Source organism: Brassica napus, chromosome C3 (assembly GCF_020379485.1).
Source record: "Brassica napus cultivar Da-Ae chromosome C3, Da-Ae, whole genome shotgun sequence".
NCBI classification, from domain to species: domain Eukaryota; kingdom Viridiplantae; phylum Streptophyta; class Magnoliopsida; order Brassicales; family Brassicaceae; genus Brassica; species Brassica napus.
In genome coordinates, this window is record NC_063446.1 from 64,839,316 (window position 1) to 64,890,493 (window position 51,178).

The 51,178-nt window shown below is 36.6% G+C and overlaps 1 protein-coding gene, 1 long non-coding RNA gene and 1 pseudogene across 4 annotated transcripts; all 3 read right to left on the reverse strand.

Moving 5' to 3' along the window:
- Positions 1-1,640: 1,640 nt before the first annotated feature.
- LOC111203956 lies at positions 1,641-3,508 on the reverse strand. Its single transcript, XM_022698126.2, has one exon. It carries the CDS (start codon positions 3,034-3,036, stop codon positions 1,870-1,872), a length of 1,167 nt encoding a protein of 388 aa, XP_022553847.1. The 5' UTR covers positions 3,037-3,508; the 3' UTR covers positions 1,641-1,869.
- An 11,872-nt stretch (positions 3,509-15,380) lies between these two features.
- Positions 15,381-30,037, reverse strand: LOC106384699 (annotated as a pseudogene).
- On the reverse strand, positions 17,847-20,729 carry LOC106386140. Of its 3 annotated transcripts, XR_001277408.3 has the most exons (4): positions 19,153-19,617; positions 19,043-19,076; positions 18,792-18,874; positions 17,847-18,668 (listed from the first exon to the last, which is right to left on the reverse strand). It is a non-coding gene; the product is annotated as an uncharacterized LOC106386140 (long non-coding RNA). The 3 variants fall into 3 exon arrangements; XR_007320906.1 differs by having other exon boundaries at positions 17,847-18,874; XR_007320905.1 differs by having other exon boundaries at positions 17,847-19,076; positions 19,153-20,729.
- Positions 30,038-51,178: the final 21,141 nt, after the last annotated feature.

The window sequence follows — 51,178 nt, forward strand, 5'->3', positions numbered from 1 at the left end:
AGACGACTTCCAGACGACTAACAGGTAAGTCGTCCAAGAAGTCTTCCAGATCTGAAAAACCTGCATATCAAATCCAGATCTGAAAAACCTGCATATCCAAAAACGTTCAAATGACTTAAAAATAGAGAAAATGAGTGGAAGATTAGATAAATCTACATTTATAGAACACACAAATATACATATCTAAAATTAATAGATTTACCTTTAAATTAATGGAAGATGAGTACCATTTGATTAAAAACCTGTAAAAGAGATAGATTAGTAAGAAATACATGAGACAAAACTGAAAAATTCATATAAAGTTTGGTGTTTTCAAGTCAAAGAGATTAGAGAGAGGTTGGAGAGTTTTAGAATGATGAACATTACATTTTTGTTGCAGCCATTTGAGAGGAGGAGAGAAAATGTGTAAATTTTTCTTTATATAGGGAGACAAAAAATCCAATTAGATTAAATATTTTTTACTCAGACGACTTCCTGGACGACTTACATTTCAGTCGTCTGGTGAAGAAATTAAAACAGACGACTTACATGTAAGTCGTCCAGAAGAGTTTAATATTTTTAGCGGAAAATTAAATATTTTTAGCGGGAAACTAAAATAGAAGACTTTCCAGACGACTTACAAGTAAGTCGTCTGGTTTAAATTATTTAAGCGGGAAAATAATTTTTTTAAAAAATTTTAGGCGGGAATATTTGGACGACTTACATGTAAGTCATTTGTTTTAATTTCTTCACCAGTCGACTGAAATGTAAGTCGTCAGAGTAAATTATTCAACAGACGACTGAAATATAAGTCGTCCACACCCTAAACAAAACCCCTAAACTTAATTATCTAATTAAAGACTTCATAAAATCAAATCAAACTTGAAAAGTGTTTACTATACACATAAATAAACACATATAGGTGAAAACTAATTTTTGAAAAAAACATTTTAGTTTTTTAAAATCTAACCCTAACAATACATACAATACTACAACATATGTTTGCCAAACTCCTAAACCAAAGTATTTCATGATTCACTACTTCCACTCATCTATCTTCAAAACAAATCAATTTTATCATATCTTAATTTATATCACTTAAAACTGTTTATAATTACTTGATTTTTATTTTTCACGCATCAAAATATTTTTTTACAAGATTTGTAAGTTATTTTTAAAATAAACCGGTACCAGACGACTTACACTTCAGTCGTCCAGACGACTTCCAACATCTCAGACGACTCAGACGATTTACTAGGGCTATATTCGTAAAAATGGCTTCTGTTTTTTTGTTTGGTCACAAGGGGATGAGCTGTAATTTCACTAGGCTTTTATGTTAGTTTTGCATTTGATTCAAGTTTGGGTATAAGTTTGGGGTTAAAATCAAGTTGTGGGTTAGTTTTGGCAAAAGCCCCTTTTTTATAATTGACGTTTAAGAAGAAAATTTTTGTTCTAAACTAGATGACTTTAAATTTTTTATGTAAAATTGATTAACAAACTAATATTATATGAGCAATAATACTATAGATTTTATTTTATTATTTGTTGAATTGTGGTTAGGTAAATAATTAACGATAATTTTGTTTAGAAAATATAAAAACAAAAAAAAAATCCAGCAGAATGCCACCATTAACCACTTTGTTCATACTTCATAGCTCAAAGAATCACAAAATTATATGAAAATCTGAGTAAATAATACTGGGAATCACCCAATATATTATTGCATGTGTCAAATTATCAAATACTAACAAATCTTTTCACTTTTCCGGGTTTATTCGTTTCTTTACAATACAAAACGTATAAAATTAACTTGAAATGTTAATAATTTGATTAACTTCAGTGGTTTATTAACATAAATAAATAAATTGTTAAAAATCCTCCATTTATTATTCATACGGTTTGAGCTTCCATGAAACCACTAAAACCCACGGTGGCTTGTAGCAACCGTGGCGTGATTGCATGTGTCGGAGACGTCGGATAAGAAACCGGTGACGAAGTCGAGAACCGAACGTGAAGTGGCGGCGACTCCATAGACCTTCTTGATTTCGAGCCAGAAGTCTTCAAAACACCTTTGATCTCTTTCTCTAAGTTAGGTTCCTTGTCGAACACGAAAGCGGCAGAAACAGGATCATCTTGATCATTACCACCCGGACCACCTTTGATCAGTTCAGAAGGCAAGTCGAAAAAATGTCCACCGAGATCAGCACTGTCCTCGTAAATCATAGCTGAAGACGTCCATGAACCGCACTCGAACCGCTCTAAAGAGGCTCGAGCGGACAGCACCGTAGTGTCTCTAATGGAAACGGTTCTTGCCATGGATTGATTAGAAGTCATCGTGGTGATTCTAGTGTACGAGGAGTCACCTTTACGAGATGATCTTATGGGTTTTCCTTTGCTAAAACCTGGTAGGTAGAGACACAAAGCGCTGCATTTGAACCTGTCTTCGAACGTGTTGATGCTTTTCGGATTTGCGGTATTGATATTGCTTTTGTTAGAGTCTGTTTTTGAGAAGAAAGAGTTGTTTCCGCTACTCTTCTGAGAGAGAGTCTTGGCGTTGGATGAAGAGAAGTCATGGTGATGATGATGTCCATTTCTTGATTTGTGCACCATCATGTCGACATCGAGCGGTGGCTGGCAAGCACATCCTTCACCGCAAGATTTGCTTCTTCGAAACGCAGCGGCTGCATCTTGGACGAGCATTAGGTCAAGAACTTGTTCCGTGGTCCTGTCCTTCCAGTTATGACTCGTGCTATGTCTAGGTGACATGGCTACTGAGTTTGGGAGGCTGCAACTCATGAACTTAGTCTTATCTTGATGATCCAACGGCTGAGACAATGCCAGGTCGTCGATGTCTTTAGGCCTTGAGGATATCATGTCCAAGCTCCCGTTCCTTGACAATAGAGATTTAGGATCAACAGAGATTCGTCTCTCGGAGTCGGAGTGCATACTTGTCTTCTTGATCAGAATCTTGGGCTCGTCCCCACGGCCTAGAACCTCAAAGTCATGCCAATCCTCCTGACTACTATCGTCCCTGAAGCTGAGAACATCTATCGCCATTTTTTAATTTTTCTTAAGTTGGTCTGAAAATAAATGAGAACTGATTTGAAATAGACAACCAAAACAGATTGATTGATACTTATATGCGGAGAAGAATGGGTTGCACGTCTGGTGACTACTTTAGTTTGTAGTCATGACTCGCACGTATAATAATGTAATGTAACCTAAAGTGTTGTTGACTTCATTTTCTAAAAATATGAAAATGTCCAAATACAGTTGACGTGGGGTGGGGACATATCCAAGATCAAGAAGATAGATCTGCCTGCACGAGCTACATAATTATAATATAATCAAAGTGTTTGGAGGTGCATCATCAGTAAAGACCTTAGACCATGATTAACCCGGAGTTATTAGAGTGTAGTTCTTAACGGAAGTTAAGAAACTGTTTATTAACTTTTGACTAAAAAAGCTAAGAACCGGTTCTTAAAGTCCTTATTTAAGAACCGGTTCTTAAAGTCCTTATTTAAGAACCGGTTCTTAAATAAGAGTTTTAAGAGCCGGTTCTTAACTTTTTTAGTTAAAAGTTAAGAGACGGGTTCTTATATTCCGCTAAGAACTTCATTCTAAGAACCTCCAATAATCATGCTCTTAAGTCATTAATTAAGACAAGGAACAAAGACACTGATTATGAAGAAAATCGTCTTCAGCTTCTATGAAAATTGTGATTATGCATACGCATCCTTATGGGCATTCGAGGGACACAAGACAAAAATATTGTTGGAACTATTTTTTTATAAGCCTAATGGGCTGAGTAAAAAATTAAATAAATGTAAATAGAATTTTTATAAGCTTAATGGGCTGTGTAAGAATCTGTTTATTATGAAGTAATATGGATATTTGAATTATGGAAAAATGATAAATTACTCTCAAATAATTATGGAAGGTTTCCTATAATGTGTTTGGATAAATGTAAAGTTGCGTCCAAATAATAATGGAATATTTTGTTATACGAATAGAACCAGTGAGACGAAAACCCTAATTGGGAATGGTCATCCATTTGGATTGTCTTCATGTGAAGATTTTTTCTATGCCTAGCAAAACTATTATATAAGTCCTATATAAGTTTATAGTGAGTTGAATATTTTCATGGAACTTTGAGTTTCCTTATGGACAAAACAAAGCTTAGAACACGCTGAAAGAATTTTGCAATGACAAAATTTCTTTTGATGGACTGCATGTTTATCATATTATAGTCAAAAAGCTGTGATTCTTCATGCATGAGATAACGACTGCATATACGTCAATTAACTTGATATACTAGATCTATAGGTAAATTGAATTTTTTGGTGAAACCTATCTCTCACAAGCAAAGGCTACGAGCCATATAATTTGACTTTCAATTAAGTCAAATATGCAAATCACAAAGCATACGATATTCACAGTTGTGAACATAATGCAAAAATGATTGAGCAAAAGAACTAGGAAAGCCTAATGTTCATATAAAATTACACATTAGCTTCAGACACTACAAGAAAACATAATCTTAACGAGGGCGGTTTTCCTCGCTAATTCGTCGTAAGAGAGGCTTTAAGACGAATTAGCGAGGAAACGCGTTTGCTCGTTACACGTCTATCGTAACACATATTTCCTCGCTAATTCGTCGTAACTTAGCGAGGAATATATTTCGTCGTAAAGACGAAGTAGGACGATTCGTCGTAAAGACCACGTCAATATTCCACGTAAGGACGTCGCTATAATACCTCGTAAATACCTCGAAAATAGTTCCTCGTAACCTACACGCAAATACCTTGAAAGAGTTTCCTCGCAAAATACACGTAACAACCACGAAATGATTTCCTCGTAAAATGGTCGTAAACTTTTCCTCGTTATTTCCTCGTAAATGATTCCTCGTAAAATACTCGTTAAATGTTTCTCGTCATTTCCTCGTAAGGTTTCCACGTAAAGAGGTCGTACATTGGCTACGAATTTACTTCGTTTTTATTATTTTACAGAATTTAAAAATATAATTAAAAAATAATTAAAATTATTTAATTTAATAATAAATTAAAATTCAAAATAAAAATAAATCAATATGAAAATATTTTATATATAAATAAGTTTTGAATTTATATAATACAACAACCAAAAAAAAAAACTAAGGGTCGTTCATCGCCCGGTAGAATTCATCACTCCTCCTCGTAACATCCGCCTCGTTATGTACGTCGGATGACTCGCCTTGAATGGGATGTTGTTGTCGCATGTTCCTCAACATGGACTCCCATTCCGGATTTGTGGCCGCAATAACGTCCAAGAAGCCCTCGACTCCACCCATACGAGATTTTGTCGCGGTCAACTCGTTACGCAGCTGAGCGGACTCTCTACGCAGCTCAGTGACTTCATCATCCCGTCGCTGACCATAAGACGATGTCGCTCTCGGAACATCGTTGACGGAACCAATACCCAACGTCCGTCCCTTTTTTTAGGGACAACCTTAAAAACAAAAAATAAATATTGTAAGTAAAAATTTAAAGTTAAATTAAATGAATAATAAAAAATTAATTTTTTTGAAAATTTACCTCCTCGTAAATCTTATCCACTTCAAGTGTGGATAAGGTGACGGGTAATCCGTCGGTAGACTGCTGGGTCAGCTGAGTCTGGCGGTCTTCAACCCGAGCAACTACGTCGTTGTAGATTTGCTCGGACTTGCCATCTACAAATACGCCCGCCTTGTTCTTGTGGGTCCTCTCGTAAAGTTCCATAAGAGACGGGAGATGTCCCGTCTCTTTGGCCTAAAAAACATTTAAGAAAGTTAGAATAAATTAATATATATATTAAAAAAATTATTTAATAAAATATTTAATTACCATTTCCAAACGGACACCGGCGTGGGGTTTTTGGCCCGTAGTGTGAAGCATCGGCCCGTTCCCGTGCTCATCGACCGTGTTACGGGAGTTAGAGCAAGCCTGGGCGATTCTAATGGAATCAGGAAGGCGCCAATAACGGATGAGGCCATCCCACACATCCGTGGTGAGCTCAGCGGGTTTGCCACGCTCATACCCCTTCACGATCCAGTCACCCTTCCAGTTGGAGACCGTGTCCAACAAGCGAACTTTCGCTTTCGCGTTAAACTTCTTCCTCACCCTCTCAGTGATCCCAAGGCCCAATTATATTTTTGCTGTTGGAAAAAATAAATTAACAATTAGTTTTTTAGAAAGTATATATATAAATCATGAAAAAATTAAAATATATATAATTAATTAATAGAAACTTACAGCGTAAATTTTGAACCACGTCTTTCTGACGTAGTGAGGCGTCTTACTCCAGTTTGGATGTGCCATGGAGAAGTAACCCTTGATCGTGTCGGTTACGTCCGATGCAAGACATCCGTCAACCCCCCACCTGGAAAATACAAATTTAAAATATAAATTATTTTTAATGTTATAAAAGAAATTTAAACGAATTAAAAAAAAATTAATGCAACATACCACAACGTTCCGTCCGGTCGGTCTGGGTCGATGACTGGTAAACCTTCTCTGCCTGGCAGACTGAGAATGTCCTCTACAGTGTACTGCGAGTAAGGAGCACTCGGAGGCACCATCAGATCAGGATGAATATCGGCGACCATCGGAGGTGCCATCGGAGGAGGCACAGGAGGAGGCATCGGAGGAGGCACATGAGGAGCCGATGGTGCACTAGAAGAAGTAGACCCAGAGACTCTCTGAGTGTACTGAGTCTCGGGGACAGTCTCCTGGCCCGAAGAACTGGGAGCGGAAGAAGAGGCCGGGTCTAAACGACTACCCGGCTCACCGAAGATCTCTCTGTAATGGGCAGTAAGTCTTCCTTTTCGAACCTGGGAAAAAAATGAAATTTTTAAAATTAACATCAACAATATATTTTCCAACATTATCCACCTAATCAACACTAAATAACATAAAATCCGCAAACCTATCTAAATTCCCTATACTAACCACCTAATCTATCCTAAACTAACCAAATTAGAGAGGAATCAGAGAGGCTTACCATTGCTACGAAATGGAGAGGAAGTAGAGAGGAAAGAAAGAGTGAGCGCTCGGGTGTATATATAAGATTACATATCGTCGCAAATTCCTCGTAAGTTTACGACGAAATAGCGAGCAGTTACAAAGGCCCGTCTTTTTTTTTACGAGGAAATTGCGAGGAATCACAAAGGCCCGTGTTTTTTTATACGAGGTATTAACGACGATTTACTTACGAGGAATTAACGAGGCTTGCTTTCCTATAAATATACCCACAACTCTCACTCTCAAACCACACACAAACTCCCAAATCACACCTTATCTCAAATCACAATCCTCAAAAAAATCCTATTCAAATTATAAATATTTGAAAAAAATAGGAAAAGGAGAAGATATTAGAATTCATGTGGGCGAGACTTACGTATTATAATTGCTGGAAGTCTTGCCACATGTTAATCTGGTATTTTTCTCCTTTTCCTTTTTTTTTCAAGTTTGTACACTACGAGATATTTACGACGATTTGTACTTACGTGGAATTAACGGGTTTATGTATAAATCCGTTTACGTGGTCTTTACGACGATTTGTGCTTACGTGGAATTAACGAGTGTTTTGTTTAAATCATTTTACGTGGTAGTTACGACGATTTCATCCTACGAGGACTTTACGACGATTTGTGCTTACGTGGAATTAACGAGTGTTTTGTTTAAATCATTTTACGTGGTAGTTACGACGAAATCCCGAATTACGACGAACTTACGTGGAATTAACGAGTGTTATGTTTAAATCCCTAGAACCCGAAACCCGAAACCCAAACCCGAAACCCCAAACCCCAACCCCCAAACCCGAAACCCGAAACCCAAACCCCCATCTTTAATTTTCTACTTCATATATTCCAAACCCCATATTTAATTTTAAGTTTCGTCGTTATTTTTAACGAGTGTTATGGTTAAATCCCTAGAACCCCAAACCCAAAACCCGAAACCCGAAACCCGAAACCCGAAACCCGAAATCCAAAACCCGAAACCCGAAACCCCGAAACCCCAAACCCGAAACCAAAAACCCGAAACCCGAAACCCGAAATCCAAAACCCGAAACCCCAAAACCCGAAACCCCAAACCCCAAACCCGAAACCCGAAACCTGAAACCCCAAACCCCAAATCCCATATTCCATATTTATTTTTAGGTTTCGTCGTTATTTCCTCGTTATGTTACGTTATATTTACGACGATTTCATCCTACGTGGTTTTTACGACGAATTCATCCTACGTGGTATTTACGACGATTTAGTCCTACGTGGAATTAACGAGTCCTTCGTCGTTATTTACTCGTTGGAATACGAGGACTTTACGACGATTTAAGCTTACGTGGAATTAACGACTGTTATGTTTAAATCCCTAGAATCCAAAACCCGAAACCCGAAACCCCAAACCCCATATTCCTTATTTTCTACTTCATATATTCCAAACCCCATCTTTATTTCCATTCCAAACCACAATTCCCACATTTGCTTATTCATAAAACAAACTCCCACATTACCTTATTCATAAAACAAACCCCACATTATCTTATTCATAAAACAAACTCCCTCATCTTATTCATAAAACAAATACATCAATCGGATACATCGACATTCTCGTCATCACTAGAAACATCATCATTTTCATTAAACTCGTCTTCAACAGCTTCGTCTGTGGCATCATCGGTAAGATCTTCGTACTCGTGATTATGCGGATCAATGAGAAGGATGTCATCAATTTCTTGTTCAGGTTCCTCAACTTCATTTATCTGTTCTTCTTGCAATGGTGGTTCTTCTCCACTGATGATTCGTCCTCGAGGTGTAACTTTGATTACTGCTAACCAATTTATACCTGAATCTCTCATCCGAGGGTATGGAAGGAAGCTAACTTGGTCTGCTTGTGAAGCTAAGATGAAAGGCTCGAATTTGTTGTACCTTCGTCCACCGTTGACATCAACTACACCGAATTTGTTAGACCGAACACCTCTGTTGACGACGGGGTCGAACCATTCACATTTGAAGAGGACGCATTTCAGCTTCAGTATCCCTGGAAATTCGACTTCAATAATCTCCGTCAAGATCCCGTAGAAATCTGTTTCCCCTTTCACACATATTCCATAGTTACTGGTCGCCCGCTGTCTACCATAGTCATATGTATGAAAAGTATAGCCTCGTGTGAAATACATCTGTGATGTGGTGACCTTTACAAGTGGAGATTGAATTACTTCGTGTAACCACTTAGGATAATCTGCATCGTCGTCGTCATAATCAACCTGCAAAAATAAAGAGAATGTTAATGAAATACAGATAATGTATGAAAAAAAAGTTTTAGTTAATACCTGATTCCGCAACCACTTAATGAAGTGTTGATCTTTCCTTTTGTCTACGTCACTTGTGGATATACCAGGAAATGTTTCTTCGACTTGAGAAACAAATAGGCTGTAAAATCACATTTTATAGGAATGAATCTCTCGCAATTATACAATTAATTATACTTATATGTGTTTCGAAGTGTCAATATATGTTACCTTTCAAAATAACGCATCAATGGATCTTCGCAATTGAGTAGAATATAGGTGTGTGCACTATGAGCGTCTTGTTCACTCGACCACCAAACCTCTTTAGACTTCCCACCGAGTCGCCCAATCTGGCTAAAGATGTCTGGAACACCAGCAACTGCATATGTTGGCGCAACACCACCATCATCATATCTTCTTGGAGCTCTTCTCCGTGTACGTACTTTTGACGCAAAGTAGTACGATGTGAAGTGAGAAACTTCTTCCGTCAAACTTCCAGCAATTATAGAACCTTCAACTTTGGCGAGGTTCTTTGCTTTTCCCTTCAAATATTTCATGGCTCGCTCATACTGATACATCCATCCGTAATGTACAGGTCCACGAAGCAATGCCTCATATGGGAGGTGGACAGCTAGATGCTCCATGACGTCAAAAAATCCGGGAGGAAATATCTTCTCCAAGTTGCACAATAAGATGGGAATGTTCTCCTGAAGCTGTTCCACAACTTCTTCTTTAAGAGTGCGTGTGCTCAGATCCCTGAAAAATGATCCAATACCTTTTATATTCAAAAAAAAATTAAACACATTGTTAGTCATATATTATTTTGTAAATTATTGTGATATAATACACTACGTACCTGTACGTTTGTTGGAAGTAGCTCCGCAAATACAAAGGGCAGTAGTCGTTGCATAAATACATGACAATCATGACTCTTCATCCCGGAGAACTTTTGACCCTTTTCAACACATCTAGAGAGATTCGAAACATACCCATCGGGGAACTTCACTTCTGATGCCACCCAGTTGAACAACACCGACTTTTTTTCTGAAGATAATCTGAATATCGGAACGGGAACTTGTCCATTGCTTTTAATATGTAACTCGCTTCTTGAGCAAATATCCGGCAAGTCCAACCTCGATTTTATGTTGTCTTTTGTCTTCCCTGGGACATTCAATATTGTATTCATGATGTTCTCAAAGAAATTCTTCTCTATATGCATCACATCGAGGTTGTGGCGCAGAAGAAGATCCTTCCAATATGGCAACTCCCAAAATATACTCTTCTTGTGCCAGTTGTGATGAACACCGTAAGAATCTGGCATATTACGAGGGACATGCCAATTACCACCCCAACGAACTGTTTCGTTAGCTCCGTAGTAGTCGATTTGCGCTTCAATTTGTTCTCCAGTTAGATATGGAGGAGGAGTGTCTCTCACAACCCTTTTGTGCCTAAACAAATTCTTGTTTCTTCGGTAAGGATGGCCAATGGGAAGAAATCGACGGTGACAATCAAACCAACTTGTCTTCCTACCATTCTTCAGTTGAAACGCATCTGTCGTTCCATTACAATATGGACAAGCTAATCTCCCATGTGTAGTCCATCCAGACAACATCCCATAGGCAGGAAAATCACTTATGGTCCACAAAAGCATCGCTCGCATCGTAAAATTCGTCTTCGTTGAACAGTCATACGTCCTCACCCCTGTTGACCACAAATCCTTCAACTCTTTTATCAGTGGTTGTAGGAAAACATCCAGGGACCTTTTTGGATGGTTCGGACCAGGTATTAATATGGTCAAGAATAGTAACTCCCGTTGCATGCACATCTCCGGTGGCAGGTTGTATGGAGTAAGAAAGACTGGCCACAATGAATATTGTCTCCCTGACATTCCGAACGGACTAAATCCATCTGTGCATAATCCGAGATACACATTCCGGATATTGCTAGCGAAATCTGGATGTACTTTGTTGAAATGTTTCCAGGCTCTTGCATCTGATGGATGAGTCATCTCACCATCCGTCTGAGTATGCTCGGCATGCCATCTCATCTTTCCAGCAGTCTGCTCTGATTGATACAATCTTTTCAATCTGTCTGTAATTGGTAGGTACCACATCCTTTGGTACGGTACCCTATTACGTCCCCGTCCTTGCGGCTTGAATCGTGGCTTCTTGCAGAATCGACATTCTTCTAGCTTCTCATCATCTCCCCAATAGATCATGCAGTTGTCGATGCAAACATCTATCATCTCCGAAGGCAACCCAAGACTATAAACCAGTTTCTGAATCTCATAATAAGAATCAGCAGACACATTGTCTTCCGGCAAATACTCTTTAAACAAGTCCGCCCATTCGTTCATGCAACTTTCAGGTAGATTGTGATCAGTTTTAATATTCATCATTCTAGCAGCTAACGACAATTTAGAGAGACCTTCTCTACAACCACTGTAAAGTGGTTGATTCGCCGCGTTTAACATTTCGTAAAACTTTTTTGCATCTATATTAGGTTCTTCATCTTCATCATGAGCTACGAATGCATCAGCTACCATATCATGAACCCTATCATAATCTACCATCTCCTCCTGATGGTAACTATGTTCATTATGCAAATGATGATCAACCGGTTCTTTTTCCTGAAAATTGCTATTACTACTACTAGCTTCATTCTGATCATAATTAAAACCTTCTCCATGTTGAAACCAGATATAGTAATTTGCCGTGAAACCTCTATTTATTAAATGCTTCCAAACATTTTCACGGTTTGCCAGTTTCGAATTGTTGCATTTCCGACAAGGACAGAACATCTTACCACTTTCTTGGGCGAGCGGTGTTGAATCTGCTTGATGCATAAATGTCTCCAGACCCGCAAGGTATTCTTTCGTCACTCTCCCGTTAGCATCTCTATGCATATACATCCACTTCCGCAACTCGTAAATAGTCCCGGAGCCAGCCATTTTTTTTCTTTCACGTTTTTTGTTGTTGGTGTGTTTAAAATGATGTTCAAACATCCATATTTATAGGAAAATTCGAATCTGGTAGTTGTAATTTTGCTATGAATTTACGACGAAAATTAATTAGGTGGGCAAAAAAAACGTGTAACACCTATAAAGTTGGTGGATTCAAAAATTTCCTCGCTAAATACACGTAAACTATTCCCTCGTAAATACCACGCAAAATTTACGTCGTATTTACGAGGAAATAGTTTTTCCTCGTAAAATACTCGTAAAATTACATCCACTTTACGACGAAACAGTTTTGTCGTTACGTTACGAGGAAATAACGATGACTTTAGTTTTTCACGTAAATTCGTCGTAAATTCGACGCAAATTTACGAGGATTGTTTTTCCTCGTTAATTTTCGTCGTTAAGCATGTGTTTTCTTGTAGTGAGAAAGCAATATGCTTAAAAGAAGTTCAATGAATAATTTCAAAAAGCTGGCACACATCGCAACAAAAGGCTGGCGAATGTTGTAACAATATTGGTTTACATAGAGACAATATGAAATCTCAAACCAATTTGATAAAAACTCACACATGAAGTGTAGTTTTGGGACAAAGTTCCATAACATAATGAAATATATATGGGGCAACTTAAATGAGAATAAATGTGTTCTTAAGAGAATTAAAATGATTCCTCGTAAGAATTGCTCCTTATTCATTAGAATCCAATAAAGTGGCGGAACAAAAGTTCTAAACTCTTAACAGATGAATGCAAGCATGCATGATCCTGATTTGTCTCAGGAAATGTGGGGGAGCGTTGATTACCACATTCAAACATTGGCAAAAGGCTATATACTTTTAAAAGTTAATGTGCATTCACAAAAATACCTCAAAGTGTGGGGGTTCTTAGCAAAAGTTGGAAAACTAGCTCCCAAAAAATGTCAAAATTAGACCTAAAAACTGTGATCTCAAAATTTCAGCTGACGACCTTATGGATATGTACCAAAGGTTCAAATATGAGATTAAGTTTTAAAATCATCGAAGGGAATGGGTTTATTGCCTATTACTAAGAAGATGTTTGATGGAAACCCTGCCAATGCGATTGGAGATCCCAAGAGGTCGGTTCAAATGGACAACTAAGTCAAGCAGAATCTGACTAAAGCACTGAGAATTACTCAGATCCCAAAATGAAAAACAGTGCTTCCTGTAAATATTTAAGGTAAAACAATGGCTTTTTAATGTGATAAGACCATAAATCTTCATATACATGTATATAAAGCATAAACATGATACTTTCTGTGTATACGACATGTATTAATGACAATCACCTAGTGAGTGTGAAATGGAGCCGTTTCTAGGAGGATGAAGTTCATGCTATACTCTCCAAATTCACTAATGACTACCAGACAAGTTCATGGCCTAAAATGGCCAAAACGAACACAATAGAGAACTTAACTCTACGAGAAGACGAAGCTGTGTTATATCTGTTGTCTTGGTTTACACAAAACTTTGGGTGGTTCAAGACATCAAGTTCACTTCCTGAAATGTAGATCTGGCAGGTATTAACAATGAGTGGTTCAAGGCTAAAATATGCTACTATGTCAGATGCAGTCAGTTTTTCGCTTATACTCTCGCAAAGTTCGTCTGTCTAGTCTATTGTTAAGTCTAGTCAGTAGAGTCTGCATAGTCTAATCGAGTCTGCATTGTTTAGAGTAATTTCTATTCATGTGGGAGTAAAAAACTAATTAAATGTGAATAGAATTTTTATAAGCTTAATGGACTGTGTAAAAATCTGATTATTATGAAGTAATATTAGGGCTGTTCAATATGGCAAAACCGAACCGTACCGAACCGAACCAAACCAAAATAGATAATATGGTTTGGATTTGGTATATACCATACAAACCGAATGGATATGATTTTTAAAAAACCGTAGGATTTGGATATGGTTCGGTATATAACCGATAAAACCGAATAAACCGAATAAAACCGATCAAAAAATAGAAACATGTAAATATGTATATATTTTATAACAACATATGAAAATTATAAGTTACTTTTTTTGCTAATAACTATTACCATATTTTTTACAGTAATAAAATAGTCCTGATTTGTAAAACACTTGAACTATAATTAAATAACAATTCATCGCAAACATGCTTCTTATTTTCTTAATCTTCTTTTGATCTTTTTGCTTTAATTTAGCATTGACTAAATTGAAATAAATATTATAAATTTGATGATAACAATTAGTGGAAATTCTTCACAATTTTTTTTTTATCTATAAACGAATAGAGTTTCGTGTTTAATAGAAGAAACATGACTTTGATAAATATGAAAGAATATAATAACTTATTTTTTGTGCTTCGTGCTTCTGTTTTATTTTTTGTTTTTTTTTTTTTATTATCAAAATTTTGAGCTTTGATTTTAATTATAGATTTGATTATTTCATTAGATGATAGAAACATTTTTTATTTTTGTTCTTTTATTTAAACTTATAATATTTTTTAATAAATGAATGTGTTGACAACAAGACTCTAAAATTCATATAATATGATCCCAAAATAAAGAATTATGTGTTTTTGGTATAAAACCGAATAAACCGAAAACCGATGGTATATAAACCGAACCGAACCGAAGTAAATATGAATTTAGAATGGTAGTCATATTTTACTAACCGAAAAACCGAAAAACCGAAAAACCCAAACCGAAACCGAACCGATATCCGGATTGAACACCCTAAGTAATATGGATATTTGAATTACGGAAAAAAAATAAATCTTACAAAATTATCTCAAATAATTATGGAAGGTTTCCAATATTATTTAAGAGAAATGTAAAGATTGCGTTCAAATAGTTGTAGAATATTTTCTATAATGTGTTTGGATCAATGCAAAGTTGCGTCCAAATAATAATGAAACATTTCTCAATTAATTATATTATGTTTCTATAATAATTATGGAATACTTATATTCAAGAGTATTCTTTTACTTTTTTTGCAAGATTATTTCTTGGTGATCAAGTAACTCATACCCATATAAATAGACATCTAGTCTCTTCATTCTGCATAGACAGAAAAAGCAAACACTACAGCTTCCAGCAAATAATCTCTCTTAGTTTTCTAGTTTTTTTAAAGTAAGTGTCTCGAGAGTATTCGTAGTAGTTACAGTTCGTTAGATTCTGTTTCGGGTGTTGCGAAACAGTCTCGTCACGGTTGTATCCTGGGATTCATAGATCGCATTCAAACCGTCACACAATACGGGTGATTTACTGAGTTAAGGAAAAAGATCAAATCTTGACTCCGTGAATTCGTCTATTTCCTTAACGATTTCTTAAACGTTTTCTATCTTCATCTTATCGTTTATATCGATTTTTGTTTCGTGATTTTCAATCAGGATTTTCGCGTTCTTACAAATATACACCATATATTTATACTGATAAATCTTATTGAACAAACTTTATTGAATTGTGTTGTTTCTGAAGTGGTATGTAGCTCATGTAGACTGATCGCTAAATAAAAACGACCGCAGTTCAAAGTTTTCTAAATATTATAGATTATATATGTACATAATCTATCGCTAAATTATCCCTAAATTTGCAATATTTTCTGATTACCATTAATGTGCAATACAGGTTGATCAAATCGTATCATTAACCAGTTGGCTAGGTATTTGTCTTTTTACCCCCAAAAAAACACTGGACTATTTTTATTGTTTTAGGGTTTATAAAGTCTTACATGTAGAATTAAGGAAGAGATGGAATGCAAATAGAGGGAACTTGCGACAAACATCAATACTAGATGCTTCATCTAGATAATGCTTATCATCTCCAAGTGGTCCTACCTCGATTCTCCAGTCGAACCGGTTCACAAGGTTGGCCAATGTGACCTCGGCCAAGGCTATTGCAAGCCCTATTCCAGGACATTTCCTTCTCCCTGATCCAAAAGGAATGTACTTTTGATCATTTCCATGAAAATCCAATAGTGAGTCTAAATGTCTCTCTGGCCTAAATTCATCTGCGTCTGGGCCCCAAGTTGCAATCTCTCGTTGGATCGCCCATACATTTATTTGCACCTGTTTTATATATACAAATTTCATTTTGAAAAAAGATCTTTTAATTTGTAATTTAGAATCTTAGATTTCATCTTTACATGTAAGATGAAATGACTTGCATGTGATCCTGCAGGTATGTCATATTCGTTTAGTTTGACATCCTCGCTTAATTGTCGGGGAATTAATGTACCGGGGGATGTAACCGAAGCGCCTCTTTGATCATAACATTTAAATAATTCATCTTTTCAGCTTCTTTCTCCGATACATATGAATAATGAGGTTGAACAGAACGGATCTCATCTTGGAGTTTCTTCATACACTTTGGATGTCTCATAAGCTCTGTCATTGTCCATTCTAGTAGTGTGAAAGTTGACGCTGATCCTCCGAACAACATATCCTTGATAAACCAGGAAGCAAGAACATCTTAGTTACACCGCATCTAGTGATCATGAGTTGATGACTTATAACTAATTCATATACCGTTTTGTAAAATATGACATTTTAGAAGATTTTTTGTTTAAAATTAGAAGATGTTATAAATGTAAACTTTATTAACAAACTATTTATACTAGGGGCATAGCCCTCCGCGGGGTCATGGACGTTGTTGTTACTCTATCTAAATGTGTAGGTGATGTAGTGCTCGTGAAGTTGGTGTTTTGGTTTGTCATGATTCTCCAAGATTTCTATTGTAATAGGATCGAGATGGGTGATGAATTTGGCTACTTTTTGTGGTTGGTGTTGTGTAGTTATTGTGTATGCACAATAGTTTACATGGTTGGGTTTATTTGATGTTGAATTTATATTTAATTAATGTTCATACTCTCAAATTTGGTAGATATTCATGTTTTCTTTCTAATATGTAATTGGTTGTAACTTTTGTGAAAATTGCATACAATAAGTTTAAGTGGTTATTAGGCCTTAATTGGCCAAAAATGTAGCGAAGTTTTTTTCAGAAATATATGTACGGATCGGATCGATGTTGGACCCGAGCCTTTATAGCTCGGAAGCGGTTTCTGAATTTTCCGGATGTTCCTGTGTTTGATTGTGTTATTTTGTTTGAGTAATACATATACTAAGTTCGGATTTGAATGAATTTGTTTTTATAATCAATTGTAAATTTATAATGTTTATTGATACTTAATTTTGTATTGATAAAAACCGGTTTCTTTTCTCGCAAACCTAAATTTAAGCATATATTTTTTGTTTAGATTGGAAACATGTTTGATAAAAAAAAATGGAATCTGTAAACTTTTATGCAACATTTGATAGGTACAATTATAAAAATAGACGCATGGCTCGAGCATGATTCACCATTTTCTCATATTGTGATGTTGTCTTCGTCTCATTGTTTTTCTTAACTGACATAAAGCTATCAAATAAAAAATCAATACATTCCATAGCTGCTATGCTCTTTCTTTCTTATATCTATTCTGTTTTTTTACGTGTCATTTGATGAGGGATAATTTGAAATGATGGTCAGTCCCAATTCCTATATATAGTGACTAAACCAACATAGTATAATTCAAATGTATATTGCCCACTAAAAATGATTTCCAGGAATCTCTCTTGATCATAAACTCATAACTCTTGCATTTTTCTAAATGCAAAGAAATTTGACAAAATATAGAAAATATTATCCAAATGACAACAAACATGAAGCATTGGAAAAAAAATATCAATGAGGGCCGAGCTTAAGATCTTATTAAGCTTGTAAGCAACAGAGGTTGCTCTGAGACTAGATACTGCGAGGTCCTAATATGTACAGGACATGATCATGATCTAATTGATTTTTTTTATAGCACCATGTACCATACCCGGCTTTATTGACTATTGTACCTACTATGTGTAAACCTTCTCGTTGTCATATGTGTACGAAGTTGCCAATGTCACCAGCGACTGTGCATTCTTGTATCAGACATGAGCTTCTTATGAAACAGCTAGAAGACAAAAAAAACACATTTTCGAATATCGTAAATGGATGAGAAGGAAAATCCTTGGTGAAAGGAAAAATGATAAGAAGAGATTGACATTGCATCCTAGATAGATGTCTCTTCACTTTGCCTCTACAGTGACAGTGAAGAGATACTCTAAGAACAACCACCTGCTTTTCCAAAATAAACACACAACAAAATCAACCCTCAAAACTCTGTTTGTTATACATTCAAGCTCTATTTTACTTTACTTTACTTTACTTTACTTGCCAGATGGTCTGAACAGAACAAATCTTATTTTTCTTCCACGTCAGCGTTAGAGCCTCTTCTTGCTCCAGAAAATTTGCTTTCCTTCGCTACAACCGTATCCTTACCCGAAGACTCGGATAGAGAAACCGAGTTGCTTCCAATTTCTTGTGTAGGAGTCCGCAAGGCCTCAAAAACACTTAGACACACAATCGTGTCCCTGAGTAGTTGTAAAGTGGTTAGTTTGGAAATTGGTAGTAGTTGTGTTAAAGACTAAAGAGGTAGCAAGCTGAAAAACTCAGTTGGGATAGGGACAACAAATACAGCAAAATCAAATTCTCACCTCTCTGTTGGCATCTGATAAATTTGGGTTTTGAAGCAGATGATTACTCAAAACATTTATATTGCTACATCTTCCCTAAATATCTACAAAGATATGGATGATCAAGCGATGTATTACGATATTGAAACACATAAAAAAAGATACATAAATATACAAAAATCTTATCTAAAGTTTCATTATCTAAACCAAAGCCAAATATTTTTAATCTTTCAATCGTGTTCCAGTAAAATTAAAATACATAAAAATCAAACCTGGCTGAAATCGAACAGGGTTGCTGCTGCCACTCTAAAAAACAGTAGCACGTATGTGTTAGTTTATATCAGCAAGTGAAAAAAAACTATGAATACATAGATTATCCCACCTCTGCCTGAGTGCCAAATTACATGTCATCACTGATTGTTGAGAAGGTGAACCTAGGATGATTTGGAGTGAATTTTTTTGTTTTCTCTGTTTTTCTTGATTCTCCGTTCTTCTCTTTGATTGGGCAACATGAAATCATTTTCCTAGGAAGATTGTAGGGTTTGGAGAGAAAACAAACTGAGAGATCGTGTTGGTGCTGCTTGATTCCACTCTCAACGCTCTCCTATTTATAGGGTTTGAGGTGCATCCGGTTTAGATACGCATGAAGCTTTGAATGTAAAAGGAGGGAGACATAGAGTTTGGTGGAGTTAATGTAAACAGAAGATTCATTGTATAGGTTGCAGAAACGTTGAATAAGGTAAGGAAGAGACGGACATGAAGATATAGGGGAGGTGGAAAGTTTAGAGGAAGAGAGATATGTTGAATCGTCGAATATGGTGGAGACGACTCCAAACCTAATCGACTCGAACCTGAAACGCAGAGTTTTGATTTGTTTGGGCTACAATGGGCTGGCAGATAAATTGGATTTCTTTATTGGACTTGTAGCATTACCTAACCAAAATACCAAACTAAATTAAAAACACGTTAACAATTAAAGGAAATTAACATAATGAAAATGTATCTTAGCTAAACCCAACTCGGAAATAAATGTGGGACCCATACACTTTATGATTTGCATACGTGGTGCTCTATATGGAGAGAAAACTGTCCCATTATATATACTAGAGTTTTTCCCGGGCTACGCCCGGATTTATTTCCATAAATTTTAATTTATTTTAAAATATTATGTTATTATATTTAAATATATAGTATTGGAAACTATGGGAAATGTAAATTATAAAGTTTAATTATTAGAATGTAAAACGTAAATAATGATAGAATAAATTATTTAAAATATTATCACTGCAAAAAAAAGGTTAAAATTTAAATCATTTAAAATTTTGATTTCCTTTAATTCTTATGTTCATTCTATCTTTCTGATTCATATTGTATAATTAGTGGCTAAGAGTTTAAGTTCTTACCAAGAAAACTAATCTTTCTAGAAGTATACATGAAAACTAAAATGGGTTGCTGAAATTTTTCTTCCAATTTCAAAAATGTTGGATACAATAAATCGTTTTTTTTTGTAAATATCTTGATAAAAGGTAAACAGTTAATTGCTTATTGAATATTTTTTTCTGAAATTTCACCAATGTTGAGAAAAATACAATAGTTTTCGAAGGTGATTGGTAAGTACTCTAAATGCTTTCCACACTTTTTTCCACAACTACTTTAGTTTACCAGTCATGCTTTAAGAAAACAATTTAAAGGTACAATTAAATTGAAAAATAGATTGGCTATGAAAATAAAATTTTCTAAAATTTTATATTTAGTACTTTGAAAGTTATTGATACAAAATTGCATCAATAGATTCTATAGCTACAACAGAGAAACTTGCAACTTATATTCTAAAGCAAAATAATTAAATTTTACAGCTTCTACCAATCAAAGACTTCATGAGGTTCTCATGTTACTAAGACTAAATATCTCTACTAAATATTGTTCTCTGCTAAATATTATTTTTTAAATATTATTAGTTTTCATGAGGTTCTTGTTTTTCGTCATCGATTTTCCAGGAATGAAGATAGAAGACATTATAGATATTAGATACTAAGCGTTGGTTGTATATTTATGTATGCTGATACGTGAATTCTCCAATTGCCCCCCCCCCCCCAATTAACGGAAAAGTACATGTTAATCAACATCTTGTATGGTACAATCGAAATAAACTATTATAGGTAAATCAAATAATATTTTGTTAAAAATTTAGATTTGGGTTGTGATTTTGCATCAAGTTAGTTATTTATGAATTTTTTGTACTAAAATAATACAAAACAAATACGCATATTACATATATGTTATTAAATTAAAGGAATTCTAATTTAATCATAAATTTTCTAAATTTACTTTTAAAAATAAAAAATTCATAAATACTTTAAAGTTGCGATGAAAATAAGACTAAACTAATTTTCTTACATCATTTATAAAAGTTGAAGAATAATTTATAGAAATTTATAAACTCAACCTCATCATACAAATACTAAAAATAATAATTACTAAACTGAAACTCAAATTCTATAATATTTTTGCTTGAAAGTAATATTAAAACGGTATCTAAATTATGGTATTTTAAGCAATTGCTCATTATATTTGGATATTCTTAATGTGTTTTTCAAATTTTTATTAAATTCTTAAAATATTCTGTATATATATTGTCTACAAATTTTGTCAGAATATTTACAAAAACTTCCCTGTTTTGTTTGCTCTAACTTTTTTTATATTACAATTTTCGTTCTAATGTTTGTTTGCTTAGATGTAAATCTATAAAATAATTCATAATCAAATACTGTGTGAATAGATTGGATATAATTTCAGTTTGTTCGTATCCAATTTATTTTTCTGTATTAACTTAGTTTAAGCTTCGCTTTAAGTGTAATTATCTCTTCTTTTTTTAACTATTTACGTAAACATTGCATTATGACTTACTTTTAATGGTAACAGATTTGATCCAATTTATTTATTTCAACACAAATTGACATGCAGTCAACATTTCGTGTACACACCGATATAAGCAAACATTTTTTTTAAACATAGTTACACTATCACGAATTCTTGCTTTCGTGTTAACCGCAAAGACGACCTTTTGATACACTTGCATATTTTACATTCCCTCCTACTTAACTACTATATATACTTTCAAGTTATCTATTCTCTTCTACTCAATTACTATGCAAGTTGACAAAACAAAAAACATTAATGTGCATCAACATATTAAAACGTCAGAGTATTTTCTTTCTTCTATATTCACCAGAACTTGGATCACCTCTGTTTCTTAGATTATACGGATAACGCAAATGACGGGCAAGAATTGTCTTCTTTCTTTATCCTTGTCACTCTTGTTCTTCCATCTGGTGTTAACTCTCCTTTTATGACCTCCAAGCTTCCCATTTGTCGCAGAAGAACAGCATGTATTCATTAAATTTTATTTTCTAACCATGCCCTTGTCTCAGTATATAAATTTTTATGACAAACATATCACTGTATAAACAGTTACTAGAAGAGAGAGATTTGAGGAATAAACATAGTATACCTCTAGAATATCCAGAACCAAAGTTTATGTTTATGTTTTCTCCGGTTTTCTCTACCAACCCATTTTCTTAATGTTCTGTTTCTTGTCACCTCAGCAGGAATATATATTTTCATCGACCTTTAGCAAGTGAAAAGATTGGCAATAGATAGTGAGAATACATAACATATTTACCTTAGCGACATTACTTGCTCCGCTAACAACAAGATATAGACCATCAGGTTTCTTTAAAACGACAAACTTGATTGAGGCAAACCTGTGACAGTTTTATTATGCGCTTCTTTGAATCTCCAAAGTATGCAGATAAACCTGCAAACGTAATTTAGAGTTATAAATCTCACAAATATAAATATACCGATTTATAAATCTCACAAATCTAAATATTTGTTTCCACCAAAATGGTAAGAAACCACCTCCATTAGAAGAATAAATTATAAGATCTCTTGTGGTTCCATCTTCCATAATGACATGAGCAACAAAAGCTCCCAATCCAAGAGTAACCGCACCGTCTCTATGTCTCCCTTCAGAGCTGCCACATGAAGAGGTGTTATTCCTCTATCTGATGCTCTGTTTATCACTTCTTGAAGAACACTGCACACATTTGAAAGACATTTTCAGGTAATCATGTCAACTGAAGCCATAAGCTTTAACTCTTTCAAAACACTATTAACCCTTTGATCAAATCCAGGATTTGTTACTCTTCAACAGGCTCCAGCAATTGGAGACACTTGGTATCTACTCCGAAAGCAATATCCTGCTAAACCGAGGATGACCATTCTGAGCCGCAAAATACAAAGAGGATTATTGTTAGCTAATATGATATGTGATTCTATCAACCCGATTAGTCAAACACAATCACTATGTCAATCTGTGAGAATAAAGTTTATCAAATGCTTACGTTAGCACCAAAACGAATGAGAATCAAACGACCTCCCAATGACCATGTTGGCAAGCCTGCATCAAAGTGGACTGTAGAAAAAAACAAACCTCACATTAGGATCATCTTAATCAATTCATCATTACGATCATCTTACGTTAGGATCATCTTAATCAATTCATCATTATAAACTATATGTGGATAAAACAACAAAACCCATATTAGGATCATCTTAATCAATTCATCATTACCACAAAGGTCAAAACTTGTTAGAATCTCTGAGATCTTACAAACTGGGTTACATCGTGGTGGCCTTGGGCGGCGGCATAATGGAGAGGAGAGTTACGGACAGAAGGTGGAGTAGCGAGCAGCTTTCTATAATTAAAAACAAAAAACTTTTGCTATTCTCGTGCTTTGAGAGGAAAAAACAACATTTTCACACTATGTTAATTACAATTGCAGCACTGTGATATAAAAAATTAGGAAACACTGAATAAGATGGAGACAGATTCCAATCAAATGGAGGCTTCCAAAACTAAAATCTACCTAGTGTTCCTCTGTCTGATGAAAAAGGCCAACAAAGTCAGAACTGACATGGAAACCTAACTTTCAAGGCGGAGCAGTAGATTCTGTAGCTCTCTTTCCTTCCTCCTCCTCGGCCCATGATCTGAGCAAATAACATAAGAGGATTCAGACACTCGGAATCGGTTATGGACAGATTGAAACTCAATGGTTAGAGATCCGAATGCAAATAGTTTCTTTGACATAAACATAATATAGTTGGGACTGCATAAGTAGTACCTAGCCATGGACAGATTTACGCTCCCCTCCAGTTCATACTGCAACTACGAAATGTTTAGCAGTATAAGGGAATTGTATGGCGACATTGGCATATATATATATGGTTGAGAGGGGTAGTCGAATAGTAATTCGTGGAGTTGTTGTCTTTGATTTGATGAATGCAAAACATATGTATTAAGTGGGAGAAGGAGAAGTTGAATGGCGATTTACAACTGAAAGGGAAGCTGAAAGGCGATGAAGTTGAAGGAGGAAACGGAAAAGGTCAAAAGTTAAAAACCTTACTGAGACAAAAAACTAAAGAAAAAAGGATGTTTTAGGAGATGAGACAGCTGGCTACTTTCTATTGGTTTGAATTTTTAATCATACGTGGACATGTTGAGAGTTGAGTATTAAGCCCTTTTAATATTGTAAGATGATTATGCAATTTATTTTTTTTATTGGTTGAATTATGGTAAGATAATTAATGAAGTAATTTTGTTTAGAAAAACAAAACTAAATCATTTATACCGATTAGTCGAGTGGTTTGACTAAGAGTTTATTAATGCTTCTACACCAGGAGGTCTGGGGTTCAAACCCCAGAAAACGCAAATTATGCAGATCATAAAGAAAAAGGGTTACAAGAGGTCTTCAGCAAATTATGCAGATCATGGAGAAAAAAAGTTACAAGAGGTCTTCAGCATAGAGCAAGGACGTATCATCGAACATGGGTCTCATAGGGCGGCTCGGAGCGATGCAATCAGACGTGCATTCTCATATGATGGTAGAATTGTCGGCTGTAGAATCGTATATGTAATATTTCTCATCGTTGTAATAGCATAATTAATCAGATGTTAAAAAAAAACTAAATCATTTAAAACAAAAATGTAAAAGAAGGAGAATGACTTTGTTTTACCAAGAGAAGGGTTTTCAAACTGGTTTTGTCAAAGCTCGAATGGTGTCGTCTTATCCCTTTGAGTTGATAACAATGTATCAACAAAATTTAACTGGTCTTCATTTGCATCTACATGCTCTTGCACCACTTTTTCCAGAAAGCTATCAATCTCGTTCTTAAGTTTGTCAACTTTTCTATCAAAACCTCGTACCTTCACTACAAGAAAACAGCAAAGATACTGAGGGAAAAAATCGTCGGAATTTCGTCGGAATAACGTTATTACGACGACATACCGACGAAACAAGTCCTCGGAAATAATTCCTCGGAATTTCTTCTTTCCTCGGAAATCCCTCGGAATTTTCAGAAGGAATTCCGAGGAAACAAATTTCCGAGGAAATTCCGAGGATCACTAGTTTGTCAGAAATGTCCTCGGAATATACCGAGGGAGAACTTCGTCAGTATACTTCCTCGGAAATTCATCGATCGATGCGTTTTTGGACATTTATCCATCGATCGATCTTAATATACCGAGGGAAATCTTCCTCGGAATATTTCGAGGAACATGTCCCTCAGTATATTCCGAGGAACGTGTCCCTCGGTATATTCCGAGGAACAGGTCCCTCGGTATATTCCGAGGAGAGGTGTCCCTCGGTATATTCCGAACGTTTTTTATAAACAGATCGATCGATGAATTTATGTCCAAAAACGCATCGATCGATCGAGTAAAAAATATAATAAATTTCCTCGGAATGTAAAAAATATTAATTATTTTTTAAAAATAAAATTTTTGAAATTTAAATTCGAAAATATAAAATTAAAATTAAAATTGAAATCATATTAATTAATATTCAAAGTTTCACAAATAAAAATAAAACATTCCGAGTTTTTGGAAAAAAAAAAAACTACGAGTCTGGCACGTCCGGGAACACCTCGTTCGGGTACATCCTCTGCATCATCTCCATCATTTGCTGGTTCAGCCTCCTCTGTGCCTCATAGCCCGCCTGTTGAGCCGCCATCTGGGTCTCCAACAAAGATATGCGATCATCCTTGTCCTTCAACTGAGCCGTAAGTACTTCTGGATCAACAAAGGGTGGTGGTGCAGAAGAAGGAGGAACCGACCGGGTGCGACGACCCAAACCGACCAAACGTCCCTTCTTCTTTGGAACCGACTGAATAGAAAATAGCCAAATTTGCAAATTTAAACCAAGAAATAAATGAATTGAACTTTTAAAAAAAAGAACTTACGGATTCAACGATTTTGTTGATTCGAAACCAGGACAAGTTGGTCGAAGCCGTCGAAGCGTCATCCTCGGTTTGAAGCTGAGACACTTCGTCTACCACCTGAGTTTGGACCAGGTCGACCACGTCCCTCACAAGACCGTCATCAATCTGGCCGGTCTTCTTGTTGGTATACGCCCTCCTCATTAGGGCGAGATCATCAACCGGCCCGCCATCATTTTCTTCCGCCTTGAAAAAAAACATAAATTAAAGAAACATTAGAAATTAGAAGAAATGCACAATAAATTAAAATTCTGAAACTCAAATAATTGAAGAAAAAGCGGTTGAACTTTCCATGCGATCTCCCAGAGTGGCAATAGATTGAGCACCCAAGTTATGCTTGTAGATGCCCTTCCCTTTACGGTCGCTCCTGCGGTTGATGGAGTTGGTGGAAGAAGTTTCTTTCGTCTCTTCCTTATCCCAATGCGCACACAACTCCTTCCAGACCGTGTCGTTCATCGACTTTGGGACCTTTTAATAAAAAAAAAGAAAAAATAGTTTAATAATTCAAAAATAGTTTAATAAATTAAAAAATTGTTTAATAAATTAAATCGAACCTTATTGATTTCCCACTTCTTCTTCCACTCGTGGATCTGCTTCCCATAGTTGTCCATAACTTTATGGACGAAGTGGTGATAGATAAAAGGCGTCTCATCGGAATTCCAGTTGAACTCTTGCTGAAAAAAAACACAATTAGTAGAAAATTTATATTAAAGATTAAAAATATAAGTAAAAAATTAGAATACTTACCGCAAACTGACGAAACCACTGATGCTACTTGTCGGTAGGGAAGTCAGTGAAAGTCGGATGTCCCTTGTCGAGGGCCGAGTACATCATACGGTTGATCCATGCGCTGATCCCGTTCCCGGATCGGTTGAACCTAATAAAAAGAACAAACCCTTAATAATGAATCAAATTTTAATGAAAAAAATATGTTTAATTACCATGTTTGACCACGTCCATGTGGATACGGAGTGAGATAGGAAAGATGGTCACGACCAGGCTGTCGAACCAACTCCGCAACACTCATCACGCCCGGAGGACCCGGAGGAGCAGGAACGGGTGCAGCAGCGGGAGCGAGAGGAGCAGGAGCGGGTGCAGCAGAGGGAGATGTATGGTTGGAGCTGTGGGGCGAAGGGGAATCCTGAAAATGGCTGGAATCCCGAGACTGGCTCCCCGTACCACCACGACCACGACGCTGTCGAGGCCGGGTCTGATCATCATGAGACCTGTAAATTAAGAAAATGTATTTAATAAATACAGAAATATATAAATTAATTTTTTTTAAACAAAAAATAGTTTTAATAAATAAAAAATAGTTTAATAATTACAAAAAAAATAGTTTTAATAATATATATATATTAAAAATATTTTAAATCCCAAATAATAGTTTTTAATCACAAAAAAGTTTTATAGATAATAAAAATGTTTTGTAAAATCCAAAAAATCGAATTTATATACAAAAAAGATTTTGTAAAATCCAAAAAATCGAATTTATATAGAAAAATCGTTTTGTAAAATACAAAAATCGATTACAAAACTCGATTTTATATACAAAAATCGATTTTATAAATACAAAAAAAATAAAAAAAATTATAAAAAAATTCTAAATCAATTCAACAAAACAAATTATTCAACCAAATCACAATTCTAAACCTATTATACAACCAAATCACAATCCTAACCAATCACCCTAACAAAAATCTATCAAAACTACACAAAAACCTAACAAATAGAGCCAAAGAGAGTGGGATAGGGTCCTTACATGATTTGTGTAAGAGAAGGGGGAGATCGCCGGAGATATCGTCGGATTTCAGGGGGAAATCACCGGAGAGAAGAGAGGAGTCGCGCAGAGGAAGAACAAGAAATGGGGAAGAAGAAGGGGCTCGTGATTATAAAACCTAGGGTCCGACGGACATTATCCGTCGGAATTCCGTCGGAATTCTAATTTCAATTTTCGCGAAATATTTGCCCGGTAAAATGAAAATATTCCGTGGAAATTCCGACGGATAGTAAAACATCCGTCGGAATTTCCTCGGAACATTCCGAGGAAATACCGAGGAAATACCGAGGAACTAGTGTTTGGGGTTTCAAAACATCAATTTTTTTTGCCGTATTACATTTCTTATACAATTGTAATGCATACCCTTGAGGATTCTTTGTATAGATGAGCATAAACCATGAAATAACAACTTTCAAAACTAATTGAAAGTATTCCCTTTACCGTTCATTAAAAGGTATAAGTGTTTCTCTTATGTTGTGGGATTTCGTTCATACAATCGAAAAAGTGTTAATTATACGGTAAGGAACAAATTTTTGACATCATAATGAACGTAAGACACTTAATAAGGGTTATATAGGTGTTATTCAAACCGCAAAACGTTGTTTTCGGTTTAAAAACCCTATTTCCTCGGAATTTCCTCGGATTATTCCGAGGGAATTCCGAGGAAAAACTTCTTTCTTCCTCGGAATTTCCTCGGACTATTCCGAGGAAATTCCGAGGAACTAGTGTTTGGGGTTTCAATACGTCAATTTTTTTTTAATAAACGGATCGATCGATGTATATATATACAAAAACGCATCGATCGGGATGGTCCTTACGTCTACGTATTCCAGGACCGAGCGAAGAAAACACTCTACTGCCACCTGCCTCAGATCGGCCTGACTGCTCTACTTTCAGAGGCTGCAGTTGAGTTCCTACCCCCTGCTACCGCACTAGTAGACAAGCCATCCTACTTCACGCCAAAATATCAGACCAAAGGCAAGGCCGTGGTTGATGAAGAAGGAGAAGATGAGGCTGCACAAGCCATTCCAGATGATTCACAACCCCATCAGCTACTCCCATCAGACTCCAGCCAGTACAAGCTGCAAGAGCTTCCACCGAACGCCACTTCGCGCCATCAACAACATTGGAGAGATCAGAGCATAAAGACAAACAACGACATGCTACACAAGATCTGGGCTGCCATTTCACGTATCAGACCGTGTCGTTGCCAAAAGGATGATGTAGTTCATCGGGACAACTCTCCATCCAGCTCTGGTTCGGGTTCGAGTGGTACACACAGGGTAAGAAAGAGGTCCAAGAGGTCCGACGGATTGATATTTCCTCGGAATTCCGTCGGTATATTCCGAGGAAATTCCGAGGAAACCCAATTTTGTGTTTCCTCGGAATTTCCTCGGAAATTCCTCGGTATATTCCGAGGATTTCATTTTCCGTCGGAATGTCCGTCAGAATACCGCTGTTTTCTTGTAGTGCTTAGTTACCCATGCCAAGCTAGGAATGTATTCGCCGATAGGGAAAGCACCCAAGATCTCCGTCTATCTTCTCACTAGGTTATTGGAATAATCTTCATGTTCGTCGCTGCTATATTTCTTTCCCAATACAATTCGAGCTATCACATCATATGTAAGAGTCATTAGGAGTTTGCTTAGATTTACCCGTGAAGAGGATGAACTCGCTTTCTCAAGCTTATCCATCATCACATTGATCTCCTCTTTTCTTATATTCTCAAAGGACCGAAACGTTTTGCTGCTAAGGAGACTCTGGACGCAGATACTCTGCGTGCATCCCAAAACATTTGAAGATAAATGGTCTACGTGAACAGATCTACTCAGTATGATTTCAAGTCAGAAGTCCATTAGTCCACATGTATATTAGCATAAATAAGGTGAAATAAATATAATTAACAAAAGTACAAGATTAGTCCGAGATTAACGAGGAAAAAAATATTATCTCAAATAGGACATAAGAGCATGATTATCGATAAAAAAAGTTTTTGGGGTTCTTAAAACTTTTTTTTGTTTTTTGTTTTTTGTTTTCTGATTATTTAAAAAAAAAATTTAAAAATGGACCAATCGTGGGCCGCCACGTGTCTGTGACGCCTGCAAACAGCACAACAAACCCCTGTGAAACGTTTCTTATTTGGCGACATTGAAGCACGTATTTTGCTAAAAGATGGTGGAGCCCATGCGTGAGAACCCTCCTCCCACCACCGATAATCATGCTCTTAAAAACACATTGAAAATGACTAATGAATGCGACAAAAGGGTACCTAAACCAGGTCCAGTCCTTGGTACGTTCCACAAGTGTACTTGCACTCGTTCCAAGAAAATTTGCAAGTTTTTGGTTATATTTTAGGAATTTGTTCCAAAACTTTAGGGTTCTTTTTTTGTGCAAAATTCTTCATTGTTCTATAAAACTTAAATGATTGGCTGACAAAAAAAAACTAAAATGATTGCACAAGAACCACAAAGTAATTAACTAGTCACTACAAGAAAACAGCGGTATTCTGACAGACATTCCGACGGAAAATGAAATTCTCGGAATATCCCGAGGAATTTTCAAGGAAACACAAAATTTGGTTTCCTCGGAATTTCCTCGGAATAAACCGACGGAACTCCGAGGAAATATTAATCCGTCGGAATATTCTTATGGAATACCGAGGAAAAATGTATTCTTCGGAAAAAACCGAGGAATTCCGAGGATATATTATAGCCGTTAGAGAGCCGTTGGGGGATTTTAAAAATTCCAAGAAAATTCCGACGAACTAACCGTTACCGTCGGAATTCCGTCGGAATTTCCTCTGTCTGTCGGCAGGACTTCAACTATAAATACAAGCACCCCTCTTCCTCTTCATTCACTCCATATCTTCATTCTCCCTCTTACTCACTTTACACACGAATTTGATTCATTAAATACATGTCTTCTTCAAATTATTCTCGTTCTTGGATCGATCGACCTCATTTGGATCCGAACACGAGATTGCTTACGGAAGAATACCAACGAGGTATAACCGAATTCATGGGGTTAGTACACCGACAACCGGAAGCAAAAACAGGTATGTTAAGATGTCTTTGCTCTAATTGTAAAAATAGAAAAGTTATTAAAGAGTGGGATGTTTGGACTCATCTATATTTGAGTGGGTTTACACGAAGTTACAAAATTTGGTATCATCATGGGGAAACTGATTATGAACATGGTAGTACTAGCGAACCTCAGCTAGCGGTTAGATTAGAAGAACCAATTAGAACAGATGTAGATTATGGTGTAGGTACCGAGGAGATGGTAAATGATCATTTTAGAGGGGAAGATCTACCCAATGCACAAGCTAGGAGATTTTATGATATGTTGGATGCTGGAAAGCAACCATTGTACGAAGGTTGCAGAGATGGTCATTCAGCTTTATCATCTGCTACAAGATTGATGGGCATTAAAACAGATTATAATTTGGCTGAAGACTGTGTGGATGCGATTGCTGATTTTGTAAAAAGTATTCTACCCGAGGATAATGTAGCTCCTGGTTCATACTACGAGGTTCAGAAACTCGTAGCTGGTCTTGGTTTATCGTATCAGGTAATAGATGTATGCAGCGACAACTGCATGATTTATTGGAGGGCGGATGAACAGCGGGTTACATGCAAATTTTGTGGAAAGCCTCGTTATAAAGATACGAGTGGAAGAGTTCCAGTGCCATATAAAAGGATGTGGTATTTGCCTTTGACGGAAAGGTTGCAGAGGTTGTATCTGTCTGAACGCACAGCGCAACCAATGAGATGGCATGCGGAGCACTCAACAGATGGTGAGATCAGACATCCTTCAGATGCAAAAGCGTGGAAGCATTTCCAATCAAAGTATCCCGAGTTTGCGTATGAGAGAAGAAATGTCTACCTTGGATTATGTACTGATGGTTTCAGCCCGTTTGGCAAGAGTGGAAGACAGTATTCTCTATGGCCAGTCATTCTTACACCATACAACCTACCCCCAAACTTGTGCTTGCGACGAGAGTTTTTGTTTTTCTCGATTCTCGTTCCCGGACTAGAGCATCCTAAGAGATCACTTGATGTGTTTCTTCAGCCACTAATATATGAGTTGCAACAACTATGGGCTCAAGGTGCTGAAACATACGATATTTCGTGTAAAGAAAACTTTCAAATGCGGGCAGTACTAATGTGGACAATAAGTGATTTTCCAGCATATGGTATGTTATCTGGATGGACAACGCATGGAAGGCTATCATGTCCATATTGTCAAGATAACACTGATGCTTTCCAACTAAAACACGGAAGGAAAACGTGTTGGTTTGACTGTCACAGGAGATTCCTACCACCTGAACATCCATATCGTAGGAGTAGGAATTTGTTTACGAAGAACAAGAGGGTGTTTGACAGTCCACCTCCAGAAATTTGTGGGAAAGATTTGAAGACACAACTAAGAGATTTTGGTGTAGAAAGGACGCCAGACGTCGGTGGACATGAGCGTTTTCCGGTAGATGCTGTTGGAGACCTACATAACTGGCACAAAAAAAGTATTTTCTGGGATCTGCCATACTGGGAGGATCATCTGCTAAGGCATAATTTAGATGTCATGCATATTGAGAAGAAATTTTTTGACAATCTCATGAACACGATCCTTAATGTTCAAGGTAAAACAAAGGATAATTTGAAGTCAAGACTGGATTTAGTCGATATATGTGCTCGTTCAGAACTTCATGTTGATGAGAATGGTAGGGCTCCTTTTCCCATATACCGACTTGATGCAGAGGGAAAAGATGCGTTCTTTGATTGGATTTCAAACGATGTGGAATTTCCAGACGGTTACGCATCTAATTTGCGTAACTGTATCGACAAAAATGAAGGAAAGTTTACTGGCTTGAAAAGCCACGATTTCCATGTAATGATGCAGCGCCTCCTTCCGTTTGCCTTCAAGGAACTATTACCACGAAATGTTCATGAAGCAATTGCAGGGATAAGTGGTTTCTTCCGCGATTTATGTACGAGATCAGTGACTCTTGAAGGTATTGAAAATTTGAAGACTAACATAGCCGTGATTCAGTGCAACCTTGAGAAGATATTTCCTCCCTCATTTTTTGATGTTATGGAGCATCTTGTTATTCACCTGGCAAGAGAATTGGAACTTGGTGGTCCTGTGCAGTATAGATGGATGTATCTGTATGAGCGGTATATGTTCCATTTGAAGAAGATGGTGAAAAATTTAAGTAGGGTGGAAGGTTCTATAGTCGCACAGATGATCAATGAAGAAACTTCAAACTTTGCCGAGTACTACTTTCCAGCAAAAGTTCAGACCAAAAATAGAAGACCTGCTCGGCATGATGATAGAGGCGAACGGGCAACATATCATGTTACGGTTCCAGACATTTTCACAGACGTTGGACGACTTAGCAGAAAACCAAAGGACCGTCGACTTACTGAGCAGGAGCGCAGTAATTTGCAAACATATTTGCTCACCAACTGTGAAGATGTTTTTCAATATGAGAGGTAAATAAATAAGCTTACAAAATTTTATTTTAACAAGTTGAAATTTAAATCTTAATTAATTACATTATTGTCATCATATGTACAGGATTTTCATGGCAGAAAAGAGGTTCGAATATAGATACGCCACAGAGGACGAACTAGAAGAAATGAAGCAGAGAGAATTTTCTGGATGGATGTTTACTTATGTGAGTTTTTTAAACAAATTAAAATATCAATTATCACATATTTATACTAATTCACATTTATTGATATATAGGTGTCTGCTGGTTTGGCCAGAGGTGAAACATTTGACGATTGGATACGCGAGATGGTCGTTGACCAAAATTTGTTGTGAAGTCATATCCGAGATTTTGTACACGAGGATATGCATTCACAACTCAGAAGAGGAGACGTTCGAGTACGACTTATGATGCTGGCGTTTGTTCTGCATTAGGAGATGATGTATGCTACGAAAATAACGTTTTGCGGTTTGAATAACGCTTATATAACCCTTACTAAGTGTCTTAGACTGATTATGAAGTCAAACATTTGTTCCTTACCCTATAATAAACACTTTTCCGATTGTATGAACGAAATCCCCACAACGTAAGAGAAACACTTATACACTTTAATGAACGGTAAAGGGAATACTTTCAATTCGTTTTGAATTTTGTTATTTCATGGTTTATGATCATCTATACAAAGAATCCTCGATGGTATGCATTACAATTGTATAAGAAATGAAATACGGCAAAAAAAATTGATGTTTTGAAACCCTAAACACTAGTTCCTCGGAATATTCCGACGGAATTCCGAGGAAAATAAGGGTTTCCTCGGAATTTCCTCAGAATATTCCGGGGAAATTCCGAGGAAATAGGGTTTTTAAACCGAAAATAACGTTTTGCGGTTTGAATAACACTTATATAACCCTTATTAAGTGTCTTAGACTGATTATGAAGTCAAACATTTGTTCCTTACTCTATAATAAACACTTTTCCGATTGTATGAACCAAATCCCCACAACGTAAGAGAAACACTTATACACTTTAATGAACGGTAAAGGGAATACTTTCAATTCGTTTTGAAATTTGTTATTTCATTGTTTCTGATCATCTATACAAAGAATCCTCAATGGTATGCATTACAATTGTATAAGAAATGAAATACGGCAAAAAAAAATTGATGTTTTGAAACCCCAAACACTAGTTCCTTGGAATTCCCTCGGAATATTCCGACGGAATTCCGAGGAAAATAAGGGTTTCCTCGGAATTTCCTCGGAATATTCCGAGGAAATTCCGAGGAAATAGGGTTTTTAAACCGAAAACAACGTTTTGCGGTTTGAATAACACTTATATAACCCTTATTAGGTGTCTTAGACTGATTATGAAGTCAAACATTTGTTCCTTACCCTATAATAAACACTTTTCCGATTGTATGAACGAAATCCCCACAACGTAAGAGAAACACTTATACACTTTAATGAACGGTAAAGGGAATACTTTCAATTCGTTTTGAAATTTGTTATTTCATGGTTTATGATCATCTATACAAAGAATCCTCAATGGTATGCATTACAATTGTATAAGAAATGAAATACGGCAAAAAAAAATTGATGTTTTGGAACTCCAAACACTAGTTTCTCGGAATTCCCTCGGAATATTCCGACGGAATTCCGAGGAAAATAAGGGTTTCCTCGAAATTTCCTCGGAATATTCCGAGGAAATAGGGTTTTTAAACCGAAAACAACGTTTTCCGGTTTGAATAACACTTATATAACCCTTATTAAGTGTCTTACACTGATTATGAAGTCAAACATTTGTTCCTTACCCTATAATAAACACATTTCCGATTGTATGAACGAAATCCCCACAACGTAAGAGAAACACTTATACACTTTAATGAACGGTAAAGGGAATACTTTAAATTCGTTTTGAAATTTGTTATTTCATGGTTTATGATCATCTATACAAAGAATCCTCAATGGTATGCATTACAATTGTATAAGAAATGAAATACGGCAAAAAAAATTGATGTTTTGAAACCCCAAACACTAGTTCCTCGAAATTCCCTCGGAATATTCCGACGGAATTCCGAGGGATATTTAAGTATCCGTCGGAATTTCCTCGGAATATTTTCATTTAACCGGGCAAATATTTCGCGAAAATTGAAATTGGAATTCCGACGGAATTATCCGTCGGACCCTAGGTTTTATAACCACGAGCCTCTTCTTCTTCCCCATTTCTCTCTTCTTCCTCTGCGCCTCCTCTCCCTCTTCTCCGGCGATTGACCCCTTCTCTCCGACCTCTTCTCTGGCGATCTCCCCTTTCTCTTACACAAATCATGTAAGGAGCCTATCTCACTCTCTTAGGTTCTATTTGTTAGGTTTTTGTGTAGATTTGATAGATTTTTGTTAGGGTGATTGGTTAGGATTGTGATTTGGTTGTATAATAGGTTTAGAATTGTGATTTGGTTGAATAATTTGTTTTGTTGAATTGATTTAGAATTTTTTTTATAAATTTTTGATTTTTTTTAAATTTATAAATTCGATTTTTGTGTATAAATTCAATTTTTGTATTTTACAAAACGATTTTTGTATATAAATTCGTTTTTCTGGATTTTACAAAACGTTTTTTGTATATAAATTTGATTTTTTTTGATTTTACAAAACATTTTTAATATCTTTAAAACTTTTTTTGTGATTAAAAACTATTATTTGGGATTTTGAAAAAAAAAATTAATTTTTTATATTTATATTATATAAATTTCTATATTTATTAAAAAAAATTAATATTATTAAAACTATTTTTTGTAATTATTAAACTATTTTTTATTTATTAAAACTATTTTTTGTTTATTATAACTATTTTTATATATTTATTAAACATTTTTAATGTCAATAAAACTTTTTTGTGATTAAAAAAACTATTATTTGGGATTTAAAAAAATAATATTTTTTTTATATTTATATTATATAAATTTCTATATTTATTAAACATTTTAAATATTATTAAAACTATTTTTTTGTAATTATTAAACTATTTTTTATTTATTAAAACTATTTTTTGTTTATTAGAACTATTTTTATATATTTATTAAATATTTTTAATGTCTATAAAACTTTTTTTGTGATTAAAAACTATTATTTGAGATTTAAAAAAAAAAATTAATTTATATATTTCTATATTTATTAAAAAAAAATTTTATAATTTACAGGTCGCATGATGATCAGACCCGGCCTCGACAGCGTTGTGGTCGTGGTGGTACGGGAAGCCAGTCTCGGGATTCCAGCCATTTTCAGGATTCCCCTTCGCCCCACAGCTCCTACCATACATCTCCCTCTGCTGCACCCGCTCCTGCTCCTCTCGCTCCCGCTCCTGCTCCTCTCGCTCCCGCTGCTGCACCCGTTCCTGCTCCTCCGGGTCCTCCGGGTGTGATGAGTGTTGCGGAGTTGGTTCGACAGCCCGGTCGTGACCATCTTCCCTATCTCACTCTGTATCCACATGGACGGGGTAAAACATGGTAATTAAACATATTTTTTTTTCACTAAAATTTGATTCATTATTAAGGGTTTGTTCTTTTTATTAGGTTCAACCGATCCGGGAACGGGATCAGCGCATGGATCAACCGTATGATGTACTCGGCCCTCGACAAGGGACATCCGACTTTCACTGACTTCCCTACCGACAAGCAGCATCTGTGGTTTCGTCAGTTTGCGGTAAGTATTCTATTTTTTTACTTATATTTTTAATCTTTAATATAAATTTTCTACTAATTGTGTTTTTTTTTCAGCAAGAATTTACCTGAAATTCCGATGAGACGCTCTTTATCTATCACCACTTCGTCCATAAAGTTATGGACAACTACGGGAAGCAGATCCACGAGTGGAAGAAGAAGTGGGAAATCAATAAGGTTCGATTTAATTTATTAAAAATTTTTTAATTTATTAAAATATTTTTTAATTTATTAAACTCTTTTTTTTTTTTTTATTAAAAGGTCCCAAAGTCGATAAACAACACGGTCTGGACGGAGTTGTGTGCGCATTGGGATAAGGAAGAGACGAAAGAAACTTCTTCCACGAACTCCACCAACCGCAGGAGCGACCGTAAAGGGAAGGACGTCTTCAAGCATAACTTGGGTGCTCAATCTATTGCCTCTCTGGGAGATCACATGGTAAGTTCAGCCGCTTTTTCTTCAATTATTTAAGTTTTGAAATTTTATATTTTGTTCATTTCTTCTAATTTCTAATGTTTCTTTAATTTATGTTTTTTTTCAAGGCAGAAGAAAATGATGGCGAGCCGGTTGATGATCTTGCCCTAATGAAGAGGGCGTATACCAACAAGAAGACCGGCCAGATTGATGACGATCTTGTAAGGGAAGTGGTCAGCCTGGTCCAAACTCAGGTGCAAGACAAAGTGTCTCAGCTTCAAACCGAGGATGACGCTTCGACGGCTTCGACCAACTTATCCCAGTTTCGAATCAACGAAATCGTTGAATCCGTAAGTTCTTTTTTTTTAAAGTTCAATTTATTTATTTCTTGAATTAAATTTGTAAATTTGGCTATTTTCAATTTCAGTCGGTTCCAAAGAAGAAGGGACGTTTGGTCGGTTTGGGTCGTCGCACCCGGTCGGTTCCTCCTTCTTCTGCACCACCGCCCTTTGTTGATCCAGAAGTACTTACGGCTCAGTTGAAGGACAAGGATGATCGCATATCTTTGTTGGAGACCCAGATGGCGGCTCAACAGGCGGGCTATGAGGCACAGAGGAGGCTGAACCAGCAAATGATGGAGATGATGCAGAGGATGTACCCGAACGAGGTGTTCCCGGACGTGCCAGACCCGTAGTTTTTTTTTTTTTCCAAAAACTCGGAATGTTTTATTTTTATTTGTGAAACTTTGAATATTAATTAATATGATTTCAATTTTAATTTTAATTTTATATTTTTGAATTTAAATTTCAAAAAAAAAAAAATTTTTTAAAAATTAATATTTTTACATTCCGAGGAATTGAACCCTCGGAATATACCGAGGGACCCCGTTCCTCGGAATATTCCGAGGGACCCCGTTCCTCGGAATTTTCTGAGGGACCCATTCCTCGGAATTTTCCGATGAAAATTCCGAGGAATATTTCGTGGGAACTTCCGAGGATTGGACCATTGGAAATTCTATCGAAATATCCCGACGAAGTTCTCCCTCGGTATATTCCGAGGAGCTTTCCGACGAACTGGTTGTCCTCGGAATTTCCTCAGAAATTTGTTTCCTCGGAATTCCGTCGGAAAATTCTAAGGGATTTCCGAGGAAAATTGAATTTCCGAGGAGTTATTTCCGAGGACTTGTTTCGTCGGTATGTCGTCGGAATAACGTTATTCTGACGACATACCGATGTTTTTTTCCCTCAGTATGTCGCTGTTTTCTTGTAGTGAGTCGGATATTACTAAAATTAAGACTCCCTTATTTCAAAATAAGTGATATGAGGTTTTTCATACCGGATTAAAGAATTAATAACCTTTTCATTTAGTTATTTTTGCATAAAAATAAAATTAATTATAGATAACTCAATCAATTAAAAATTATGGTGTATAATACAAAAGCACACAAACAACAAATAACACTAAATTTTATATAACATTTTGAAGATATCATCTAATCTAAAACAGAGAGAATATATAAAAACCATGACCAGCTTATAAATTGTCACTAGTTAGCTATTTGAGTTGAAATCTATTGTGAATTCAGATGAATAACAATAAGAGCATCTTCAACCCCACTCCATAATTTACTGCAAAATGGAATGGAAAATGGAGTGATGAACAAACAAAAAAACTCATTACTCACTTTTTTGTTTGTTCATCACTCCATTTCCCACTCCATTTTACGGTAAATTGTGGAATGGGGTTGGAGATGCTCTAAATAAGGTAAACAAACTTATGGATGAATTATCTTTTGTCCAGAACCTATTTTATTAAAACATAGCTACATTTTGGACCAAATCATAAGAGCTACTAAACTTATATATATTTCTAAGATTTTCATTAAAACTATTTTAATCATTACACGTACATTAAACCATTTAAATAGAATACAATTTTAGACATAAAATAATTTTACTGTTAAATAATATTATTTAATCATAGATATTCATTTTTATTCAACAAAAATATTAATAATTAAAAATAAATAATTAAAATTTGTAATATTTATTAAATTATTGTATAAAATTATTTTTAATATTTTAGTTTTAATTTCAAAAATAAAAATAAAATCTATAATATTTTAATATATTAATTAATTAATTAATTTTATGGATATATTTTGAATTATTATTTTAAAATATCATCATAATTTGACAAAAAATCTTTAGACCTACATTCAAGAAACTGAGAAAAATATATTAAAAATTATTTTAAATTTTTAATATTTGATTATATAATAGATAAAACATTAGTTCAAAATAAAATATTACAATATTTTGACAATAATGACATTTTACGGATTATTCAATCAAACATGTAAATATTGTATTTATAGAACATTAAAAGAATTTTAACTAATGGAAAATAGATAATAAAAAACTTAAGTATCAAGAGTATAAAACAATACAAATATATGCTGTTTCATAAATATACATAATATTTTAAATCAATATAACACATTAATCAATATATCACATAACTTAATATATCACATAACTTAATAAACCTTTATCAATATATCACATAGTTGTGTAGAAACCTTATATTATTATAGTTGTGTAGAAACCTTTATTAAGTTATTTGATATATTGATAAAGGTTTCTAAGCTTATTGTAAATCTTCGCTGGTGTTTTTCGCTGGTGTTTTTCCCTTTAGCGTTTCAATTTTGTAGGTTCTTGAGTCTGGTGTTTGGTTTTGGCTTGTTTCTGTCTCGCCTCCGTTGTGCAACAGTCTCTGGTGTTGATGTAAGTTTATCCCCGCACATGCTTTTACCGATGTTGCGCCTGTTTGGCTTGGTGGTGTACCCTTCAAGGTTGGGTTTGCTTAAGTCATTGGTTCTTTGGTTATCTTTGGTCTCATGTTTCTCAAGAGTGTTTGCGAGTTATGATCAGTCCATCAGTTCCAGTTTTAGTACCTATGGCTCTGAAAAGCTTATTTCTCGTATTATTCTATCTTATTGTTAACTTTTGTCTCCCTCTTTTGGGCTATTGCTTCCGGAGATATCACTATTTTCTGCCGGCTTTTGTAACCGATGATGTATCTCATTATGAAAGATTTAACAAAATTTCGAGTTAAAAAAAACTATAATCATAATTTAAATTTAATTTAGTTTTGATTTATAAACAAAAATTAAAAATTATATAAAATATTTTAATGATAATAACAACTCAAAATTTTTAGTAGACATGATTGTAACTTGACAATCACGTGTTGTAGAAATAGTTTAGTGTGGAAGCGTTTTAAGAATCAGGTCAAAGATCTTATAGCTTTGATACCATGTAATGATTTAGAGAAAGTGTAATTTGTATTCATCGATGTACATGTATATTTATACAAGGTATATGCTAAGCAAGTAGAGAATTAGAACTAAGTAGATAATGTCAAACATATCTAGTCATTATCTCTATTCTTTCGAATTATCATATTTATAGTATCTCTGCTCTCATTTTCGTTCGTTGTCCTGACCTTGCAGATAATTCGTATACTCTTGTAACAAACAAAACTAATAATTCATGTACCCTTGCACTGCACCGGCTAATCACACTTCATATTCAGCTAAATAGTTTCTTCTGACTAAACAATGGATGTTATTGTATAACTACTACTGGCGGGCTCCCTTGCAAGCGCTGAGTTTTGTTTTTTAATTGATGTTTTCTTAGGTAGTAGATTTACTTCTGTAGTAGATAACAGTGTTTAAATACTTTTTCTTGTTCATGTTTTTCTTGGCTTTCCAGATCGATTTCATTATGCAGTGATGGAGATGTTGGTGTTGGGATCAGCAGAGAAGGAAATCATGTGTTTTTGTATTAGTATATTAGGCTTTTACCCGTTCCACGTAAATACGTTTTGAGTTGAAAATTAAACTGATACTGCTTGCCAACAAGATCCCCAAGACAACTTACCCTTAACCGCCATTAGCCTTGTTTATATTGTCAGATTTGTTTGTTGATAAAATCGTACGTAACCAATATATATATATATGAGTAGCACAACGGGATTTGAGGTTTTTTCCCGGATACTCGCTCACCTCCTCAATAGTCAGGAGGGAGTGTGGCTGCTTCTTTTTTCGGGTGAGTTTTGTAATTTCCTTGTACAAACGTAGTACTGTCATGCCTATTGTCGTCAACAGCTAACTCCAGTCATACCTGATAAATCGTGCGTATTGTGGGAATTCTGATTCAAACTGAAGATGTATGGTCAAGACAGAACTGTAGTAGTTCATGAAGTACGACATGAACTACGACATCGGACGAGGATACAAGGGTTGAGCGAGTCAGTGAAAAAGCATTAAAAGAAGATTTACTCAGAAGTCAGTAGAAAGGAAGTATTAAAGAAGAAGCAATCGATTTTAGAGATAAAGAAGATTGGCTTATTCGCTGAAGGAACATATATGGAAAGTTTCCATTAGATAGACGCATGGAACATCCTTTAGCTACACTTTGAAGGAACACTGAAGGTTCAAAGCTCCAGAAAAGACATGATTGCAACCAAATTTGAGGAACTTAAGATGGAGGAGCACAAATCAATTGGTGAATTCGGCTCCAAGCTTAGCTCGCTAGCTCAAGAAGCTCTGACGCTTGGTAAAAAATACAAAGAAAAGAAACTGGTGAAGAAATTCTTAAGATGTCTGCCAGCTAAGTTCATGCCATACAAGGCAGCGATGAGTGTGTCCCTGAACACTGACGAGATGACCTTTGATGAAGTAGTTGGGATGCTTCAGGCTCATGAGATGTAAGTATCTAGTGGAAAGAAAGCAAAAGGAATCGCTCTAGCATCGGTTGAGAAAAGTGAAATCGTGGATAATTATCTAGTGAGTCTGCTAGTCAGGCGATTTGACAGAGACCTACGCAAGGTGGAGCAAGGACAGAAGAAGTTCGCTCCAAGAAGAAAGACAGCTGAACCTGACAAGAATAACAAAGAGGACAGATGTTAAGTGTTACGAATGCAAAGGATATGGTCATTTCAGAACCGAATGTCCAACTGTCAAAAGAAGGGAATTTCAGTGTCATGGTTGCCAAGGGTTTGGTCATACTCAGGCTGAGTGTGAGGCAGGTGGAAAGAGGAAAAGGAGAGAGCCATGATTAGAATCAATGAAAATGACTCTGAAAGTGACAGTGAAGAAGAGCTGAACAACTTTGTGGCTTTTTTTGGGATAACTGACTTTGAGTCAGGTTCTGAAAGCGATTTTGAACCAGAAAGAGAACTGGATGAAAGTTATAAGAAAGTTCGTGAAACATTGATCAAACTCAGCATGTAGAATCTCTCTCTCACTAAAGAAAAAGAGAGACTTGAAGCTGAACTGTCTCTCCTTCGACTTGAACTTCAAAGAGAAGCTGAGCTGGCTAAGGAGAGTGTCGAATTGATCAAAGAAAAACTGGTTCTTGCCAAACAAGCTGAAGAACTCAGAGAAGAAGTAGTGGCTGAGAAAAAGTTGGCAGCAGATCTTCAGGCAAAACTTGATCAACAGTACAAGAATATCAAGATGCTCACTGGAACTAAACAACTGGACAAAATTCTAAGTGTTGGAAGAACTGAAAATTCCCACATAGGACTGGGGTACAGGGAAAGGCAGAGTGGAGGCACAGGAAAGACAAACTTTGTGTCAGGAGGCTATGCACATGCGGAGGAATTCAAGACTGAACCGACAGTGCATTAGACGTTTGGGTGTTACAAGAAGCTCTGCTACAAGTACCTTAACAGGGTTAAGCAAGTGTGGAAACAACACAAGTTCTAGTGAATCGAGAAAACTAACCAAGTGTGGATGAAGAAAACTGATATGTATTCAAAGACAATCACCAGTGGCATCGGTGGAGTTAGGTGTAACATGGCGCTGGTCACAGAAGATTCTGATTCAGATGAACCATGGTACTTTGACAGCGGATGCTCCAGACATATGACAGGAAACGCTGAGTATCTTGAAGGAGTGTCAAAAGTTAAGAGCGGAAAGGTCACATTTGGAGATGGAGGACATGGAATCATCAAGGGCAAAGGCACTACCTGCAACTCAGACTTACCCAAACTAGTGAATGTGTACTTCGTCAAAGGACTAAAGGCGAATCTGATTAGTGTGAGTCAACTGTGCGATGGAGGACTCACAGTGGTGTTCTCAGCAACTAACTATCGTGCAATCAATGCGTATGGTGTGACAATATTGCAAGGAATCAGGTCAGGCAACAACTGCTACATGTGGGAAAAGAAGATCAAATGTATGTCAGCCCAAGGGAACTCTGAACTGTGCCACCAACGGTTGGGACATATGAATGTTAGGAACATGACAAATCTGGTGCATAAAGACTTGGTTCGTGGGGTGCCAAAGCTTCGGATTGACGAAAAACTTGTGTGTGGGGCATGCAATCAGGAAAAGCAAGTAAAAGTACAACACAAGAAAGTTCCTGATGTACAAGCGTCAGCACCACTTGATCTAGTTCATATGGATCTCATGGGTCACATTCAGACAAAAAGTATTGGAGGCAAAAAGTATGTGTTTGTGCTGGTAGATGATTTCACTCGCTTCACATGGGTTCGTTTCATCAGAGAAAAATCTGAGACTGCCGAGAGCTTCAAGATCTTGGCTCTTCAACTCATGAATGAAAGAGGAGGAATCAAGAAGATACGCAGTGATCATGGTGGAGAATTCGAGAATGGAGTTATGATGGAATTATGTGAACAAAAGGGTATCACTTATCAGTTTGCAGCACCTAGGACGCCACAGCAAAATGGGGTTGTTGAGCGAAAGAATCGGACGTTACAGGAGATGGCTCGCGCAATGATTCATGGAAATAAGATACCTCAGAGGTTCTGGGCAGAGGCTCTTAGTACTGCATGCTACATAATCAACCGGGTGTATGTTAGAAAAGGGACCACAAAAACTCCTTATGAAATGTGGAATGGAAGAATACCTAATCTTGGTTATTTTCATGTCTTTGGTTGCAGGTGCTACATACTGAATGACAAGGATTGCCTAGGAAAATTCGACTCAAGAAGTGATGAGGGAATCTTTCTAGGTTACTCAGGAACTAGTACAGCCTATCAGGTCTTCAACAAGAGATCAGCCATCATCATGGGATCTGTGAACGTAGTCTTTGATGATATGTCATCGGTCACAAGGGAGCAATGGGAGTCAGATGAAGACACCGAGAAGAAAGAGATCAGGGCTAGTGACAAAATATCTGAAGTAAGTGAGACAGAAGATGGAGATGCAGCTCCTCAACAGGCTATTCAGCAAGTGCATCGAAATCACTCAGTTTTAGATGTTATTGGATGAGTTTAGGAAGGGCGTAAGACTCGTGGAAAAGTCATCAAATTCAGAGAAATGGTTTAGTTTGCCTGTTTTGTATCAACTATCGAGCCTAAGACACATGTTGAAGCACTGCGAGACGAGTACTGGATTGTTTCTATGGAGGAAGAGCTAAAACAATTCACACAAAATGATGTATGGGAATTGGTAGCTCGTCTTGATGGAGTTAACATCGTTGGAACCAAGTGGATCTTCAAAAACAAAACAGATGAACATGGAGAAGTGGTTCCCAACAAGGCAAGACTTGTAGACAAGGTTACTCACAAATTGAAGGAGTTGATTTTGAGGAGACCTTTGCCCCAGTTGCGAGACTGGAATCTATACGACTGTTCATGGGGATGGCTTGCATATTAAACTTCAAAGTCTATCAGATGGATGTGAAAAGTGCCTTTTTAAATGGGGTGTCACAGGAAGAAGTTTACGTTGAACAGCCGAAGGGATTTGAGGACCCAACTCATCAAGATCATGTATACCGACTGAAAAAAAGCATTGTATGGATTGAAGCAGGCACCTCGTGCCTGGTATGAGAGGCTTACAGGTTTTCTTGTGGATGAAGGCTACATTAGGGGAAGCGTAGACAAGACCTTGTTCTTCATAGAGAGAGAGAAAGATATTATCATCGTGCAAATCTATGTGGATGACATAATCTTTGGAAGCACTTCTCAAACAATGGTTGATGAATTTGTGGAAAAAATGACGCAAGAATTTGAGATGAGCATGTGCGGTGAAATGAAGTACTTCTTGGGACTCCAGATTTTTCAATCGGATCAAGGAGTGTTCATATCTCAGAGTGCCTATGCACACAGTCTGGTGAAAAGATTTGGGTTTGAAAACAGCAAGGTCTCAAGAACGCCTATGAGTTTGGTATTAAAGCTCGCACGAGATGAAGCAGGAGAAGATGTTGATTCAAAGCTCTATCAATGACTGATTGGCTGTCTACTATATCTCAATGCTAGTAGACCAGATCTTTCGTTCAGTGTTGGTGTATGTGCAAGATATCAAGAGAAACCTAAGGTGTCTCACATGAACGCAGTGAAAAGGATCATCAAGTATGTCAAAGAAACGGAGAACCTCGGGGGGTACTACTCAAGGAACTCAAACGAAAACTTGGTGGGATATTGCGATGCAGACTGGGCAGGATGTGCTGATGACAGGAAAAGCACAAGTGGAGGATGTTTCTTTTTAGGAAACAATCTCATCTCTTGGCTGAGCAAGAAACAAAATTATGTATCACTCTCTACGGCAGAAGCAGAATACATCGCCATGGGTAGCTGCTGCTCACAACTCATTTGGATGAAAAAAATGTCAGCTGATTATGGAATGCGCTCGGGACCCTTTCTTGTACACAATGACAATAAAAGTGCTATTGATATCTCTAAGAATCCAGTTCAACACTCAAGAACGAAGCACATTGACATCAGGCACCACTTCATCAGGGAATTAGTTGAAGACAATCATGTAGTAATCAAACATGTAGTTACTGATTCACAGTTGGCTGATTTATTCACTAAATCTCTTGAATACAATCGATTTATCACTCTAAGAAATGCAATTGGAGTGTGTAATCTTGACCATTGAGTCAAGTTGTGCAGATGTTTGTGCAGGCGCTGGTTCAGGATGTACGTATAATTCAGATTATGTTTGGAGCCTGAGAACGCTGTGGAAAAGAGCTGCTTGGTGTGCCGTCAATTATGTGAGGTACAGGTTTCGCTTGAACGAATGTATAAACTCCTCCCAAAGATCTAGAAAACCATAAAAAAGATGATCAACAAAAGAAACAAAAAGAGAAAAAAAAAAGGAAAAAGGGGGTACACGTCTTGCAGGATAAAGGTTGAAAACTCTCAGGATTGACGAAGGCACACCAATGTTAAAGCTAGCCATAAAAAGACAATCAGGTGCACCAAATCGTAAAATCTACAAGAGTGATACGTGCAACCTGAATTAAGTGTTGAGCCAAGTCGTGCAGTACTTCTATTGAAAGGTACAAAGAATGAATGTTTAATCTATAAATTATTAGTTAGAAATTGGCCAATTGTGAGTCTTAATTCGTGTTTGATTGCTGTCCTGAGAGTCTTATGATACGCTATTAACTCACGAGTGTGCTTACATGACAATGAGTTTGGATGAGAGAAATTGAAAAGTGCAGGTCAAAACAGGGGAGAAGTTAAAAGGGAGGGACCAGAGTTGCAATTTCTGAACAGTTGGTTGAGTTTCCCTCTTAAAGGAAGTTGTGAGTCGGAAACCTTAAACGGTTACTGTTTAAATCCAAAACTGCTCCTTGTCGTCTCTTTTGCTCTCAATCGAACACCAAGGATCTTCCCAGTTGATGGTAAGGACGAAGAAGATGGCTAAACGCGACACTTCAGTAACTCCGTGGACACATGCAGAAGGTGAATCATCGAAGCCTCATCTCTCTGACGAAGGATCTGAGCTACCTCCTCCGAGGAACAATCTGCCGTCGTCGACCTTGTTTCCAAAGATTACGTAGGAACTTGATTCATTCAACACTGCGCATGAGAAGGAGCCTTCTGAGGAAAGCGATGACCAGCACGCATCCTCTGCTCGTGAAGAAGTTCAGATCGACAAGGTCACTACGACATCTTCTGACCCAGCGCCACCAAAGCCTCCGTCTGCTCCACTCGAAACCGCACCGTCTGAATCTCACAGATCTGCAACTCCAAATCCGGTAACTGACTCTCTTATGCTACTTTGTCATGAAGAAGAGGAGTGATCTGTTGAAGAGGCAAAAGAGTAGAGTAAGGATAACTCTGAGCCAGATGAGAAAGTACAAGAAGACGCTCAGACTGAAGGGGTAGTTTCTCTTGGGTCATCCTCTGACGAGATCTCTGAAAAACAAGGAAGAAAGAAGAGAGTAATGAAGATATTGGGATTAGGAACTTCAAAGCGCCTTAAGACAAGCAAATCAGAAGCCCCAAGACAATCTTCTCTTGATCAACCGAATGCTGCTTCAGGTTCTCAAGCCATCACTCAGAACGCCTCAGTCTCAAGTCGTGTAAGATCCAGGAAAGCGTCCGAGAGAGGTACTGCTGTTGAAGTCTCACCAGTTACGAAGAGGATCGATCAATTCCTTCGTCGGAAAATCATTGTTGAACGATTGGTGGACACGACGGAGAAGGATCAGTGGGGCTATGTGGAGATCATTGCAAAAGGCTCTATGGGAACGACAGTCTCATCCCTTGGCAACTATGTTGAACAAGTCATTGCTGAGTTCTATGCTGGTCTTCCAGTCACAAAGGTTGAAGCAGATGCAGAGGAAGTTGAGGTGCAGGTTCGTGATCATACCTATCACTTCTCGCCAACAATGATCAATGAGGTTATGAATCTCGAACCACTCACTGAAGATGAAGTGGATGAAGAGACTGCTCTTGATGCCACACTGAGTCTTAGCTGGCTGATTTTATCACTGAAGGGACTCGAAAGGAGTGGGAAAATCTGACTACAGCTGATCTCTCTCCTCGTTATGGCGCTCTTATGATCATCGCTGCGTACAACTGGATTCCGTCTACACACAAGACTCATGTCTCTATTGACAGAGCACGGTTAGTCTACAAGATGGCTCGTGGAATCCGCGTTGACATGGGAAGGTTAATCTTCAAGCAAGTAATGAATCTTGGTGTGGTTCAGAAAAATGATTCTCGGTGGTTGATATTCCCTCGCCTGATCATGAGCATTCTCCATAAACAACATTGCGTACTTCTTCACTCGGGTGAGAAAGCTCAAGGTCATGTGGTCTACGCGAAAGTCTCGCATGCCCCCTCCTGTGCCATCACCCTCAATATCTCCAACCTCAAGCAACATGACTGCACTGAGACGTTTTGTTGCGCATGATCTTGGATCTGTCTCCATACCTCTGGGGTTACTCACTCAGGAAGATCTCCAAGCCGTACTTCAGAAAACGACTCGAGCTCTCCAAGCACTGACAGGCATTGTTCAGGATCTGAGTCGCTCTGTTGCAGGTTAGTAACTCTTTCTTTAATTGGGACTTGTTCGTATATATGTTTTTAACCCATGCGTTCCCAAGCAGGGGGAGAAGATGAGGATTGAGATGAAGAAGGGCTGAGTTTGTGGGGGAGCAACTGTTTTTATTTACGACTTTATGTACTTTTGCGGTTGCACCACTTGCTGCAATCTTTTTTATCCTATTATTCAGACTGGTCTTGGTTTATAGGGGAGTATTTATGTGTGTTGTCTTTGTTAAGATGTATTAAATACTTGAACCCAAATGTTAGGATAATATAAGTATGCTTTTGGTTGCTCTGAATTTTGTGAGTTTGGTCTTGGCTTGTTTCTTGTGCTTGTGTATTGTGCGTTACTTCATCTCAGGTACTTGTGAGACGCAAGGATTAAAAAGAGGGAGATTGAAGATGTATGGTCAAGACGGAGCTGTAGTAGTTCATGAAGTACGACATGAACTACGACATTAGACGAGGATACAATGGTTGAGCAAGTCGGTGAAAGAGCTTTAAAGGAAGATTTACTGAGAAGTCAGTATACAGGAAGTATTGAAGAAGAAGCAATCGATCTTAGAGATAAGGAAGATTGGCTTATTCGCTGAAGGAACATATATGGAAAGTTTCCATTAGATAGATTTTTAGATCTAGGGTTTTCCTCTAAAAGTATAAAGGGGAGTCTTGGCACTGTGTGGCCGCTTAACACAGAGAGAGAGCTTTTAACAATAATAAGGTTTGCAAGTCCGAATAAGGAGAAGCAAAGCGACTAGGGGTTAAGAGCTTGAGTGGTTCATAGACTGCATCAAGTCTGTGAACGAGTGAGACTAGTCAACAAGTCAAAGTTTGTCTTGAGCTTGCTTGAAGAATTGCTTTTAAGAAGAACTTGTATGTGCTTTTAAAAAAGGATTAATCTAGTCATATTTATTGAAAAGAAATATCTATGTGTTACTGTGTGTTCTAGTTGGTGCAGCTCATTTATCTTACATTAACACAAACTTATATATTGCTCGGGAGCTTTGACTATGTATTGCTCGATATCTTATAACATCCATCCAAAACATAAGTTAAGAGAACTGAACTTACTGTTCAAGATACCAGACGTGTTGTGGTACAAAATGGATTTGTCCAACAACATCTGCCGTTGTGGATATTTGAGTTTTAATGGTGTTACCATCTTATTTAGAAGCAGGAGAAAGAGGGTGATGCCCACGAATCCTCCATTCTTCTTGATATTAAAGTTGATCCTAATGGTTGAGGAATCATTCTACAATCTCCAGAGACCTGCCAAGACGAAGATCATCTATTGTGGCTTTAACCGTAGGGTAGCGAGACCATCATCAAGATACGAGCGGGTTAGTGAAAGGAAGAGAAATTCAGAATGAGGATATCAAATGAAGTTGTTTCTGCTGGAGCTTGGTAATGAGACGCTTGATATGAAACAAAGTTATGAAAATTTGGAGGGGAGCTAAAGAAACAGGCACGACCATGATTACCCAAGCTAACGGTGTGACGCTTCGAAGGCGGATGATTACTGAGAGCACACCAATGTATATCTAATCGCTTTGGAATTAAATGGCTAGATGGTCTATTAACTCAAGGGAGCTTTCAGAGTCATATTGTATGATGGCATTTGGGGTCGTTTAGTTACTCAAAATAACATTTTACTTCAATTATTTAAATAGACTCGCATATATTATGACATCATGCATAAACAGTGTGATTTTCGAATTTAAAAGACACCCATCATATCTTAATCAATCTTAATCAGTAGAAACCAAACACATGACGTTGTACAAGAAGAACAAATGCGACACTTGTTAATAAAACACGCAACAATACTCGTCAACAATTTCAAAGACGGATCTGATCGAGGAGCATAGAAGTCATATACTCCTTGATTTTTCCTTCGGGATGAATAAACCTTTCATCTACATTATAGGTGGTGGCGATCATGCGTCCAAAATCCATCACTACAAGAATTCACTCCATTAGCTACGGATAGGCGAAGATTTTTCCGTAACTAAACGAATTAGCTACAACAATGGCAACAGAGTACATAATTTCGACTTTGTATCTAAATTTGTAACTAACCGTAGCAATTTATAGCTATATAGCTAGGGATAGATTCCGTTGATATTTGTAGCTAAATAGCTATTTATAGGCTAGAGATGAGTTGTTGCCATAATTATTATATTTATCAATTGATGGTCCCAAAAATATATAGTTAAATAGCAATAACATATGTATCATCACCATTCCCTAAACCCTAAAACCTAAACCCCAAATCTCAATATTTATACACTTTAAACATAAATTTATAAATTTTTGTGTAATACCAATTCTTGAACCCTTTAAACCTAAAC

Excerpts from the sequence above, each read along its gene's own strand:
- LOC111203956 (XM_022698126.2), bottom strand. The coding sequence starts at position 3,036 with ATGGCGATAGATGTTCTCAGCTTCAGGGACGATAGTAGTCAGGAGGAT.